The following is a 72,089-nucleotide window of genomic DNA, read 5'->3' as shown; positions in this document are numbered from 1 at the left end:
GGGCAATTTTCTGGTAGCCATGTAAAAACTGTCTGCTACAAGATATATTTAAACTGTTCGCACTTCATTAGACATTGGAGATGCTGTAACACTGTGTATTAGGGTCAAGTTTTTAGTACTTTGTGAAGTCTCTGACTCTTTACTTGGGATGCAGATAAATTCTGCCTGGGATAGGGCTACTTTTTAGAAAGGATGTGTATATAATTCCTGCCTTACAGCTTGACACAACCTCTGTGATTTCTAAATAAAACATACCATTTCATGTTCTTCCAAAATCTAAATGCCTCCTATGTCTTTGATTGCTACAGTTTAATTGTGGTTGTTGTTCACATGCCTTGTTTAATATGATTAATGTCATAACAGATCTGCGGACATTCCTCAGTTCTTTACCTTGACAGTGGAACAACAGTGGTGACAAAGTGCAGGTTAAGGCATAATGGATCTCTCTCTTTTTTTACAGAATTACCTAAGAGTGCTTACAAAGCCTTAGCAGTCACTTATTGGGTAATTTTATTCCTCATTGTTTCCAACAGTCTTTCTATTTTTGCATTCTAGACCTGTAAGAAATGTTGCTTCTGACTAAACATGTATTAGTACATACGCTGTATAAAAATTACCCATCCAATAGGAGATATACAGAGCACTGGCTGCAGGCATAATGTAGATTAGAAGAGATGCCCTATTGCTCAGTCCAGTATCTGATGGGAAGAAGAACTATGGCTAGTACATTTATATGTAGCAGGGATATATTCATTGATATTAGAAATAGTGCAGTCTGGATTCAGACCAGGACACTGAACTGAAGCCACTTTAGTGGCATTGATGAATGATCTCTCCCTGTCAATAGATAGAAAACAGCCATCCATTTTCATTGTCCTGGACTTTTCTGCAACATTTTACACTCTTGACCTGAGGATACTCTTGTTTCACTTGAGAGCGTTAACAGAGGGCCAGAGTAATGTACTAAATAGTTGAGTCCCTCTTAGTGGGATGTGAGAGATAGAAAACTACATTTCTCTTGTTGCACCTTGCATTTATGCAGTCCTTCTAGGATCAGTTGTCTCTCCTCCTATTCAATATCTTCCTTCAAGTGGTAGGTAAACTAGTCTGATGACACGCATTCATGTCATATAGTTCTGATTATCCTTCACATTATCTGGTTCTATCACTTGGTTAAAGTGACCAAGATGAATTTATTTGGATGAGAGCAAAACACAAATGACAGCTAGCTGCTGAAAGGTAAACCCAGTGATGACCCAGGACATACTGACAGAAGAAAGGATTTTTGAAGAGTTAGCATCAGATGTGGTCCCTTTAGTGGTATACAGCACAGTTGGTCAGTGGCTCCTCCAGATAAAGGATGTTCTGGGATTACTCACTGCTGCCAGTACTGTGGGCACCGCTGAATTTTAGGTCATCATTGTGATTTGCCCTCAAGACACGATCAGCAACACTCAAGTTATTCCTGGCCATCTGTGATCCGTTGTTGTTTTAGCTGTCCCCGCCACCGGTAAAATCTCCCATGCTGTAATTTAAGCTCACATTTTCTTTTGTATCTACATTGGACAAGGAGAACTTTTTGTTATTGTTTTCTTTGTAGCTGCATTTTACATATTTGAAAACCATTATCATATCACCCCTCTGGACTAAATAACCCTAGTTCTTTCATTCTTTCCCTGTAAGTCATATTGTCTTGACTCTCTCCAGTTGGTCCAAGCCGTTTATGAAATATGTGTTCAATATGGACACAGTTCTTTGGCAGATGCCTTCTAGGTGCTGAGCAGAGTGGAAGGATTTCTTTGAGTCTTACATAAAATGTTCCATTTTAAATATCCCCATAATCTGGAGGATTTTTTTGCATTAGTATCATAAAACTGACTCATGTTCAGTGTGTGGTCCCCTACACTCCCTATTTCATTTTTGGAAGAACTGTTGCCTACTCAGTTCTTCCCTTTCTTGCATTTGGACAGCTGAGAATGTCTTTCTAACTGTAGTACTTTGCACTAGTCCTTACCGATAATATTATTTTTTAATATCATTTCTTCAATGAGTAAAGATCTTTTGAATTCTAATCTAGTCTTCCAAAATGTTTCCGGCCTCTTCCAAGGAGCAAGAAATCCCTTCCAAAGTTTTCCAAGTTGTTAATAAAAATGTTGACCCAAGACGGACCCCTGTGGAATTGCAGTCAAAGAAACCTTCCAGTTTGGCAGCAACTTATTTCCAGCTACTTTTTGAGTAGAGTTTTTCAAGAGACTGAACACCTGCCTTGCAATAGTTTCAACTAGTTCTTGCTTTCTTATATTTTGCTTAAGAAAATATCATACAAGACAGTGTTAAAAGCTTTGCTAGCTTCTAGTTACACACCATCAGCTCACAAAACCCCATATCCTGCTAGAGAGAGGAAATTAAGCTAGGCTTAAGAGGTTTTCTTTTTTTTTGACAAAACCATTGTCCTCTGCACCTGTTATCTCTGAAGCTATTCCAAATAGTTTGATTCATTGTCTGATGATTTAGTTATAGTATTTCATTTTGGTATTTCTCTGGAATTAAAAATCAAGACGACACACTATGGTTCATGGGCTTCTCCTTATAAAAACAAGTACTATATTTGCCTTTTTCTAGTTCCCTATAACTTCATTCATCCTTTAGGAGTTTTCAGATCACTGAGATTGACTCCAAATTTGTTGGAGTGAATTTCATCAGGTCAAACCCCTTTGGCAATATCTAAGTAGTGGGTAGCAATTTGCCATTTTCTGCTTTATGTTGACTAATAACTTTTTTGTTAGCAGTGTTAACTACATTAATTATTTGATCATGGTTATATCCTTTAGTGAACACTCAAACATAAAACATTGGATCAGCTCTTTCCTTTGTTGTTTTATTACTAATATACTTGTAGAAGTTTGTTTCCTTATTTTACATCCCTTGAAAACTATGCTGTGCTTGGCATTTCTGATTTTCTCTCTTGGGCTTAGGATGTTCTTTGTAACTATCCTCTGTAGTGTGTCATATTTTTTACTTTCTTTTTTATTCTTAGATTTAAGGTTATTGAAGAGATTTGGCAAGAGTAATGCTCTCTTCTATCTGCAGCTGGTCAAGACATTCTCCCCCAAGGCAATCAGTGCTCAGGCTCAGGCTCCAGTTATTCATGCCTTTGCCATTTCTAGGCCAGGCTGCTGCTGTGCAATATCTCTAGCTAGAAAGCCCCAGGAAAGTCATCTTGTAAGTGGCCCTAACTTTTCTCAACAGCTAAGGCCATTCCAGATTTATCATATTCGTCCTCTACTGTTTTGATTGGCCTCTCATCTGAGTTTGTGTTTGTGGTCTCAATAGTCCATGGTCTTAATAACTATCTCATGTTCTCCAAGCTTGCGTGGAGAATATAAAAAGCTTGTGTTTAAGCTCTGGGATGGAAGCTGTGGTCAGAGCTCCTCTACTACAACAGAACTCTTGATAAGAAAGGGAACACTATCTGCATAGAAAACAGAAGATTTTAAGGCTTTGACTGGTGGGAGAGGGAATGAAATGACCTCTCCAAGAGCTGAGCTTACTGCTATCCATAATTGGTGTAGGTGAGAGTTTTTATAGTGTGTTTCTGTTTATGCATGATTCTAGCATAACTTCACTGCACACGTTCTCTGGAAGGGGGAGATGTTTCTTAATGTACTGCAAGAAGCTCAGATACTCCCATGACAAATGTGATAATGGAGTGTGTGAAGAAAAAAATAGAATAAATAAACCAGAACTTAAGTATCCTGACATGTGAATTACTTTGTTATAGACACTAATTGTAGAGTCATGAATAATTTGGGGAAAGTGGAAAACTTGTGCGATTATTAATTTAATCTTGGTACTTTCCCACAAGACTACTGGGAATTTGGGGGTTTTGTTCTGGGAATGGGAATGCTGAGAGGGAGTAGGAGGGTACCATGAGGAATCCAAGAAAGACTTAGAGGGTGAAGAGACAGAGGTTAAGAATAGATGTTTATGGCAAAGGATGGTTCTCAGTGATTGCTTTGGTTTATCTTTTGTTCTTTATGCCAGTATCAAAATGGCAAGAGCACCAACAGCTTCATTAGGTGACTGTCCATATCCTTGGAGCCCTGCAACAAGGCTTGTGCAGATGGCTGCTGCACCTCTGTTAAACCTTACTGACATCTGTGCTTGCATAGAAAACACAAAGCAACACTACCTTTCCTGAACGAGCCTTAACAGTTACAAAGACAAGCTAGGACTCCAGTCAGCTGGGTCAGTGTGGGTGAATGTGCCCAAACCTAGGGAAGTGCACTGAAAATGCTGTGTAAAGACAAGATAGGAAGGTTTGTATAGTTCTTATGTAGCGTCAACCAAGCTGGCACTTCTATCTGAAAACCTCCCCAGAAAAAGAGAGGACAAATTGTATCAAGGACAAGAAAATATCACAGGGAACTTTTCCCTAACACAATGCCTGTCCTTTGATTCAGTTGCTCTGTGACCAGTAATATCTCCCTTGTTTTCATTACTGCCAGACAAAAGAGCAGCAGCTCTAAAGAGTTTCTAAGACATTTTTTGAGAATAAGCTGGACACAGGACCCAAGAAATCATCCTTAGAGGTTTACGTCATCCTCTGGTGTTTTGCCCATCAAAATATAGCCTGCTTCAAAGAAATGACATAGCCTCTTTGATGGCAAAGTGCACACACTGGGAGAGAGCTCTTGGATTTCGGACTGCTTCAGAGCACAAGTCCTTGCCTCAGAGAAATTCAAGTTTACCAGAAGTCCATCGATTATTTTTTGTTTTGTTTCCCCAGTGCCCACCAGATTAGAACACGGCTTGGCAATGTCACTAGAAGAAAGACAGAGAGAAAAGAAAACAGCAAAAACCCAGCTGCCAGTGTTTCTACTACAAATGCGATTGGAAGTGCTTGTGAAACTTGCCATAAAAGCACTTGAGACAGAAATGCTCTTTTCTTTCTACGACTTTTGGAAAGCTTCGATTTTAAGCTGGTACTGTACACCAAATCAACCGGTCTGCACAAATACAACTGGGTAAGATTGGCAGGCAGGGAAAGCTGGCAAGCCCCTGTTAGAGCCAGAGAGCTCTGCAGTGTCTGTGCCCATGGATGAATGCCTCTACTTGCTTGACAAAGATAAGGGTCTTTTATAGTAAAACGAAAACATGGGATCAAAGGGTGAGAAGCAATCTTTCAGTATCTCATCCTGTGTGTGACTTGATCCAGGGATATTCATGACTCCTAGCCTCACAGGCAAGATGGGAACTTGTGTTAATTCTCCTGCTGCTGCTTGTAAGCATAGCATTTAATGAGATGAACTTTCATGAACATTTATGATTTAACAGAAAATGATGCCAGATACCGTGAGATTTCTAACTCCAAATTTTGAGATTGTCTTAAACCCCTTAAGACTCTAAAATAACGTAAGAACGGGTCTGTTCCCTCACCTGATGATGTAAAACCCCACAGTCTCATATGTTCATGATTCTCATTGTAAATATAAAGAAAGAAAAGTTGAGATGGTCACATAATCACATGACTTGGGAGGCATGTCATTAAGAAAAAAATATAGAGTTTAATTAGAGGTCATTTTACCTGGAAGAATAGACAATGTTAGCACTGTACATTTTCATTAACGTTTGCACTCTCTATCTCTCAAATATATAGATATGTAGATATACACATTTCTGTATTTTAACTATTCCAGTTGCTATTCTTCCAGAGTTCATTGTAAAAACTTAAGGTAAACTTAAATACATGTAAATAGCTTTCTTCCAAAGTTCATTGTAAAGGTAAACTTAAATACGTGTGAATAGCTATGCAGGCTAGGCAAGGTTGTTCAGTCTTTTCTTCTGTTATTTCTTAATCAAAATTATCTGAATCAAGTGGTTGGAAAGTTATGTCCTATACATAACATTGTGCCTATAACTTGGCAGTGATTTTTGCCTTATCTCTAGAAAGACAGCATGATGTTCAGTGAGAAAACAAAGAGCTATTTTGCAGTCTTTTTCTGAGTTTCAAGAGAGGAGCACCCAAGTGATGCTTGTTAAAATCCAGTTGTATATGATTAAATCTGTTCTTTGATGCATGCTAGTGGTTTCCAGAGAAAGACTTGTATCCACCTCTACTTGGGTTCTGAGTTGATCATTTCCTTCTCTTTCTGTTCTGGCTTCTGTTCATTGCCCTCCGCCCCCTGTTCCTGCCCTTCTGTAAAACTCATAAAGCTTGATTTAAACACAGTAACATACACAGGCAAATGATGACTTGGAAGTACTTAAAGGAAGGGATGCGATTCATGACTCAAGCATTCATGTTGTCCTCAGCAGAAAACACTGATAATTCTTCTCACGGAAAAAAAGTTGTCAGCTTTTCCACAGAATATTGTTCCACAGAACTGTGGAATATTGTTGCCACAGAATTTTGTTCTTCTTGAGAACAAAATGCAGAAAATTTTGAGGAAATATCAACTCTGTGTGCTGAATGAGCCTTATTTAACAGTGGAAGGTTATAAACAGAACCTGAATTTATAACATAAATTCTTATATGATTAATGAATTAATTAATCTATGCTTACTTATTATCAAACTGAAAGCTGAGAGCTAATACAGCTTTTCTAGGAAATCCAAAGGAATTCTTGCCTGTCTGGGCAGATAACTGAATTCCCTATTTGCTCCAGCACAGCTGAAACCAAGCCACCATGGAAGATGGATGAAAACTGTTACCAGGAAAGGAGAGACAGTAACTGAAAAAATGGAAACATGAGAAATTTTAATTTCATATTTAATGAAACCTCTACTGGCAAATGTTTTGCTAATTATTTATTTGTATAACCAGTGAGGGTCCTAAATCAGGAGAAAAAGGAAGCTACTTTCACAGTGTAAAGGTGAGGAGAGGAAGGGAGTGCCTGCCTCGTGATTTGGGAGCTAGCCTGATGGAGAAAAGCCAGGTTCCAGCACTTGGTACAGGAAGTATGCAACCTGAAAATGCCTGAAAATGCCTAAATATCCCGAGTAAAGGCTCAAAAAAGGATTTTACTGCTGCTTTCTCTGCCAGCACATCTTCCAAAAAAGAGTTAACTTCAGAAAATGCCCCAGTAATCTTTCAACTGAAAGTAGATCTTCTATTCAGCTTGGCATTGAATTTCTAAGTGCTTAAGGGTAGAGCTTAAGTCACATTCCCTCTTCAGGCATTTTTCCCAGCTGGTTGAAGTAGGCCTCCTTCACGCACAGGTGATGGGGAACCCACAACTGAGGTGCTTAGCCCTCCCCACACTTCACACATACGCCGTAGGCACTTAACTTTGGGCTGCAGATCCACAATGATAGTAGGATGTCTAAGAAGTCAGTGGTTCTTGGCCACCAGCTGTTGCAGTCTCCCAGTGATGGCAGAAGCTCAGCTTTCCTTTAAAATAAAAATGATATTCCCAGACTGAGGATGCAAACAGAAGCTTGAAAATCCCTGATGTATAGTATGATTTCAGACAGCCACAAACAGTAGCTCTGAAATGAATTCTCCATGTTTCTCTTACACCTGAAATCTGTTGCTAACTTGTTAACTGGACCCACTATCAGGGTCCAGGTGTGGTCGTAGGAATGTGAACTCACGGACGGCATGTCCTGAAGCTGACAGATTAGCCCTGAACACTGGGGAAAGATGTGTGGGCATGTTTTCTAAATTTTCTGTTAACAACTAGTGATGCTCCAATATTCCTTGCTACAAAGATCAGATGTCTGCAGATGTGCAGACAGCTTAGACCTCCTAAAACTGTATTTGCAAGAATAGACCAGCATGACATTTTCCTTTCCCATATGCAAATAAGCACTGTCACCTATCTTATCTGCAAGGTAGCCATGTAAGATGACATGATCACGTTGCTCAGTGTGCTCTTTGACAGCTACAGACACAATCTGTGCAAGCTTTCTGCTGTGAGGAGTGTCCAAGGTGCCATAGACCTATTGCGGTGCTGCCTCCTGTAAGAGGTAGGTTGTACTCAGAGCGGCCTGTCTTGCCAAAGAACTCAAACTTCCCACATACCAGTTCCAGTCTGCATCTTCTCTCAAGTCCTGTGGAAGGTGTGAAGTGTTTAATCAAAGACCCATTAGCATGGCAAGCATGGCACTGTGGTGTTTGATGGTTAACTTGCAACTCCTTCATCATATTTAGAGCAAGTGTGGAGGTGTCTCTCTCTAGTCTTTGCTTCCTAGAATTTCACTGTTTGGCAGGATATACAGCTTTTCCATTTCAAAGCTACTGTTATGAGTTCTGCCTCTTGATTTGGGGACTTTCATCTTATGGTGGCTTCAAATTGGTAAAGGGGGGTGTGCAACTTCTGGAGAGAACGATAGCATGTGCCGGTAATCATAACCTTGATCTTTTTTTATATTTAAGTAGCTTAGTTCTCACTGAGGTCTTTTGGAGCATGACAAAATTACCCATCATCTCCTTTGTAGTCGGTATCATACTTAGTATCTACACTAGACTCTAGGCTGAGATATATGTATCTAAAGTGCTGGGGGACTCAAATCAACAGCTTCTAAGAGGACACAGTGTTTTCTGCCCTTGTGAAGAAGAAAGGAAATTATTTGTTAAATTCCTGTGAAAGTTTAAAAGCCAGTAGGTGGCTTTCATATCCCCTTCCAAATCTGTTTCTAACGGTTCTTTGCAGATACCAAAGAAAAACAGTGAAAAGTGACTGATGCACTTCACAGTATCAGACTGGTGGTCCCCAAGTGAGTAGCAAAATGCAGCACAGTCAGTGCCCATCTCACAGAGATCACTCAGGAAATTTCTAAAAGACAGGAAAACCATCTACTGTTTAAAAACAAGATCTGCATCTGACCTCTTGCTTTTTAAAAATAGATCTGTCCTAACTTGTGATTTTCTGAAATTGTTCTAAATATCACCTCTTTTGCCCCCACTCTTTCCTAGGCTAGTTGGTTGGCACACAGACTCTTTCTAGGTGGCTAGGTTCATACTCTCAGACTAAATTTTTGTTCTGTCAGACACGGACTGATTGTTGCCACTGCTGTTTTCTGCTTTCCTTATTTTTCCTTTTTTATGGTGATGAGAGAGCAGTTAGTAAGCACAGCTTCTTTCTATTCAAAAACCTTACCTAAGCTAGTCCAGGGCAAGTAGTGAATAGTAGTGAATTTGAAAAGGAGACGAGTACTTCTGATTTCACTTAGGGACTGTAAGAATCGCAAGTGGATAATCACACGAAACGTAAGTCTAACCACAACAGTCCTCGAAATTTCTAAAACTGGGAAATCTTCTTAGGGCTGCTGCGTGACTAAATCTGCTCTGCTGCGCGTGTGGCCTCAACAGTGACTTCATTCCTGGAGGGACCTGGAGGGAGTATCCTGCTTTCTGGGGGGGAAAAAAAAGCGTTGTCCAAAGGAAGACTCAAATGGTGGAGGCCTCCTTGTTAACATCGACGGGTATTTGTCTCCTTGGGCTGACGGCGAATTTGTTGTTGAATTTAATCGTGTACCTGTATGCTGGCAGAGCTCCAAGGTATCAGCAGAGCCACATCAGCCAGGCCACCGAAATTCCCAGCAAAGCGGGAAATCTCTGCCTCCTGCAGGAAGAGGCTGCTCCTTTCCAAAGGGGCAGGGGAGGAGGGATGGGGAAAGAGCCCCGGGGAGCTGCAGAGAATAAATAACCATCGGTGCTGTTGCAGCAACAGCAGAGCAAAACCGAGCCAGCAAGTCGTGGCGGGGCGAGGTGAGGAGGGGGGGTTACGGCCGAGCACCCGGATCACCGGGCGACGTCTGCGGGGCTCCGGGCGGCCGCCCGGCTCCTCGGCGCTGTTTGTTGTTGTTCGTCCAAGCGCAGGAACTTGGCAGCGGCGGAGCAGCCGGTTCCCGCTTGCAGTCCCACAGTCAGGAAAGTCTCCCAGCCCGCCGAGGAGACAGCCTGACTGAAAGAGCCCAGCCAGCTCCGCTGTAGATAAGTTAATGTACACAGAAGGGACGTAAATTACCCCGAGCCGCAGCAGCAGGACATTGGCCAGGGCCTGTCAGGAGGAGGACAAGCGTCGCGGGCTCCGCGCCTCGCTGACATGCACCTCCCGATAGAGCAGCCCGCTGCCCGCCGAGGAAGGACCTGGTGGAGCCAGGGCTTCCTTGAAAACAGCTGCGCGTCCCCGACACCTACAAACTAATGCGCTTTTAATCAGGGGAATTAGCAAAGGGCGTCACACTGTTTTCCCAAACTATTTGCATGGGGACAAGGGCCTTTTTTTTTCTTCTTTTTTTTTCCCTTTTTCCCAGCCTGTCTCCTTTTCTCTCCCCCCACCTCCCGTGTCTCTCCCGCCAGCCCCATTATGTTCCTTTATCTGCGCTGATTTTTTTTTTCCTGTTGCCCGCTCGGGGCTCCGGGGAGTCAGACGCCTCGTTATCTGCGCCCCCCACCCCGAGCCCTGACGACACTCATCCCCCTGTTTACACAGTGACATCACGCTCCTCCGGCCCAGAAATAACCGCGGGAATAAAGCAAACAGGAAAAGGCCCTTGACGCACGCATCGCCGTCGCCTCCGTCGGCGCTAGAGCCATCTGCTTCCAACCCGCGGGCCGTACCTAAGAACACGAACGCGCGGGCGGCCGCGTGCTGCGCCGCGCCGCTTCGGGGCTGTCTGTGGCCCGCGGAGTCTCGCCGGACATTCAAGCGCCCCCTTCGACGCAAGGATGGGGCCGGGACGGGGCGAACGTGCCCGGATGACAGAATGAGTCGGGGCAGAGCAAAGGCCGGGGACTAAGGCTTTTCTCCCCCGAGTTTGTTTCTCGACCTCTAGACTGCACTTCCTCACACAGACGTGTTTTTCTCCCTCCCCGTGTTTCACTTCAGCGTGCGCGCGTCCGTCCGCGGAGGTGCGGCGCTAAGCTTAAAGCCAGGCGAGCCGAGCGGCCAGCGGGAGCGAGGCCGGGAGGCCTGCGAGGTCAGCCCCGGCTCTGGCGGAGAGCATCTCGTAAGCCTGTTAATCCCAGTAGGCCTCCTCGCGCGGCAGGTTCCTCCTGCCCGGGACGCGTGTGGGAGGCTCCTCTGCGCCCGCGGAGATGATCTCGTTGTTACCGTAAGCTCCGCAGCGGGATGGCTCCGGGGGACGGAGCTTCGCCCTCCCTCCTGGGGAAGAGCCAGACTTACTCAGGCTCACCTGTGCGGATTGAAACTCCGCTTGTCCCCGCTTTCGCAGACGGGGCTTACCGGCGTCCTCGCCGTGCTCTGGCTGACTGCCCGAGAGAAGGCTGCTGCCGGGGCTGTACTCGGCAGCGTCACGGGACACAGTTTTGGTTGTCTGTGTGTCCCATGCAGAGATTATTTTCGCTGGCTTTGAAAAGGTGATTTAAGTTCGGCAAAGAAAGGGTAACTTTTTCAGGCCAGAGAGCAGGTGCTGTTCCCAGAAGAGCTTGTGAATTTTCATCTGGAGGGGCTGATTTCTGCACAGCGTGATGCCCTGGGACCAGACCTGTGTGAGTCGGTGGCAGTTTTCTGCGGTTAGTTTCACAGGCATGCCTGGATATGGAGTAGAACAGGGCAAACCTAGAGGGCCCTTGCCCAAAGCCTTTACGATCTATGTTAGGGACTAGCAAGTATATACACAGTCCAGAAAAAAACATGGTTACTTCTGAAGCAAAATTAGATTTACTTTGGCCAGGATTTCCTGTGACTTCTCATAAGTACCACCATTCCCATCCACTTTTTGGACATCGTGTGATGCGTGATAATTGTTTTCCCATCTGTTAGGGCATGTCTCAGGGAGATGACCTGGGAATGCTGGTGTTACCCATTTTCCTTGGAGTAAGAGAAGATACTGTCTTTCCCACTCTGCCCACCCAAGCCATCTAATGCCACACAAGCTCCCATTGACCAAGCATGGAACACTGACTTAGGCAGCAGCACCTTTCTGTGGCCCTCTGCCATTGCCTTTCCCTTTCTGTCTTGCTTTCACTCTCATCTTAGTGCTAAGGTCTTCTGCAATAGATGACGACACGTACCTTGCAGGGTCCGAGGAGAAACCTGACTCGTAAGTATCAGCACACACAGATTGACGTTGGGTGAAACGGGAGCCACAGGCCTTCATGTTCATTCTGCTGCCTCCCAAAGCAGGGACAAGGATGCAGCTTTGAGGTGAAATCCCACCCGAATGAACTATGAAGAGCATTAGAGAACATACTTTTTAAACAGAAAACTAATGGTAGATCAAAAAAATGGATAAATAACTTCTTAGATTACTAGCACTTTACACGTATGAGTAGCTTTGGACTACTTTGGGAAGAAAGAGGCTGTGTAAGCAGCATTATTCTGAAACTAGTATCTCGCTGTCCTGTGTACCTACATGGCTTAAAGAGTGTTGCCTTTAAATAGGGAACTGGTCAGAAGACTGACTGTCTTTCCTATAATGCGGTGCCCTGGAACCCAAAAGATGGTAGCTCCTGCAGAAGGAAAGCACTCCAGAAACAAAATGGATATATACTTCCAAAATTTTTTGATCAACATTTTTGGTGAGAGGAAAACTAGCAAAAAGAGAACGAAATAGGTTGATAATCGAATACATATTTAACAGAGCAATGAACTCTCTTCCCTTCTAATTTACACCCGCTGTGCGAGGGATATAAGTTTCCTTGACCTTGATGGAATTACTCCAGCACAGCATGTTATAACGGATTTCTAGGAACAGACAGCCAGCCCATGGGATTGGTACAGGCCCTACTCCTTGAGGAATTTCATGTTATAGAGCCAAAGCGTGACTGACATAGCTGTTTGGCTGTGACAATACCCAATCCGCTCAGGGGAAGATGACGTCCCCAGGGGGAGTCTAGGAGTACTAAAGTGGCCAGTGGCTGGATCCTGTCCTGCCCCTGGGATTATCCATCCCTGAGAAAGGAATGGGGGCAAGGGCTGTCTTCTGATATGCTTGCTCAACTCCTAGGGCTCAGAGGAATACATCCTGCACTGTTGCAAGACCAAAACCAAATAATAGCAGCAGCCATTCATTGTCTGTGTGTGCAGAGTACAGGAATCTTGACGGTGCCTCATTTTCTCTGTCTAAAGATCTGTTTTCCCCAGCCAGCCAATGTATGTGCACTGAAGCACTGACATGCTCCATAGGCTAATGTACATTTTCATCTCTTTCAGCACAGAATGCCCTTCATGTTTGCCTCCAAAATACATTGACATTTCTGGTACTGAAAATCTTTATATGTTTTTTTGAGCACACCCACTGCTTCCTGACTTAAAACAGTTACGGCATAGGCAGAGATTTATTGACATCAGATAGTGGTTTTCTTAAAGCTGCTTTAAGTCATTGTTCTTTTGGTGAACAGGACACAACTGCGCTTCAGATGGAGAGAAGATAGAGATCAGTTTTCCCAAAGTGAACATGTTTTGAGTGAGAAGCTAAGCTACGGATCAACTTATCTTGAATACTAAGGGGCTAATGGGAAGGACTAGAATAATTGATGTATTTGAGCATACTCTTTGACTTTGGTTCCAAAAGGGTTAAAATCTGGTTCTAATTCATATGCAGCTGTAATGTTGTGAAAATAGCCAGTTTCAGGGCAGGTGCCAGTGACTTCAAAACATGACCAGAACCACCCGCATCACATGCAGAAATAGCTCTGTACAGCGCTCTCTCAGTCCATCTGTAATGCCAGAAGTGAAGAGGAGGAAGGATGGTACACAAGAGATTTCTTTTTGAGCCCAAGTATTACAGCTGCTTTATCCTTCCTGTGCTCCCAGAGTCCCTGACTTACATAGAGAGCCACCCTCAACACCACAGCCAAGCAGGACACCAACAGGCTGGAGAATCCAGCCTTACATTTTTTTGAGATCTGTTGTTTTGTTCGCACCTCTTCAATGTATTCATTCCCAAACTATGATCTTTCTTGGTTTTCAAATAGGACTTCCGTAGTGAGTCACCCCTGAAATACCCGATGGTATGTAAACATATCCAAGCTCTCCTGAAAGAAGGAATGCCAGTTTTCAATTCTGCAAGATATGCTGAGAGGATGCTTGTCTGTCTGTATAACTAAATGACCAGGGATGTTGCTCCAGGATGCACAGGACAGCGTTTCCTTTTTTTTATTAATGTAAATACAGCACACAGGTGCTGAGGGATCTGAGAAGGTACCTCTGATTCAGAAAAAAAGTTCATTTCACTGCATATAGCTGGCCTCTGGCTTCTTTCAGGGATGTTCCCCTTCCCCCTGCCTAGCACTTTGAATAAGCAGCCAGAGGCTTGGAAGCTTATCCAGACTTGTCCAAATCTCTTTGAAGGGATGGATTAAGGCAGGAACCCTGGGACCCAGGCCAAGAAACCTCAACAGAGCAGCAAGTCAGTGAGAAACCAAGAGTCTTTCCAGGGGAGCTGGCTAAGAAAAAATGAAGAAGTCCATCAGAGGGAGGTGACAGGAAGGAATCGTCTGTCTGGGGATGGAGGGCTCCTTGGGGAGCTGAGTGAGGGAGATGAAAGAGAAAGGGGGAGGGTGCACACAGGTCTGGGAGGGCTGGGAGAAGACACATTTTGGTAGACTCAGGCCCTAGCTGTATTAGGCCAAGCCTGCCTTATGGGTCTGGCACTCGGGCTGCAAATATTTTATGAAGAGATGATTACGTGAGGCTTCTGGTACTCTCTGGCTCTGGCTGCATCAGAGACACTGATGGAGTATCTTGTTATCGTAGCGCAGATTCACTTACGGGAGAGAGAAATAAGGTGAGACATAAGGACATAGTAAATGGTCCTGAGGAAGAAGATCTGGTGATTTCTATTCACCTTGTTCCTTGAGAAAGCGCAAGAATATTTTTAAGTAAATTGAAATATGCCAAAATAAGAACTGATTGATGGAAATCCCTATTCATATAGCATAATCTGGCCTGGCGTCATTGACACAAGACATCATTTGGTCTACAAGCTTATAGAACTGAGCAGAGAGGGAGATAAATGGACAAGTAATGGGATTTTATGAATTTATACTATTAAGGACTGTAAGAGACAGTGAGCATTGATTTCAAGACTGTCAGTGTGTTTCCATCTAAATTCAGTAATGGTGTTAGTGTTGTGTGGTGGCTTGTTATCATTTCCATTGCTTTTTTTTCTGAGCAGATTAAAATGTTTCCAGCAGAGCAATCTTCCCGTTGGAAAGAGCAGAGGGAACAACCCCAGAGGTGCCCAGGAGGCATCAGCTCTGCTGAGCGGGTAGATGGGATTGCACAGGGCTTCCCTGTGACCAGCAGAAGAAGGGGCTGGCAGATGCCTCAGCTGTCCTGCTTGGCCAGCAGCCCCATGGCCCCGGGACCCCATTCCTGCTGTGGGGCAAAAGGGAGCATTGACCACCCAGGATTACTCCCAAAGCAGGAGTTCTCCCTTTCCAGGCACCTAGTTTGTTGTTGTCGATGTTTGTTTGGCTTTGGTTTTATCTTAGCTGTTTCATTCGTCTTTATGTTTGATGGTTTATTTTTGCTATCCAAATTAACCAAACAACAAGCTATTAGGCCACTTTACTGAATAGAAGATATGAGCGTCCTATATTTTAGGCTTCCAAAAATGAGTGGAAAGTAAAAGTAACAGCATTGATTTATGGATTTTTTTTTAGGATTTATGTTGGTGACACTGAAGTTGGAGACTGCCTTACCACAAAAAAGCTGAAGTAACTTCAGAACAGAATTAGAGGTCAACAGGCACATGAAAAGGATATACAGGTAAAATAAGCATTCATCTTTGAAGGCAGATAGTATTTTTCTTTTTTCAATCCTTCTTTTACTGAATAGGAAGATTTTTTTTACCACCAAAGCTGCACAGCATGTTCTCCTCCCCCACCTCCCTTCACACTGTAGAATAAATTTCAAATTCTTTGGAATGGTTGTTATGTCTGAGTGAAGCATTTGAGTCATGGAGAAAAAAGGCACCCTCCAAAATCAGTGCTCCAGACTCAGTAGTATTTTTGAAGTTTGGATGGTGTTTCTCCCCCTTCCCCAGTTCTTAGATTTTTTACTTTTCTTTACTTTTTGCATGCAACATGAAGCAGAACCAGGAGCACAGAGATCTTACGGTGAGAGGGACTTTTCTCCCATGTGTGCTTCCAGTCTGACCAGTAAGTGAGAAGGACTAGAAATTGCTGAAAAGCAAATCTGACGAGAGCTTTGGCCCAGCTCAAAGACTTGGCTGATTTGTGATAGGCAGAGGACTGGCGCCCGTCACATGGTGATATCAGCCTAGCTACTTACTGCATTTACCAACTACTATATCAGGAACAGCCCCACAACAGTAATATGGTGGGGAAAGAGGGGAAATGGCAGGTTAATTCCAAATACTAAGAAAAAAAACATTCAAAATGTTTGTCTTAGAGCTATTTTTCTGGTTAATGTTTAATCTTTCGCTTTTCCAAAGCAATGTTCTTGTTATCAGCTCCATTGCTGAAGGTCACATATAGAATAAAAGTCATATCTTGAGCGTGAATAAATAACACAAGCAGAAATTAATTGAGTGCAAGTGACTCATGCACCATTTAAGGTTTTCTTTACCTACCAATGTAAGCAAATGGTGTAACCATGTCCCTTTTTGTCCCACGAGCTGAAAAGAAAGCAAGCAAGCCAGAAATGACCTATTGTGCTGCAAATACACTCAAGCCCCATCAGGAAGGCTCTCATCCTGAAATCCAGCTATTATAGGAAGCAAAGAGCTGTGGGACAAGGGGACATCTCTGTCCTCAAAGGGGAGCTGCTCAGCGCCTGAGGGATGCTCCTTGCTAACAGAGAGTGTTGGGAAGCCCTGCAACTTGCGCTGGGCTGCAGTGAACGACAGCTATGATTTTGACTGATGTTCGGAGCTCTGTGATAAGAACCCAGGGGAAAAAAACAAACTCTTTTGAGGAATTTGTGACCAATAAATCAATCATTTCATTAAAGCAAACAAATGCAATGCATATGGTTTACCTCCTGTGTTTGAGAGTCTCAACAACTTTCAGATGCATGGAGGTTTGTCCACTAAGGGAATTTGTTCCTGCAAAGGGAAAGTTAACTGGAATCTGGAAAGAGTTTCAGATTTGCTTTATGGTAAATCCCTAACTGTGTTTATTTATGGTTTAAAGTAGTCGTACTGTTTCATAAGGGAGAAACAGGGCGAGAAAAGAAGCAAATGCTGCTGCATATGGATTTACAACAAAGACACCTGGCTCGTTCACATGGTTCATAAATACACATTTGTATTCCACAGTCCAAAAATATCAAATATTCAGTAACTTTTCTTTCATTGCAAAGATATTAATTATTCATCTGAAATCCAGACAGTGGGAAGAATATGCCCTACTTTGTAATGTCTGAAGTGTAATTCTCCTGTTTGTATCAATTATTGTAAATTCCAGGGAAAAAATTGGAACTAGTGCTCTATGGCTGAGCAGCAGTTTTCTGTAGCAGGCACACAAGCATTAATTGCTTGTCCTACAGATTTAAGTGGATCTGAGTCATTTCAAAGATTACTGCTGAGATAATTCTTAGGATAATTGTCAGCAATTAGATAGGATTTATTTATCCAGGAAGAGTCCTTTGCTACTCTCTGCATTGTGTTCTGCTCAGCTGGTAAAATCAGGCTTGTTGATTCTTTCTGTTTTAGTGGGAACAAAAGGAAAGCAGCAGTATCCAAGCAATCTGTTTTCTAGACATTTTATGAACTACTGCCCTCATGATTGAGTTCTGACTGTTTCACTCTCTGCTTTTTATTTGTGGTGGTTGCAGGCAATCTTTTGGCTGATACAACTTTGTCTGAATCAGTCGAAAACATTTTATTTTGAGGGTCCCTGCTCATGAACGGTCATCAGGGGAAATGTCAGTGAATGGATGTTAGGGCATTGTGGATGTGGCTCTGACCTCAGGTCCCACTGGGCATGGCACTGGGAACCAGGAAGGCAGCTTGCTTTGCTACTGGGGTGGAGACCACTCTAACCTCTACATTACTATTCTGCAAAGCTCTCAAAGGGTACAAATGACTGAGCTTTAGAGGGCAGGAAAAAGTTAGCAAAGGCTTTTCTAAAGGGCTTGGAAATAAAGTAATGTGTCAGAGCATTCAAATGACCCATATGCTTTTTAATAGTGATTATCATTTTTCTGAAGGAGTCTCATTTTACTTGACCTTTTGCTCTGTGCACTGCTAGTTAAGTCAATAAATTAAAATCCAGCTTTGATGTTTAAGAGTCATGGTATACCCCTGGAAATGAAAGCAGCTGTCATAAACAGCATCTTTTTTCAGGAAATAAACACTGGCAAATAGACAAAGTTGCTCCATTTCTGCTAGCCAGGGTGCTACTCAGAGTTAATTTTTTAGCCTATAATTGCAGCACTGGTACAAAGTCTCAGAAACAAAAACTCGGCATATGTAAATCCTCCAAAGAAACAAGAGTCCTTTCTTCAATGATAACTCACACCATATCGCAGCTGACACTTAAACCCTTGTTGAAAGCTTCTGAGGTAAAGGACTGGAAGGATGGGCAACTCTGAGTCCGCTAACAAGTCTGTGCTAATGTATATCATTGAAGACTGTCCTCACCAGCATAGCAGTATTTCTCTTTCTGAATAGGAAATTCAAGATTTTTTTGCCTACCCCAGTTTTCAGAGTAGCACCGGTTTTATTCTCTCTCTATTCCAAGAAGCATGATTCTATTTTCTAGACCAGAATCTAGAAACATAACTTCTTGTGTCACAACCTCTGATTTCTAAAGAGAAGGGACTTGTTCAGAGCTGATGCTGTGGTCCAAGTCACTGTCTATCATACTTCCCTGCTCTATTTTCACTTTTCTCATGTAACATCACATCATCTCACTTAATACATTTGTTTCTGATTACAGGCTGTGTATAATGGCCCAGTACAATGCCTTACAGTATGCTATGGCTTCAAGCCATGGGAAAACATATTCGTAATTTTTATGACCCCAGTGCAGCAATGATGCATTTTTTAAAAAACAGAAGAACATATAAAGGAATTATTTTGTAGCAGGATTAAGCATCATTAGTCACAGCAGACATACACATTTGAACTCATTAAGCCTTTGCTTTGTTATTCTTGGTATTTCAGAACATGGGCTGTAAGTGTCTCTTTGTTCTTTCCAATTCTGCTGTACAAAACCCCTTAAAAATGAGGCAAGACTAGGCCATAAAGCTCTTGATTTCAGATGCTGGGGCCAGAGTTTTCTCTCCCTGTTGATCTGGAGTGAATCTGCAGGCAATGGGTTGTTTTCCAGGTTTAGATAGCCCAAAAATACACTGAAGGAATAAGAAACATGGCAAAGAACAGCAGAATAGGTATGTTAGAACAAATAAATGAACAGAGCCTACTTTTCCCGTGAGCCAATCCATATTACTAAAAAAAAATAAAACTGAGAAGAGTCAGGGTAGATGAATGGATGAGGTGGGGAATAAAATGTCAGGGCAAACTCCTTGTTATTTCTCATTTCATTTCACTCAGTGGCAATATGTCAAAAAGAAGGTGAAGAGAAGAAAACAGAACACTGAAATTTTGAGGGGGGGGGAGGATGTATGTGAAAAATTCCATAAAATGTGGTTCCATTTTAAACTCTGGTACTCAGAAACAACTTCAACATTTTTATGAGTTCTTCTGCTTGTTTTCTAGTCATTTCTGCAGAATAATATTCTCAAAGGAAACAGGCTGAGCCCAAAATGATGCAAGCCCTCTCAGAGGTGTGCTTCTTGAGGTCTAGTACCAGAAAACCAGCCAACAGTTAGATATGGGGAACAACCTCCACCCTGGTGTGACGCACTGGCATCACTGGGGCTGCACTATGCCAGAAGTTATTCCCTTGAGAAGAGCTTCTCTATTTTAAGGTTGAAAGGATACTGAAGTAAAATGGGAAGCAGAATCGTGTGAATGGTTCCATTCATGAGGATGGAAAGTTTTGGTAGGGTGGATTGAACCCTGAACTGTCACTACTGGTCCTTCTCCTTGGCCTCTGTCTTAGGTTTTGGAAGAAGAGGTCATTCCACACACACAGTTAATTCCCCACTAAACATACCAGTGGCATTACCCGCCTTTGGCCTCCCACACACTGTCATACCCTTATCAGGACACTCACACACATGCTAAAGCTGGGACCCTTTGGTAGCTTTGTAAAAAAGCAAATCCATTCTTATGAGTCAGGATCTGGTAACGCTAAGTGCTGGAGAAAATGTGCACAAGCAGATAACCACGAAGCTAAGGATAGCGCCTGCCTTCTGGGACTGGCCCTACATTAATGTCATCCAGAAGACAAGTTAGGAACATGAAGAGCTCTGTGGGTTGCTTTTACAGGGCTAGAAGTCCCTAGTGCTTTATAGACCAACTAGGGCAAATACTTTGAATCCAATCTGCCCATCAGATCTCCCACATATTCCTTAAAACGCCTCCATATAAGAATTTCAAAGCTCTTTGCATATAATGACTCGACTTTTCCTTCTTCAAAATATGTTCAGCGAAAAAGCCAGGCTTCCTATGTGTTGGAGGGAAATCAGATGTGCTCAACCACATTTCCAGCTCCATTAGCCTTTTCTTCAGGTTCATCTTGTTGTTTTCATAACTCACCACTTCTTCATACATGTACCTCAGCCTTTTGATGTATCTGGATCCAGCCTGGTCTGTGAGTAGGGATTTTCAGATAACAACTGTGAACACAAATTTAAAAGCTGGCTCTGAAAATTTGGCCTAGGAAAAGTGATTCTGCCCTAACAGAGCTGACTTCAAAAGGATGACGAGGAGTTTTTTTTTTCTGCATTCTGTCTGACAGAACAGTTTTTCCTGAGAATAGAAGTCCTCTGCAGAGATTCACACAGTGAATGTGGTTTGGGCAGACAAATAATATTCTGATACAATCGTTGCCTCTTGTGGGCTAAAAAATGAAAATACTGGATAAGATCCCACCTCCTGGCTTTGCGCTTGTCAAGAGTAGGATCTATTAGTCTTTAAAGGAAATAAGAATAATACATAGTAGCCAAGGAGAGCTATGTGAACTGGCATCTAATCAATGTTTCATGGATTTTTTTTTTCCACTTCATTTTTTAAAATTCTCAGAACTGTCATTAGCAAACAAGATTTTACAGTTCCAAGCTCTCCTTGTCTTCTCAGGCAGCGAGGTTCCTGTCCTCTCATTTACTTTCTTCCTTTTACGAAGACAGGCTATCACAGTGACTGCATACAGGAACCAGGAACCCCTCTTGCCTCCCCTAGAAAGCCTAAACAGGTGGAGCCCCTCTGATTTGCTGTTTTTAAAGTCTTCTCTGCATCCTCCAATCATTCTCACTAATACGAGGCAAATTCTACCTTTAATAACTCCAATGGACACTGCTTCTCAGCTGCCTCACAGCTTGTGCAGTTGCTGTACAACACTGTCAGGCATTTGGCATCTACTTCCCTTGTCTTGCAGCAGTGTAAGCGACCGCAAGAGGTGAAGAGCAGGCTCTGACTTCAGTGATCTTGAGAGACAACGTGATCAGTTTTAGATTGATCACACATCGAGTTATGTGATCATAACTCGAGCTTCTGAAACTCATGTCCCCAAGTCTATTTATTTTGAGCCCAAGTTTTGGATATGAGACACTGCTACATAGGATGCCTGAAACAGGGCTTAAGCCTGCCTGGGAGCCCTGGTGGGGCACGCACCATTTGTGCAGCATCATTGTCAGGGCAGCTTCTAGTATATAACCTTACCCACACTGCAGCAGCAGCTACAGCTTGTACTTCACCATGCTCTCAGGATCCCCTGGCATTTCCCTGGCTGGGAGCCAAGGCCACAAAGAAAGCAAACGTGTGCTTGAGTCTCTGAGTGGCACTGACCTAGGGTATGTCCTTCAGCTCAGCAGATGGGAGATGCTGCTGGATCCCAGAGTATGCACACACTCATGGCTGTTGTGGTTCAATCATTCAGATACCAGAGAATCATCTGGAGGTAATAAAGCCAGAATGGTTCCTGCTTACCTGGAAGGATATGCAGCCCCAGTCAAATGTCCTTGTTTCCAGCCAGCCACGTACCCCTTCATTTGTGTATAAACCCTTGGCAAGCACAACTTGCTGCCTGCCCGTGACAGCAGCAACTTGGCTCACTCTTACCCTATTGGTGCTCCTGATGGCAAATATCCTCCCTCAGGAGGATGCCACCCAGGAAGGAGAAGGGACCTGTCATAGGAAGACCAGGGACACCCTACCTGCTGGGACAGTAGGCTTGCTACTAGTGCAGCCTCTTGCACCAGGCCCAGTGTACATCCAACCAGTAAGCTTGCAGCTGAACCCTGAAGACTCACCACAGCTTGGAAAGACTTGGGGTGGTTTTTCATGTATGAACTGACAGTGTTACTGACTATGTGCAGCTCCTAAAAGAAACAGAAATCAGTTGTCACCTGGGTTAGAGCCAGTTTTCTGACTGTTTTCATTTGTGTGAGCCTAATTTCTTTGAAAAGTAGGCCATGTTGTTGCTGACAGTCATTTTTATTTTCTGATAGATAATACTTCACCTTGGCTCCAAGAAAAAGTATGTTCCTTCAAGAGCCTGGAATGCCACCTATTCCTATGGCACAACATATATTCCAAGGAAAACATTACATTATAGCCACAAGAGTCTATTTTGTCTGTCCAGAAGTAGTTGGCGTAGCTACTTCCCCTCTACATAACCTAAGAGCATCTGTTGGATTATTGGAAAGGAAAGCAACTAAGACAGCAGCGGAGCAGCAGACTGCCCCGACAAGTCTTCATATAGATTGGCACTGCAAAGGGGTGTAAAGATTAATTTGTATGCCTATACAAATACACATGTGTGTGTGCGTGTGCGTGTGTGTGTTCTATATATAGGTGCACATTCATGCTTGTATGTGCATGTGTGAGACAGAAGGAGAAGGAACAGAGAAGCTTCAGTGTTTCCTCTATTAACCAGGTCATCTTTCAGACAAGAAAAAATGCTGTGATCAAGCCAAGGCTCCTGCTCAATGAGTTAATGCAAAGCCAGAAAATTATGGCAGTAACTGCTGTCTGAGTATGACCAGAATTTGAACTGCTTTGTATGTATGCATTGCAGTACACTCCATTTCCAAACAAGCTGCAGTTATAGTTGTGGGTAGCACAGTGGAGAAGGAGGATGCTTACATTGTTGAGCCATCAAATTATATTTTTCCATGAAATAGAGAAGATTTACAATTTTAATGATAATTATCTGGGAGAAAAAAAGCCATCCAAAACTGCATTCCTATTCTTTCAGTGCAGAAAACTACTACATGACTTCAGAAAGGTTGTTCATATCATCATGAGGGGTAACAAAAAGAACCAAATAATCTAGCAAAAAGTTATATTTAATCAATGGTTTAAAAAGTTTAGAACATGAATGGGTAAGTACTAAGAGCAGAATCCTTTTATTGGTTGCTCAAAGGCAGCAGTTGCTTCTGGAGACAATGAAGTGAACTGATTCCTGATTCCTTCATTTCCAGTGGCTGAACTCATGTCTGGTCTCAGTGCGAGAAGGTCCTTTTGCTTATAGTAAGCACATCATCCCTAGCGGCTGATTGAAGTCTCACACAGCTGGCTGTCATGTTGCGCACCCCCACAGCCTCTGTCTCATTTAGCAGCAGCTCTGGTGAAGTGCTATGACATCTTTCCTGCTCCACGATCCCTGAGATAGATCACTGGTTGAGGATGTGCTTGATATGTGCTCTGACCTATAATGTCTGCCACCCAAAGGGGTCCTTCTCTATGCTCAGAGGAGGATAGTTAGATGGTCCTAACCTATATGCAGTATGCTCATACAGCCTAGCTGTGTCTTTTGCCTGCAGCATGACTTCTTGTATTGGGTCTTCCATGTCAGGAGACAGGAAAATCAAAGGATCTGTCTGCTTATACTTTGTTCATCTTGAATCTTTGATCTTCAGCTAATCATTAAATGTGTCTTAGCCATCACCATCTCTTGACGCATCATGCCTAACTCCTACAACACTCCTGGAATTTAATCTTGTAAAAATACATATTGAAAATATAATTTTGTGATTTCTTTGAAATCCTTCTCACAGTCCTTCACCACTTTTAGCCTGGCTGTTTATCTTCTCTATCAGCTGGTTAGTCCTGGTGGTATTGTTTGTTAGTAAATCACTGCTCTGTGAGTTAGCTGCTCAGATTAAGCATCATAACCTTTTATATAATTTAAAGGCCTTAAAAATTTGCAAGTAGTGTGGCCAGAAAATAATTGTCTGTCCTATGTTGATTTTATCTGGTGAAATATTAAATATTTAAATATATTGTTCCAAAACAAGGAAGGCTGAGATGGACATCCTCTTAGAGGACTTCTGAGGAGTGGGCCTGCCTGTGTGTCAGACTCCTTCCTCAGATTCTGGGATGGTAAAGAGACAGAGCAGTGCTTGTGGGAGAAACTGTCTGTGATATAGCACTGAAGATACCACCCACGAACAGAGTAGACCCCTGGCACCAAAGCGACAGTGGCATGCTAGTGGAGTTCCCCAGACCTCAGTACTGGGTCCCATCCTGTTCAACTTCTTCATCAGTGACCTGGATGAGGGGACAGAGTGCCTCCTCAGCAAGTTTGCTGATGATACCAAGCTGGGAAGAGTGGCTGATACACCTGAGGGCTGTGCTGCTATTCAGAGAGACCTGGACAGGCTGGAGAGCTGGGCGGAGAGGAACCTCATGAGGTTCAACAAGGGCAAGGGCAGAGTCCTGCACCTAGGGAAAAATAACCCCAGGCACCAGTACAAGCTGGGGGCTGACCTTCTGCAGAGCAGCTCTGCAGAGAAGGACCTGGGAGTGCTGGTGGATGACAAGTTGACCATGAGCCAGCAATGTGCCCTTAGGACCAGGAAGGCCAACGGTCTCCTGGGGTGCATTAGGAATAGTGCTGCCAGCAGATCAAGAGAGGTGATCCTGCCCCTCTGCTCAGCCCTGGTGAGGCCACATCTCGAGTGCTGTGTCCAGTTCTGGGCTCCCCAGTACAAGACAGACCTGGAGCTACTGGAGAGAGTCCAGGATAGGGCTACAAAGATGATCAGAGGGCTGGAGCACCTGCCCTATGAGGAACGGCTGCGAGAGCTGGGCCTGTTTAGCCTGGGGAAGAGAAGACTGAGGGGGGATCTGATCGATGTGTACAAGTACCTGAAGGGAGGGTGTCAAGGGGATAGGGCTGAGCTCTTTTCAGCGGTGCCATGCGACAGGAGAAGAGGCAATGGGCAGAAACTGAAGCACAGGAAGTTCCGCCTGAATGTGAGGAAGAACTTCTTTCCTGTGAGAGTGACGGAGCACTGGACCAGGTTGCCCCGAGAGGTTGTGGAGTCTCCTTCTCTGAAGATACTCAACACCCACTTGGATGCAACCCTGTCTAACATGCTCTAGGTGACCCTGCTAAGCAAGGAAGTTGGACTAGATGATCTCTAGAGGCCCTTTCCAACCTTAATGATTCTGTGATTATGTGATGCTGTGACAGCTGCCAGCACTGGAGTCTCAATGCGTGATTCTCCAGCATTCAGTGTTTCGCCAAAATCAGAAACTGCTGCCCGACATGCTTTATGAAGAACACCGTTTCTTGTTAGATAAAAATCAGTCTTATCTCAAAACAACTTCAAGGGAAAAATATTTCATCAGCCCTTCAAGAAAGATGTTTCTCTCCAAAATGTTTTTAAGAAAGCAAATATAGGTAATCTCAAGTATGAGTACAATAGAAAGCAATAAATGGCCTGTAACAGGTCCAGGACTTTCACTGAGTTTGCTGACATGAAGTGTGTGCTAGCAGAATCTGGAAAGGATGAAGGAAAGGCAGAAGAGAGAGGCACAGTTTTGGAAGTATTTTTTAAAAATACTAGGTCAAACTGAGAGCATGGAGATCTCAAGGCCAAATTCTTCATCGATGTAAAAGTAGTGTAAGCTGCATGTCAGGCATAAGCAAATCAGAGAACTGGCCTGATTCTACTTTTATTGCACTGATATGAACCAGGAGTAGGTATACTGAAGCCAGTAAATAGGTTTTAGAAGAGTGTCAGAGCAGTGCCAGTAGATTACAGTTTGTTTAAGGGATAAGGGTGTTAGAGCAATTTCGGCTCTGCTAGCTGTGTAACGTGACAATATCCCACCTGTCAAAAGGGCAAAAGCAAGAGTGTTTCAAGAGAGCAAGTAACAGCAGGGAATAAAATAACATAATGGGAGAACCAGCTTCATTCTGTGCTCTCCTCTTGTCCATGCTCTGGAGAAATTACACTTTCTTTTCCTTTCCAGTGAGTGCTATGTTAACTAAGGTACATACATCAGCAGTGGAACATGAATTTGTAACATCAGTAGTGGCGTAAGTACTGTTTAGTTTGGCCCAAATTACAAGGCATTAAAAAGCAAAGTAAAAAAGAAGAACTGCCTTTTTTTCTTTTTTAACGCAGTATTAATTGCTTTCTCTCCCAAGTATGTTCTAGAGAGTCCCTCCTGTAAAGCCCAGGATTAAATTTCGTGTTCACAGTTGTCCTAAACCAAGACACTACCCGTCAGCTTTTATATGTTTTATTCTCATTGAACATATCAAAGCATTTCGATCAGGCCAAGTCACTGAACAGAGGAACGCCAAAGTAAATAGAAAAGTTTAAATTACTACAGCAAAGGGACCAAAATTTCAGCCAGGACCCGACTTATGGGGATTTTCAAGCTGTTCTATAGGGCTCCAGCATATAAATTTTCTGGATTTGACTCACCCATCAATTTTGATTATCCTGCTGATTTATTCCTGATTACCAAGGTCATCTCCGCATTTAAAATGCAATTTATCTTGTCAGAAATGTTACTGATGGGGTTTATGGAGACTCAGGCCGGCCTCCAGCTCTCTCTGCTTCGGAGCTGCTGGCAGGGAGCCCGCCGGCCGCTGCCACACCAGGCAAATCCCCGTCTCCGCGCTGAGAGCCGGAGATGCATACCCAAACCCGCCTGTGGGACGGCTGTTCGACTTTGGCTGCAGCACCCGACTCGTACCGCTGCAGCGGCACCCAAGGAGCCCGGGGCTGCCCAGCAGCTGGGCAATGCGGTTCCTGCTGCAACCGAACCGGCAGCGAGCAGAGCTGGGCGACACACTGACTTGCAAGCTGCTGCTCTCCTAAGCACCCGATAGTTCCTGGCTTTGCATGGAGACATTCGTTCTGTGCTGCAAAACAGACGGGGCTTAGCTTACTTGTTACCTCACACTTAAGGCAACCGACTCTTTATCTGGCTGTGTCCATTACCCTCGCTTATAAATGTTTTTAACATAAAGTATTACCTCCTTCAGATTTTTGGAAACCAACCAAAAAATAAACACATCCGTTTCCTTTTGTTGGTTTGGAGATATTTTAGGGCTCTATCTTTATTTTTAACCCTGAGTTTTTTCCCCTTATCCAATGGTGGAAAATAGTTAGCAGTCAGTGAGAAAGTGCACGCAAGAGCAAGAAAGCTCTGCTGTTTGGAACTGCATATGTAACTTTTTGCCAGGTGGTGAATTACAAACCAACAAACAAAAAAATCAAGGCTGAAAACCAGAATATTTTCAAAGAAAGGTCTGAAAAAAGCAAAGAATAAAAAATCGCATTGACATTTCAAAATCATAATGTTTTCTAGAAAACTTCAGTAAAAAAGCTTGGAAACCTTGGGGACAGAAGTGTTTAGAAAAAAAGATATCCTCAGATGAAGAAAAAATATATGTATCTGGAGATATTCTGGAGATATTTACTGCCCGCGTGTTAGCACCCACAGTTTTACCAGCCCACGGAGGCTGCACAGGTGCCTCCTTGGCCAGACAAGCTAAAGCAGCATCCCAGGCTTGCACGTGTGTTCGCAGTAAGGACCAGCCTGGTGCCCGTGCAGAGGTGGCCATAAGCTCTCAACAACCTCCAGGCTTTCACCAACAGTTGAGGTTCTTCCCATCTGAGGGGAGAGAGACCTAAGAAATGAGGAAACTGGCAGGTTTCTGTCTGCAGGGACAGAGAAGGCTGCGGGATGAAATGTCAGCCTGGCCTATAATAGTAGCAGAAAGCAGCCCCGGGTTTGTGGTGCAGGCTCACAGCAGTCCAACCATCCGTCTGTTCAAACAGCAGTAGGTGCTTGCTGAGTGGGTGGTGGTTACTTGCCAAATGCTGAGGAATGACTGTCTGTGTAGAAGTAAGAGCAAAAACCAGAAAAAAGTTTTAAGTTCCCCTGAAATATCTCTACATTAAAAACAGCAGCAGTAATTCCCCTTGCTGCCCAGCTATATTCATTTACAGGTGACCACTGAGTAACTGCTGAGGTGGCTCCCGATGTGTAGGAAATGCAGGGTAAGGAAGGGACGTACATAAGGGTTATTTGTTCTCATAGATGGTGGTGTCCCAACTTACTGTGGGTTTGTAAACTCATCACAGGGCTGGCTCTTTATTCCGCCTGACTAAAAACAATTTTCCCCTCCTTTTAGGGAAAAGGCCTGGATTTTAACTGTATTTGAATAGATAATATTTTAAAACAGCCATTAAGTGTTGCATGTTTCTTCCTTCCCTTTTTCCAGTCTTTTAATGCCCCTTCCTTCTTCCTTGCCTTTGGCGTGGGAGAGGGGAGATTGCTGGCAAACACACCCTAGCAAAGGGTTAAGGGAACTGGTCCTGCAGCTTGCACAATTTCCCACTTGGTGCACAGAGAGGAGGGACCGATTTCTGAGTTCAGCTTCCTCCCTAGGATTTCTAATAGCCTCTTAGGACCTTCACCCCCACAACTGCTAATAGTGTTTCAAGACCTTTTCCTGTTGCACAAGGAAAGGGGAGTAGATCTAGTCCTATCTGCCTTTCCTGAAGGAAAGGAAAGTCCTATTTTCCTCTTCTCCTAATCCCTGAATGCTTTTGGCCCTTTTATTGTATCATAAAATAGCCTGTCTTTGGATCGTAAGTACAAAGGACATTGAGATTGGTGAGGAACTGAAATGACTCACACAACTTCATCTCATTGAGAAATTAAGATGAAGTGTCCATATCAATACAAGGAAATACTTCTTCATGCCTCTAACTATAGTGTCAAAGAGCAGGAGAGAGCAAGTGAGTAAGCAAGTGAGAGGGAGATGAACGAATACAATATACAGGAGCCTAAATTGAAACATCATTTTTCACAGGAAGAAGGCTTTGGCACCGTTCATGCTGTTCGTGATGTAGTGTCTCTAGTCGGCCCCAGTAAAAGTTGGCTGCAGTTTCTCAGAACCTGCCTTTTGAGACTCGATGACTGCTTTTCTTCCCACAGATCTGATTAAGCTAATTGCACATTTTCTTTAATTGTAAGAGTGGAGGTCATTTATCTGCAAATGGTCTAAAAAATGGATGTTGTTTTGATGTGGTTTTTTTTCCTTTTTTTCTTTTTTTTTCTTTTGCTTTTACTAAGGTGTTTGTCTACTTTTTTGCTTTACTGTTTTTAGCTACCCCATTTTGCAAGGGCTGGGCACGGTGAATCTGGCATACTGACAAATTCTTAGAGAGCTTGTGAGACTGGTTTATGGGATCCAGTCACAGGGATTTATACCGTGAGGAAAACCTAGGGTTGAAGAGATCCTCCTCCAGCCATGGTCTGAACTGAAGCCTAAGTGAACTGAGACTGTGAGTATTTGCACTTTTTTGATTCTCGCCTCAGACTGGCCTGTCAACCAAGCACACGGGTGCCACACCAGAGAGGGCCTGCAGGCAAAAAAAAGGGTGAGGGGACCCAGATGAGAGGTGCCCTTCATTCTGCATGTGCTTTGAGGTAAATTCTGAACAATTTCTGAGCAGCTTCCTACCAGGATTTACCATGGAAAAAGCTCCCTGAAACAAGGTAGTCAGCAGCACCTTGATGTTCTCGAAAATGCCTCATGCAGAAGGTAATATTGTATATGCTGTCAAATCTGCTTGAAAGACAAGCTGCTGGACCCGGATGTTTGGCAGGACTGGGGGATCTGGCAATCACAGAGCTATCAGCCAGCACTGGGGTACAGAAAAAGAAAGCATGTTTCAGTAATTCCTGGACTTCTGTACTTCCAAAATATCACTCTCAAGAAGGCTGTCAAGAACAGATCCTCCATCACACTATTCATATTTTTCTGTAAACCAAATAAAAAGAGCACACTGGAACTTCAGGGGAAAAGTCCCTCTCATCACTCAAGTCAGTGAAAAATGCTCAAAAAAGGCAAGGAATTAATGTGTGGGGGTGAGATGGGTGATGAGAAGGGACACTGTTCAGAGCTGTGGTTTAGGGGATTTCCTTGATCAGTGGACAACTCATCCAGATCTCTGCAATGTCTGGTATGTGCTCTATCTACAGTAAACGTGTCAGCCAGGGGCACAGCCTCTGAGGACCCGAACACAGGGGAGCATTGATACTGCACTAGCTGGCACTATGGCTGCTGCTAATCAGCACCACTGAGTATTCAGTGTTCAAACCATAGTATTATCTTGGGTTTGCTGGTTTTCCATCCCAGTGAGACGTGAACATGGCCAGACGCAAGTGCAAGGAAGACTTGCTTTTTTTGGCTTGGGAGGCAGCGATGGCCATTTTGTTAGTTGTTCCTTCCTCCCCGATGGGAGATGGACCATTTGGGGTTATTAATGGCAATTGGCAATTGACTGAGTGAAGTGGGAGCCCACCAGGATTGCTGCTGTGCGTGGCTGAGGTATGGACAAAGCTACGCTCAGGCTATGTCCACCCAGCAGGCACCTGTGTCACCTTCCCTGTGCTAACCTAGGTGTTGATGTGATCCCTCATGGACTTTATACCATCCTCCTCCTGCCAGCAACAACTTGCCCGGATCCCTGTGCCCAGCATCTCATGTCAGCTGTTAGGCTGAGATACATGGGCAGCAGGTCACTGCAATTGCCAGGCAATGAATATGCAACATTTCCAGGCCACCATATCCTTCCATGTTCATGATGGTCTCCCCTCACATCCTCTTTCCTCCTCAATAACTTACTGCAGAAACAAGCCATATGCAGCAGGCTTTTCTAACCAGCTTTTAGAAAGACACTCAGAGTGGGGTAAAAACTAAAAACCTCCCCCCTCAGAGGAAAGGCAGACCTTGAATTCTCCAGCAGTCACATTTTTGAAGCAAGGCAAGTTTTCACAGGCGCGTATGGAGAGGGAGCTGGGCTGGCGTTTCTCGGCCCCACTTTCCCGCGCGCCAGTGCACTATCCGTATTAACTCTTCCTGGCATGTCGCTGCTGGAACTGCAAACACTGCTGCTGGGACTGGTGTAGGGCTTCGCGGGAGCATCTCAGGGCTCCTCTGCAGCACAGGCGGGCAGGGAAGAGGTTAACCACAAAGCTGGGCAGAAGAGGCCATTGGGCAAAAGGCGTTATTGTCTTGTGTCTGGATGTTTTAGTGTGGAGCTGTCATGAAGCCTCCCAGAGCTGAGAGGTCCCACAGTGGTTCCTATGGCTTTAAAGTGCCCAGGATGATTTAGTGGAGGGGAGGGATTCCTGATCAGAGAAGTGCCTTTTACTTTTTTTTTTTTTTTTTTTTTTCCCAAACATGTCGCTGATCAAAGCGGTGCCAGGGAGGCTGGGAAGAGCAGGATCCTAATGGATCAGCTGTGTAAAACATGTCAGCAGACAAGCCCCAGTTCTCAATGTGTCTCTCAGGGAACAGCTCACAGATTAGAAAGAAAACACACACACACTCACACACACACACTCTCACACACTCGCACTCACACACACATGCACAAACCCTCCTGCTGACCTTGTGTCAAGGAGTTAAGTGTTACTTGGAAGTGATTGCAATCAGCTCTTTTTTTCCTTATAAAACCAAAAAAATGTGTTTCCCAAATATCCAGCAATAATTCAAGCGTCGGTGGAAAGATTTATACAAGTTAGACAATGACTTATTTGAGGCAAACTAAAAACATTTGGTAGAAAAGGGCAGTAGATTCTATTGTTATCCAAATGAATCATGCCTCCCACTTACAGATAGGCTTCTCTCTCTACTAGCCTTATAACCATGACATATCTTGATATACATGACCCTGCCACTGTTTTATTTTGGACAACTTTTGGCAACGTGTGGAAAAAATATTTCACATTTCCTTTAGCGGACAGCCCAGTAAACTCACCTGTTCTAGAGAAGGAGAATAAGAAAGGAAAATTATGTTAAGAAGGAGACAGTAATAAGTACTTTTAAAAGAGTAGGGCAGCAAGAGAAACAGCAGCAATTATTCATATATGTATGTGAAAGGTGATTTTAAATAAATGTTGATAAAAATGAATGTAGGATTGCTTTGATAGTGCTTGCTAATTCCTTGTTTAAAATACACTGCAAAGTTGACAGGAATTGTAATTGTTGGTTGGTCCAAATCTGGTTGGATGCAGGAGGGTTGTAAAGAGCGTGATAGGATATGGGAGAGGTAGCTTCAGAAGGAAGAGCAGCACCTGGTGTGAGCTTCAGATCACCTTCAGCAGTGCAACTGTTTTCTATGTGCTCACAGGTCCTCCTGTCTACTGCATACATGACGTGGTGGAATGAAAAGCAAAATCTTCTACTCCCCCTCCACAAAAGCAGAAAAACAGAAAGCACTATGAAAACCTTTTCTCCTGCTTCAGGAGACTATGTCATGGTGCCTCGCATGGTGGGAAGAGGACAGTAGCTTGGTGCTCCAATCTGCTGATTTCTCCATGTCTGCCGGGCAGAGTACTACTGAGTACCAGTCACGACAGTTCATTACTGCTCAGAGTGGGGCAAGAGAGTGGTGTCACTCACTTTCCTCCCCTCCCAGCATCTCCCAGGCTGGCCTGAGTTATCTGCTTTCCAACAGCTCCCCTCGAGCATGCCAAGTTCAAGTCATCACAATGAGACTTAAATTCATTGCAGCCATTACCTTTCCGTACGGCATTCGCACGAGTGACCTTGGGATGAAAGGTTCACATGCCAAGCCACTATCTAGCTGCTCTACTAGCTAATCCTCCCCACTATAAATGGGAAATCGGTTATAAGTTTTAAGTCAGTGTTTGCAGAAACCAAATTCTGCCTGCATGAACCGAGTCTGGTGTGAGAGGCAATTTTTGTGTGTTTGCAGCTTGTATGGAAAGTTGAAATCTTTTCAGGGAGAAAACATTACACAGATGAGAGCCTTTACCCATTATCTTTTCCCCTTCCTCCCTCGTGGGATTTTTACCCGCTGTCTCACACCACCAAGTTTGCCACCTTTAAAGACAGAAACCCTCCTAGGGCATTTTAGCTACTTTAAAATCTCTTGATCACTCCTTAACGGGGAGCTTGTTGTATTACTCGGGCTGTAACTACCATTGCGGCACAGCGCTAAGGATTTCTGTGAGCCAGCAAACACAAAGAGGTAGTTATTTGATAAAGTAGCTGAAAACTCAGGGCTACATAAAGAAAGAATGCGTTCGCTTCACACAAACATCAGCATTTCCACCAGAATAAATCTGTAATGTTAGCTTTCATCTCGGGCTGAGGAAAAAAAAAAAAAAAAAAAAAAAAAGAACCACTAGCTTGTAGAAATATACACTGGTATGTAATTATTTGCTTCATATTTTGTACACATTAAGTATAGAAAGATTTCTTATGAGGTGCATCTTGATTTATGTTTCTGTCTTTCAGTATATCTTGTGCCCGTATACAGTTTATAGGTCTCTTTTTTACAGCTTGCCTGTAATTTAATATATTTTGATGGGTTCTGAAGCCAGTTTATCTGTGGAATGTTCTCCAAATAGTGCTGAAAAAGAGCACAAAAGGGGCCGCCCGCCCGCTGCGTGCTCAGGACTGCCCAGAGCCGCGAGGGCCGGCAGCACCGCGTGACGCGTGCGGTCATGGCAGGCAGGGCCAGGCCACGCGACCCTGCCCGGCTGAAGGCACCAAAACCAGTGTGCATCACTACTACTCCCAATCTGAAGCCCTGCCGGCTTCCGAGGGCAAGGCGAAAGCCTGCCCAGGGCAGCGCACGGGGACACGGGGAGCTTCGCCAGGGTTGCACCTCCTCTTGCCCCCCAGGCGCCTTTTTGCCAATCTATCACGATGAAGATCAAGCAATGTCAAAAGATTTTTCACCTCTGGGCACACAGTGCAGGAGAGGTGCAATGGGTCACATGTGGCTGGATTTTGTTTAATTTCAGTGCAGATCATCCTAGCAAAGAGAAGAAGGACCAGAGAAGAGAAGAGGAAAGATGAAAGGGTAGAGCTTTGAGAAGGAGAAATATATCCTTCAGTATTTCACTTTTCTACAGAGATTTCTCCAGCTGCTGGGGCCTTGGCCCAGGAGATGTGGCTGCATGGTGACAGGGGACATGACCCCTGCAGAATCGAGGCCACACCACAACACGTGGGCATGCTTTTGTGGGCAAAGGACCAGAGAAAGAAGTGTCTCAGGAGGCTGTCACTTTGTGTAGGCCCATCTTTGGGAACAGATGGTGTGGCTGCATGGGGCACCGCTGAGCACTAGCATCTGATCACTCCAGGAGTGGGGAGGGACAGCTCGGTGGTGGCCAGCCAGGAGCACTGTGTGGCATCTCTGAGGCCATGCCTGGGCCTCCTGCCACATGTACGCCCCTTGGAGAGGGGTTTGAGGGGACAGGTTTGAAAAGCCCCAGGAAGTGTGAGCAACAGTGAAGGAGGATGAAAGATGGCCCCCAAAGACGTGTTCATGCCTACCAGGCACAGCAAAAGCTCAAAGCATCAGAGCGGTGATCTGGGTCAGTTAGATTTCACTCATCTCTGCCTTTTCACGGCACTGTTCCCTTATTAGGTATTTGGGCTTGGTGCTAAAGACAAGGTGATATCCTATTAGGATAGCAGGGTTTTTTTCCATTGTTCAGATACTCTACTTTTGGTTTGACAATAGAAACTGTATGCTCCAGATGATCAATATTATACTCTAACAATAATTGGAGACTAATTCACTAGCCACAAATCTCTATATAAAACGTAGCTTTGTCACCACAACAAAAACATTGATTATAAATGATCATCATGAAAAAAAATAAGGAGAAGCCAGACACTCCTACTGTCCCATCTCTCTCTACAGGCCTGTTTACAGTTTAACCAGTTTTCCACTTGATCTTCAACCTCTGAATAACAATGCTAACCTCAGTATTTCCTACTTAGCTAAAAATAAAGCTACACGACTTTCTAGTGTATATGACGCTAATGATTGCTTTATGCATCCAGATAAAGCATTTGCTTGCTCAAGGCATGTTTGCCAAACCCTTTTTCATTTATTGAGTTGCTGGGTGGATTCATTGCTCCAAATAAATGCAACATGATGGCCCTTCTTCCAAGTAAGAGCTAGCAACAGGCACGTTTGAGAAGATCTGTGAGTTCAGTTTGATTGAGATTACTGGAGAAAAGTTTGGATGTGGAGGTAGACTTTGTTTCAACCTCTAGAGATGGAACGATTAGGCTGGGACTGCTGTCAGACCATGGTGATTAAGCTAATGCCTCTCACAGTGGTCCCGCTGTCTTTGCAGAATGGCTGGAAGCCTGTTGGCCTTCCCTTTCTGAGGCAACTCTATTGATTTCAGCAAAGGCAGCAATGATTTACAGCAGCCTGTGTCAGAAGAGAACAAGGATATGCATCTGCAAATAAAGGCTAATGAGATGTTAAGATTAAGAAAAGCCAGGAAATGCCAGAAGTTGAGGCTGCTACCGCATCATTAGTTCTCATGCAACTTAGTGCATATCCGGCAGCAGCTCTCTGAATAGAGAGGGTCTGGGGGGCTCCTGGCCAGCCTAGTGGCACTGTGCAAGCAGCAGATTGCATAAATGATCGATTGCTTCCCCATAACTGAAGGAATTACCCCTGCACTGGGCAAAATTATACCTCTCCTGGGACCAAGTGCTGCTGGGGAAGCGGAGGTTGTGCATCACCCCAGAGGCAATGTCAGGAAGTCAAATGACTGTCAATGGCAGGAGGATGCTGTAAACAGCAGCGCTTGCCTCATCCTCAAAAGAGCATAATCAAAGTCGCACCAGTTACGGTCTCTATCGTTGCAAAGCTGCATCAGTAACCAAATTATCATTGCTTTCAGCATGTGATTCCTTGGGGTGGAGAATAAGCAAAAGGAGGAGGGTGTATTAGCCATTACAGTGATCACAGCAAAGAGAGAAAGTAATAGCTGTATCTCATGGTTGGCAGCAATAGACAGGGCATATTAGTTATTTATGCTGCTTGGTGGTATGGTTTTTGAGCAAGAAGATTGAGAAACTCTGCTTGAGGCTGGGAGAATTGGCCTGAGGGATAAAGGTTGGAGATGAATTGTGGGGATTAACTAGAGCAAGATCTCCTTTATTTGCCTGTCTCATGTCACATAACAGCACTGATGCCTTGAAAGTGCTTGAGTTATCAAGGTTTACAACCCATCTCTTTCTGTAACCTGGGCAAACTTAACAAGCCAGCCTTTGGTTTCGGATCCCATCTAAACATTGTATGGTAACAGCCTTGGTAACAACCTCAGCAAATGGTCCTCTGACTGATGGTGAAATGGTCTGATGGTCTGCAAAGATGCAGCCTCAAAATGTAACCTCATTATCTTCTGGTTCCACACAGTCTCTTCGAGAAGAAATATTGCATCCTACAAGACCTTTCTCTGACTTTCTGTTAACCTGTTAACCAGTCTTGGTTGGAGACCAATTTCATGTCTAAAAAGAGAAATAGCCTCGCAGCCAGAGGGGTGTCTGTTCTCCTCCTCTGTTAAAGACTGCATGGAAATATTTGACTTAACCTGACCCACAAATTGAAAGATCATCCTGAAAACAAAAGCTGGAACTAAAAATATGCAATCCCATTGATGCACTATTTTTCTTCCTGTACACAAGAAATTATTTTCATCCTGAGCTGCTGCATTTTGGGTTGGGAGAGTACGTACATATAGGTAGGGGCAGGAGTGTGTGCACATAATAAAATTACTATTTTTTGTAGATAAACATAAAGGGTAGCTTAGGGAGATGAGTAAGAATATTTCTATTGGCAGACAGTACTGACACATTGCAGCATTGGATATTATACAATGTTTGTTCAAAACAGATCAGCGCCTGGCGTGAACCGACTTAACTCCCCTGACTTTGACAGGACTGCGCCCCGAGCCTGACGAATCATTACCTCAATTCAGGTGTTGAGCACTGGAGACAGCTCACGATGACTATAGAAATACCTGCTCTAAGCTGCTCAAGAAACTCAATATTGAAGAAATAGCGCGGAGTCCTTTTTCTGGGCAGGACAGTGACACGATATTCTGGGATATGCAGGCACTGCTCCTTCCTAAGCTCCTGACCAGTTGCATGCTGGAGAGTAAACTGCCCATGAAAACCGTGCAGGCAGACAAGGCATCTTGAAGGGTTTCTGTTAATAGCTGCACAACTCCCCTACAGTTAAAATTATACTGATGTCTTTTTATTGACGTGGGAGTGAGCACAGCATATGGCTTTAGGATGGTCTGGCTTTCCAGTCCCAGTAAATGTTGGGGCAGCCCAGGAGAAGGCAAAGAATCAGGGGGAGGCTGAAAGCATGTTGAAATGCCTTACAGACAGACATAACTGGATCATAAAATCTAGCAAAGATGCATTAAGAAACACGATCCAGACATAAGCTAATATAGTATTGGAGCAGAAACCTGACAAGGTGCTTATCCTATGATGTTATTAACAGTATTAACTAAGAAAAGTTATCTGAATATGATGGTCAAAGCAGAATCACACCAGTATATATAAGCATTTGTAACTAAATGCTGTAAGCAATAGAGCAGACCCCCTCTGCACTGGGTTTGAGCAAGGGGCTTGTTGCTTTGTGCCAGGTGGCAGCCATCTCTCCATACTTGTGGGACCACTGGACCGGCATGTGCTTTCCAAGTGTTCAGCTAGTTCCCATTCAAGGCAGAGGGCTCAAGTACCACAGCAATGGGTCTAACAGGACCAGAGCAGAGGAGAAAGGATGTCTCCTCTGGGGTGTCTAGAAATGCTGAGGAACAAACCCTTAGACAGCCCTTCCGACACCCCTCTCCCCCAGCCCCTACCCCTGTGTTTTTCAGGGCCAACAGTGCAAAAACGCGCTCTGTTTGGACGTGGCTCAGCAGATTACCACGACGTTTAATAGCTGTCTTTGGTATGACGCTGTTCGCCTTATCTCCTCTCTCCTTTGACTCAGTCTTTGAACATTAATCCGCTTCCCAGAGCGGTCTGCACCCCGCTTTTGCTTGATCTTTGTTTGCCGTGAAGGCGTATGGCTCTAGGGATTTTAGGGGCAGTGTCTTTGCTGCTTGAGACCAGCCCTTTTCAGGACTGAAAACACACGGGGATCTGCCAGCTCCAGTAGTTTATTGCTGAGTTTACCCACTAAATAGGTTAGTGGTTTCCTGCCAAGTGCCAAGTTCTGGTCGTAAGCTTGGTTTGAATCCATTTTGATTTTGTATGTATTTGTAAAGCACTGCAGTATCTGAAAGGAATAGATAGTGCAAGAAAGTCTTTCTGTGCGTAACCCCCCGACACATATGTATTTATTCTTCCTCCCCTTGTAGATGCACACACACTGGAGCAGAGTTCAGTAGCCTAGTCCTACCAGTGCTTAAAGAAACTTGGCCCCTGAATGCTTTTAAATAAAATTTGTTGTGTGCATGAGTGTTTTTTTTTTCTATACCCCACTTCTTAGGAAGGAAAGCAAATGTTTCTGGCACTTCACTGCTGGATTGCTCGCATATTTGCTTGAGGAAAAAAATTATAAAAGATGTTTGGCATAGTTTTCATTCAAAAAGGAATCCAGTGCCAGATTCAAACATTGAAAACAAATGTGTGGTTTAACTGTCATTTACTCCAGGATCATGGGAACTGCTGCCTGATTTTCCCCATGAGCAACCGCTAGCGTGCTCTCCTGCAACACATACAGTGCACGGATGCGCTTGAACACCGCAGCTCTGCTCCTGGGCCGCTGCCTGGCCCGTGATGTCGGCAGAGCCGTATCTCCATCGCCTGGACAGGCTGCGGTAGCGCCGGCTCCGCAGTCGAGCTGTCAAGCACGTCTCTTGCTGGTGAGAAATCCTCCCCTCGCTTTTTTGCCGTACTGCGAGCAGACAACGTGCATTTGTACTAATAACGTGAAACGTCGCTCTTATCCGCACAGGAAATCGTTCCCCCCGCTGATGGCACTGACAGGGAATAATTCTGGGGCTGGAGGAATCAGGCCAGCAGATAGGCTGGGCAATAAAAGACAGTAAAAGACAGAGCACAAAGCGGCGCCTTTTCTATCTTCATCTCCAAGCAGCGGTCAGGACCTGCTCAAAGTCCAGCCCATCGGATGTAACCGCGCGGGAGGAATCGCACCCTCGCCCTTCGCTCTCGTGGCAGCTGGGATCCCGCGGGGATGAACACGGAGGCCTCTCTCTGAGAGGGGAGAGTTCAGCCTGCGGGAAGCACATGTAGCCCTTTGGCAGCAACCGGTTCTCCAAGGGCTGCAACGGCCTGCTGCAACTTGCTGATGTGCAGCTCCTGGCTAGGACCTGAGCTCCTCTCCGACGGCGGTGAAGCAGGAGCTAGCTTTAGAGCAGTGGTGATAAAATAGAAGATTATGTCTAAAGGGGTCAAACTCCTAATCTGAAATGTTCTAGTCAGCTTGCCATGCTGGGTGTTCCTGCCGGACAGGAGATAACCCACTCTTCAAAGACTTTGGAAGAAGAGGTTCAGCAAAGAGGGGGGGAAAAAAAGAAAGGGAGAAAAAACTCACAAAAACAGAGTTAGCAATTCCAGAAAGCAGCTCTTAGTCTGTCTGTTCTGGTCTGAAATAAAGTCATCCCTCTTAATTCCCAGCGCATATTGTTCCTACCAAAGAGCAAAACCTTAGGAGGAAATCACATCAGTGAAGGGAACGCCAGCTCCTTTGTACTATTTTTCAACCCTGCCTTGGGAGCCAATAATCTGTCATCCCTTGAATAAACAAGCACCTTATCATATCACAAACATTTATTTAACCCTTTTCTCCTGAGCTTTTACCAGCCAAGCAAAGTGGCTGGGGGGGGTAGCCCTATCCCTAGACTGCTCTGGCAGAAAGGACAAATTTCCTGTGTATTACACCCAATCTGTAAAGTGTCAGGCCGCCCTTCTTCAGCCTCCATGAAAAGCAGCAGCTTGAATCCCTGTGCTTCACATAGCACAATCAAATTTTCCTGTCCCCCCCCTCTATCCCCCCCCGGTACATTAACGCCTCTCTCCCTGGAGACGTACCCTTGATTCCATCTGAGGGTCTATCCAAATGGAGCCAGATTTAATTTCTGGGAGGTTGGGGGAGGGTAGGGGTGGCAAGGGATATTGTTTACATTTCTTCTTTTAACAAGAGACTGTGATGAACAGAGCTTTTGATTCCAACTTGCTGAGGGTTTTTTCTTTTTTTAAAGATATTCTTTGACTCTGACATCATCAGAAAATGGAATCAGCAAAGTATGTACATTTCCTCAGCTCCCACAATATCCATTTTCTCTCAGTGGATGTTTCTTGTTTTTCTTTTCCAGTGTTGCTCCCACACAATGGGGCCAATTTTTGTTCAGGACAAAGAAAATATAAACAGAGCATGGATTTGGAATATGAGCAAGGCCTCCAAGCTTAAAGAAACCTTCAGCCCTGGGGAAGGGCTACACTGTGTTAGCTGTCTGTCAATAATGTTTGGCTAATCAGATGCCAGACAGTATCTCAGGTTGATTTGCTCGTGTCCCCAGAAGGCTGCAAATGCTGATGGCTAAGATTGGCAGTATGAATTAAATTTTAGATTTAGGGGACTTTGAAATTCTGAGCATTTGAAGTGCACATACTGCAGGTAAGATCAGGTAAGAGCCTGCAACAGAGCGAGTGGGCTGGCAAAGCTTTTTTTTTTTTCTCTCTCTCTCTGGCTTGTTAGATATAATAAATACTGAGCTCACCAGTCAAAGTCCATTTGTCAGAGGAGAAGAGCCCTATGCAGAAGAGCAGAAGAGAGGGTCAGTTACTGGAGAGTCACTGCCCTTCCCACAGGGCTTGGCATGTAGGCCTCCTAGAAGTGCTTGAATAAAAGATAATATGCAAATTTTAAAAAAATTACTTCCCTCCTGACTAATCTTCTAGCTTAAAATAAAGATAAGAACCTAGTATTCAGTCCTGAAGTAAAACCTGCTCTTTCCAATAGTTTAGGAAGCCCACCCTTCAAAAGGCTATTGCTATTTTAGGCAAATCAGCTGCATTTACTGTTTGTGGGTAAACCACAACGGGTCAAAATGTCGCCTCATCTCACTCCACTTGCTCGCACTGACCTGGACATCAGCCAGTCTGGGATGGTCGGTCCCTGGACGAGCAAAACAGCTCATCCACAGGCTGGCAGTGCCTCTCTCCATTGTATCCACCACAGGTCCAGGATCAGCTCCTCTCAGAGCGCCAGGATGAGCTGCGTTTTCTTGGGAGTCTTCATGACAGCAAGTCACCTCTGTTTGCATACATGACTGCATTAAGCTGTGAAAATCTAATTTACGTTAGAAGAGTTGTTTTGTTATGGGTGATACAAAGGCCTCATTTCTCCAGGCTCACAGACTGCAGCTCAGGAGCTGTTGGGAAATGCCCCACAAAACATTTATCTAGATAAAATAATGTTCAGCTGTCAGCAGATGAACTTCATTCACATCTTTTGAATCCATGGCTTGACAGACCTTGTACCAAGCAACAGAGACAAAAGATGGCTTGTTGAAAGGCTGAAGCCTACAGACAAATTCTCTTCCTGCAGAAAATACTAGGACTTCAGTTCTGTTGGTTTACTCTGGGTCTCTCTTTTGGTCTAATGCTTTGGTCTGCTGAGATCAACAGGTGTGGTGAGATGAACTGATCAAGAGAAAAAGGAAAAAATATAAGTAATCGATGCCTTGACTTCCAAATGCTGTTTATATTAACAGGATTAAATTGAGTCTCTTAATTCTTCGGCCTTGGCTAATGATTAGCATGAGAATGAACTATTTGCAAGATTTCAATTTGCATGCAAATCTTTGATTCACACGTTTTCACTTGTTAGGAAACAGAACACCTTTGCTGTGAACCAAGACCAGAAGGAGCTCTCAGTAGAGAATAGGGCAAACAAAAGCGCTTGAGGGAAGCAGGGCAGTTGCCCACTGAATCTAGAGGCTCCAGGATTGTGCTCTGTGTTTTTAGCATCATGGCAGCTTTTAGGTCCACCATCACTTTCAAGTCAGCTGGTCTGACTGAACATGTGACTGCTAAATGCAAACATGGAGAAAAATTCTGAAAAAATATCCCATGATGTCATATGATGTCACAAGATGACACCAAAAAGCAGTCCTAAAGAAAAGAAAAACTAGGAGGAAGTGAAAAGGTTTGGGCCTGGAAAAGAAATGGCAGAAAGGAGTTCCAGAGAGGCTGGATAATAGGGTGGAGTGCACGAAAGCTGGATTTTGCTTGCTAAATGCTGGCAATTTGAAGGAGAAACACGCTTTCTCCGTAGGAAGCAGCTCATCTCTAAAAACTTCAGGGTGGCTCATGGTCACTAAACCTTGCAACATAAACAGTCCCAGAGCCAAATACTTCCTTAGCAAAACTTAAATTAATTTAACCTCGTACTCTTAGAAATAAAGTCCATACTTAAGAGAGGCTGAAGAGATGCTTTGGTTCTTGCAGTCATTCCCTCGTCTGCAGTAGGGAGAAGCCAGGGAAAAGGTTTTGATAGTTTGCAAAATGTTAAAAGGAAGGCACAGGGAGAGCCTGGCTGATAGGCTGCAGTTTTTCTTAAATTCTTACAGCCATGTCTGCAGATCCCCAGGATACAAAGCACAGAGTTGGCTCATTGTAACCACAGGGAGAAAGGATAAATGGCTTATTTTGGAGTGATACGCATGTAGACCTCATGCCACTGGAGAATGTAGCCAGGCTATTTTTAATGTACTGCTTCATTTTGCACCTGCTACCATTACAGAGTTGTTTTTGTTTCCATTAGAACCACTTGTCTTGAGGAGTGCTTATAACTGTGCTATGAAATGTAATTCTGGTCTAGATCTTAGTTCTTAGTCCAGGAGCAAATGATTTTTATCATTTAAAAACAGAAAAAGGGTAGCATGGCAGCATTAAGGGCCTATGGATTGGCAGGGAGAGCATTTTGAATAATTTTACAGGATTTTCATAATAGTAATTCCTGAATGGCATTTTAACATAGCCTCCTTTATTCATTCTGAAATGGAGCAACCCAGGGTTCAAGGACCTGTCCCTAAGGAGCTTGCAAAACCAAAATTGCACCAAGAGTCATTCTCAAGTACTTAATCAGCCACAATATTGCAATAAAATGATGAAATAAGAGATAAGAAACTTCAGCCCTTTTTCCCACTCCCACCATGCAGAGGGCCAAGTGGAGCTTAGCATCCCTTTGAGAGGTGGGAGTCTGGTGCCTGGCACAAAGCTACATTGCCTTAGATCACACATTCCCAAACACCACCTCAGTGCAGTGCCAGGAAGAAACTCTCACCTCAGCAAACTGCCAGAGGCCGTGAGGGAGGACAACACAGACATGGTATTGCTTACTGCTTGCTCTCAGCCACTGTTTTTGGTGAATACAAAAACTGTTTTGGTTAAATCGTGCTCATATCAGACAGGCAGCTCGATCACACTGTGAGAACCATCACAGGTGCACCAAAGTCCCTAAACGTGGGTATCCACCAGTTTTTCTTGGTATTTCCCCAGATAATACCAAGGCTGGAGGTCTGCAAATGCCATAAATGGCCCACAGCCATGCTGTATGCACCCCTGTGTTTAGTTAAAGGCCTGTCTGAGCAGGGTTGTACTCTCTTGCTCTCTCCATGGAGCAGAGACCAAGACCAGCAAGCCACTGAGAGAAATAACAGCATTATTTGCAGGTGTTTTCTTTCTGCCACACGAAGCTGGTGCCCTTGCAGTCAGCTCTGAGGCATGGTATGCTTTGCTATGTCAGGAATGATCAGTGCTGGGGCAATGGCCACAGCCCACAACGCACCTGCAATGCTGCAGAGCACACACCAAGCCTGATAGACATCTAGGCTTTTCAAGCTGGGCTTCCTGGAGGCCTTCTGAGTCTGACCCCCCCCCCCCCCCCCCCAGCAACACTGTCTTGCTCAGGACCATTTGTGTGTTTTCCTCTCCATGTTTGCACTCTTGTCTGGGTTGTTTTGCAGTCAGTATAATAATGGGAAAGCTGAGTATATATCACCTCTGTTATTAATAGTCCTTATGAAGACTCCACGTCCCACACATTCTTGTTTAAAACCACGAAGCAGGACAGGCATGAAGCTGGGTAGCTGTTCAGGGCAGCTACTCAGTGCTGCATCATTACCAACTGGCTTCTGAGGGGAATCATTCCAGAACTGTAATGAAAATAATCTCTGGGTGTGTTTTTTGCCCTGGGTGGCCCAGGGTAAGTCAGAAATGGTGGTGCAAATCCTCAGTGTCAAATATACTCAAGAAGACTGGCCCTGTACCTTCACAAATCAAGCCAAATTCCTACTCCCAAAGCACTCTGAATTCAAGTCATGGTTTTAGGTCCTTTATCTATATACATTTAGACAACAAAAAGGCTAGATTTTCCCCCTAAATATTAATTCAGACTTCTAGACCAAATTTACTTCTGCAGTCATTGCACACTTTGTGTGAATTCCTAAGCAATGACTTTGCTGGCAGTTGTCTTGCCTGCAACAGAAGTGCTAGTCATTGACAGCCTAATTGCAATAATTTCTGTCAAGAAATCACAACTAATTTTGCGTGTGATTGCAAGTTTTTGTAGATTTGGAGTTTGTAAACATCTAATTCAAAATGTGTTAACCTAATGAGATGCCAAGAACGCAAGCCAAGAGGGGCTGTAGCTCTTTTCTTGCTGTATCCTAGTAAGGGAATCCTCACACTGTAGCAGTCCCACTGGGAGAATCAGACTCAGGCCATTGAGTCCTTCTTATCACGGCTGCCTGCCAAATTCTCCTTAGGAATAAGTGTCACTTTGTGGTACCTCTATTTTCCTTCCCAATAAAATAATAATTTGGCAGTGCCTGAGATGATGATAGTAAATCAATGTAAGACAGCAGAGGTTACCAATAAATTCAACCTATTTATCAGGCAACGTCAGTCAGCTATGTTAGCTGCAAGCGGGCATAGGCTACTGTGCTCTTGAAGTAGTTTGTTTCTGAGAATGAGAAAGTAGGTAATGTTGTCAGGGAAAGAGGGGAACAAGAATTCTCTTCATATGGACAGGGAACTGCTGGATGCTGACTTGCATCTGCTGCATTATGTCACACACCATGGCTGAACTACAGCCACAGAGGACAAAAATCAGGTGTCCTCTACTTTTTCTAGTAGAACAACACATTTGCATCACCCACACATGACTTGTTGTCCAGCACCCAAAGTCATTCTCTCTATTTCAACCAAAAATCAGTATGGAGGCTTGATAGTCCTGCCTATGCTCTTGAACAGAAGTATCCAATGGGTTAACTCTAGCAACTGATTTCTTTCCTGTGATACTGAAGAAACACGAAGTCAACGGAGTTCTTGATTCTCAACATCCTTTCGGTCCTGCAATGATGTCTACTTGACTGCTGCTGGGCTCAGATTCCCATCATGGGATTTTGGAACTTTGATGGAGATGCTGGCCTGCAATTCAAACTACATGTGCAAATCACTCCCACTGTATAGATTTTATAGTGTAGGACAGCAAGATTTTCTTTGAACTCAGGATGACAATTTTAGCAGAAGTCTCCCTCTTCATCTTATGTCTTTCTTTTACTTTTCGTTACATTCTCCCACTATATTACAGTGCTTTTCAGAGAGGGAATAAACAGGTTATCTTAGGAACAGAGCACAGACTTGAAAACTGCCCTCTGTTTTCATAAAAAGGCAAAGTTTTTCAGAAGGATAATCATATTCGGAAATGATGTGGCTAAATGTTATCAGGTTGTCATGGTGATTGCAGTCTTTTAAAAAATGTCTGTATTGTGGTGCACTAATGAGCAATATATTAAATAAACCAAACAGTACTTGTCTTCTCAAGTATTATTCATATGCACTACTGAATTAAATCTCTCTCTTTTTTTTTTTTTTTTTTTTTTTTTTTTTGCTATGGGAATACTGTGCTTTGTCTTATAAACACTGGAACTGAACTCAGGCAATAAACAAGAGCAGAGATAACTTCATCACCTTTGCTATATTTCATGCTACTGTGTCAAGCTGAATCTCACAGCAACCAGTCCATAGTAGTCCACACTGAGCATTGCATCAAATTGCCAGCAAAATTAAATGTGTAAGCCAGAACTTCAGAACTCTAGTTTCTGGCACTCAATATTTTGTCAATCTCAAATCAAGTGCAGTTCCCACTGCAAATCTCACTAGTGTTAGGGTTTACATTTGAGTAATGTGCAAAAGACATGGGTGCATGGGTGCACAAGTCGGACTCCTTCTGAGTTCAGTCCTTTACTATCTTTACTACCTCGAGTCTTTAAAATTCATCTTCCGAGTCCCCTAGGCCCCGTGTGGCACCTGAGGGAGCTTTTCCTCTCCTAAACAGGGTGTACAAAGCATAGAGATGGAAGTATCTTTTAGCATTGACTTACACGTTGAGGCACAACCTGCTTTTCAGAAATCCTTTGGACTGTTAGAGCTCTTCCCTGGCATCTCCCCTGAAACTTCTCCCAGAATGCATTTTCCTACTCTGCCCCAACCCAAGAGGACACATGTGTTTTGGAGGGCCACTGAGGTCACCCCAAGGGCAAGAAGACACATGAAGATATCCTAGGAGGGACAGCAGTCTTTTTTAGAAAATCTTTGAGAGTCTTGAGATCTTTTAAATCTGAGACTGTGCCATCCCAGGTTCAGACTTGAACAGGACCTTTAATGCCCTCAGAACACCCTCCAGACCCTGCACTAACAGCAGGAGTAGCTCTGAATGATGTAGAGGATAAGATAGAGCTTAGCTCTGTCCAGACAGCAATCATAAATCACATTTTTGCAGAAAATTTTCAGGCGATATACTGTATTATTTTTCTAGAATGAAAACCATGTGTATGTTCCTGATGATCTTGACAAAAGCTAAGAAGAAAATCTCAGATCTTTCAGTCTCTTCTGGAGCCTCTTCCTCAAGGAAAATCCTTCAAAATCCACAGGATCTTCATGAGCTCAGTTATCCCTCCTTGCAAGGCAAGTTGGCAGGTAAGGGGTGAGAGAGCTGAAAATGCACCATTCAGTTGTTTCATTTTATGTGGGGAACAGATGACATTATCATGTACACTTAACTCTTTATTACACTTAGCCACTTATCATGTACACTTAGCCACTATATCACAGGGCTCCTTCTCTGCTATTCACACTATAAACTCCCATTGGCACCCCATTAGTTCTCCCTGTTAAAGGGAGACCACATTGACTGGAACACAGTAACTAGAAATTGCATTAGTTAAGTCTTCCCAGGCATTTTGCAACTTTTGTTTATAGAGTTGTTTAATATCATGACTCATTCGCTTTATTTTTGTTCAGTGAATAATATTTTGTGCTTATATGTTTTCTTTTTGTAATATGCGCAACTTCGTAACATTCCCTCTGAGCACAGATTCTCCTTTTTTCAACTTTGCTCTACTTAAATAGATTTTTAAACTTGTAAACACTGTTATTGAATAATAATGATTCATTAATGACACCTAACTATTCTCAATGTATATTTTGTATGTCAAAGGAGTAGTCCTGGCTCTCCCCTTGCCCCTAAGTTTCTCCTCCCTCCCCCCAATGGAAGGAAGGCTATATTTAGTTGGAGATTTAGGTCAATCTGCAATTCCCACTGCAAATTCCTTTCCATCAGCAACTACAGCCAGAAGGTCTGAATAAGGAAAAGGTTTGCACTTCAAGTAGTACACCAAGAGGCTTCCTGTTTCCCTCAAGTTTCAGGTTTGCTACTGTTTGTGCAAACTGTACTGTGGCTGGTACTAGACTCTGCAGACTAAGTGGCTGCTAACTCATCAGTGTTCTGGCACTGGCATCAGACTCTGGTGCAAAAAATTGTCTGATGATGGCCCTTCCAGAAATATAGGCAGTGAAAGCAAGAAAAGCATGTCTGATCCTGAAATATTTCCAGAGGAAAGTGTCAGAGAGGATAACTCTGACAGGACTGGCAATCTCTCAGAGAAGGAGAATGAAGTAGAGGAGAGCAGTTTGTAAATCACTGCTGAGGAAAGTACAGTGCGAGGAGAGCTCTGTGTGTAGGGAACAGAAACACACAGCCCTGCTTCAAATGCAGGCAGGGAAAACAGGAAGAAAAGTCTTATATACCCTGTGTTCTCTCTAGGCTTTTCAGTAGTCCTTGCTTCATCATGCTTGCTCTGCTGGCCTCAGTAGCTCCCTGTCCTGAAAGCTCCCTTTGCCTTGATTTTAACCTAAAATACAACAAAACAGTGGTGCACACTCTGCATTTCTTCCATGAGCCATACTGCAGAGCCCACGTGGTGCCTATTCCCAAAGGAGCAGCCCAGCTTGGGAGGAGAGCCATGCTTGAGGTTTTTGGAGACCAGGGTTTGATCAACTACTAACCACAAAAGCTCTGGCTGAGCCTGTAAAATGCAAGCATTTTACTCACCTGCCTCTTGGGCATCTTGAGGGGATAAATATTGTAAAGCCTATGAGATGCTTCAATGTTATTATACTAGAAAGCATGTAGTACCAGAGATTAGATGTGTTTGCTATATTATTCCTCTCTAGAATGTAAAATGTAGTTTTACTAACTATTTCACAACAATTCATGTTCATGTTTTTACCCACTGTTGAACTGTCAGAGATACTTTGGATCCCTTCAGTTTCAGCTGGATTTTAACACTTTAGTATTTGTTAAAATGAAGCCAACCACTTGCCTATCTAGTTTGGATGATGTCAGTGTATGTGTAAAATGTAAATGATAAAGACCCTCCAAAAGTAGGTTTGTTGTTTTTTATGGTCAACCAAGGAAAACAAAATGACTGTATAACAAAGTTATCCCTAGAGGAAGAATGCAGTGAAGAGATGCAGTGAAAAGATCAGCTACATTTGTTAGCTTGCAAAACCTTGCTTTGCAGTATTCATTCACATCAGTAATTGTAATAAAGACTATGAGTCTGAACAAAAGCCAGATAATGCTGATGGAGTCCTTCATGGAATTAACTAGGCTCAGGAGCAAGTTGTATGTTTATAAAGTCTTTGCCCTTACTAAACGTTTGCAGGCTTGACTCCAAATGTCTTAGGTGTTATCACAAGGAGCCAAATTTTCTATGCATGTCCACAAAGAATATGCACATTGCTGTGGCCAGAAGTGCTCACCTTCCATAGACCCAAGTGTACAAGCAGCCTGATGGCCCGTCTCTGAAGATGACTCTGAGTGTTAGACCTCTCTTTCAGTTCTCCAGTGCACACTGATGAAATAGGGCTGCCTCCAGCTTCTATATCTCTTCATATTTTCTGTTTTCTGTCTCAGGCTTTCTGTTGTTTCTTATGATTCCCCTATCTTGGATCTCCTGAAGCTATATAATCTATAGTTTATACCTCAATGATGTGGACTGGTGTTGCCACAGAAATACATACACAGAACATATTTCTGCCACCATAGTCATTATACTAAACAAACAGGTTTCGTAGAGATCTTCTACTAATAATTATACAATCCCAAATATCACACAATATTTCGTCAAATGTCTAGTAATTGCAATCAGGGTAGCTAATTGCCTTTACTCTTGTTCTTGCCCCAAACTTCCTGCGTTAGCAAAATGTATTTATAGAAGCTATGTAGTAAGTGCACTGTACTGATTGAAGTGTTGGATGTAGTTCAGTTATTGTTTATGCTTTACTGTTTCTTCTTTCTTTGTAATTTAGGGACTCTGGAAAATGTTGGAGGTGGGTCAGTATGACGCAGTTATGGTGACTTCCTAATATGCAATGCTCTTCTCATCGTGTGTATATCTGTTATTAGGGTTAAAAGACCTAGCAGCAGTGATAGGCCCTTTCCAAAATGCTGAAGTCAAATGCTTTCAAACTATGGAAGAACTTGGTCCAGATCCAAACTTCACAGCTTGGACTTATCTCCATAATGAACCAAACCAACACCCAAGATACGAACAGCCTTGAACTCAGATCCCAGATAAGGAGGTTGTGTGCAAACTCTTCTCTTAGACTCATGATCTTTTCAGAGAGGGACTTTCATAATTTTCAACGGTACTGCCTACCTCGTCTTTGGGATTGCCTTTAAGCGAGAGGCGACCATGTCTTCTGCTGCACCTAAGGAACAGACTCAGTGAGTTAATATGCTTCAGCGCGAAGTCACTTTGAGCTGCCACAGAAAATGAGTTGAGCTGAGTCGGAGGCTTTGCCCAGACTTGATTTCCAGGCACGCAACAGGGTTCTGCTGGGCAAAAAGTAACTTCCAGGCCGGGGCAGTAGCTAATGGCTGAGGCCAGTAACTTCTTTAACTGCTTCGATGAGACTTGTGAGAACATGTCTGCCTACACCCTTCTGTTGCGCTCAAAACTATGCCATGAACTTACACCAGAGCAGAATTTGGTCCCATTTCTAACTGTCAGGGAACCAATTGACAAAGACCAGTCTATTTGTATTGCTAGTAAGTATATTTGCACGATTCCTTTGTGGATATTTTTTAAATGAGTCAGCTTCTGCAGAAGAAAAAACACTGGTTTCACCAAGAAAATACAAAGGGGTTTTTTTTTTCAATAATATAAAATGTCTCTCCATTTAATTATTTCCTAAGAGCTCAGACTTAAAAATAAAAGGCCTAAAAAGGAGTTGCCGTATGCTGGTGTGTCTCTGGGATTGCTCTTTATTTACACTAAAGCAAATAGGATCAGGATTTGACCTGATGGTATGACTACTAGCATTCCTGTAAATTCCAATTGCAATTCCTCTTTCACATGTAACTTGGCTTTTCCCAAAGAAGCCTGTCTGGTGTTTTATTTTTATGTTTGGGCAGACTGGCTTGTTGTCTCTGGCTTCTCAAGAAATGCCGAGGTGGAACAGACAGAACATCAGCTCTAGGGGAAAAAGAAATGGCCAGTGCTTCAGTGTAAGCCTCCTGCCTTTCGTCAGCTAATGTCCTACTTCTGGTGTTTGGTACCGAGGCATTTTTTCCCACCCACTTAGGCCTTGATGGAAACTAAAGGAAAACAAAATAGAATGTTATATACCTGGTCTGTGGATCATCGTGTCCTTCCCCTACTCAGTAGATGTTTCTTTAATTGGCTTAGTTAGCCCCACACACACCTTTCAGCACTTCAGGAACGACCCTTTGAAGAGAGCCATGTATAGAGATTTAGCTGACATTTAGTGACACTAGGCTCTACAGTCTCCAAAATATGACTGATGTCACTTGTTATGCTCCCTTGGGTCTCTGGGGACAAAGCCACTCTTACCCTGGAGCATGCATTGACAATCTCAAGATAACACTTCTTTGACAGAAGCAGGGGCCCTGTTCCAGGGACTAATGTAATCTGTAGAAAGTTTCCAATCTGGGCATTGTTTGTTATTTATATTTCATATCTGGGGATTACATTTGCCTTGCTGTGATTTTAGTAAGAAAGTTGCTAATAAGAGCAAAAATAACTTTTTCTGCTAGAAGGATGTGCTGAGAGGTCTATATTCTGATGGAGGAAACTTTATTTAAGGTGAACAAATTCAAATGAACTTAAGGAAATAGTCACAGCCTCTACTCTTACTTTGCAAACAAACCAACTGCCATTTAGAAGACTGGGAAAGAGATATGAATTAAATTGAACTTTACTTTAACTAAATTAATTTATAAAGCCCACTCTCATCTTGTAAATACCCTTCATAGCACCAGTTGAGAGAGTTGAGAGTTGGTTTATTCCTTACCCCCACAGAGAGGGCTGGGTTTACTAATGCTTTATTTTGTTTTTATTCACCATTTGATTTTATTTTCTTTGCCCAGACAAAAATCATTGGAGACAGGGGAGGGTGAGCTTCTACTACCCTGCTGATATGAAAGGACACTTCGACACCAGTCTGGTCGAGTCCCTCGTGCCAAGAGGAAGACCTGTCAAGTGGCTCCTGTCTCAGACTTGCCTGCTGCCAGGCCCGGCTCTCGCAGCCCCTCTCCCGTCATGACCCCATGATCCAGACACCACACTGGCCTCACCATAATCCCCCTTATCGGCTGGACAGCGTGATGATAGGGGAGCTCCCGTGAGCAGGAGGCCACGTGTACCCTGCCTTGCTGCCTTCAGGACGCCCACCAGTGAGTGGGCATCCCGCTGGTTTGGTGATCCACCTAGGAGGGCTTCCTGAGGACCACCAGTCCTCAGCTGGACCCCACAGCATCCCTGCTGCCTTTCTCTGGCCAAATAGGAGAGCAGGGCAAACCCCATCGACAGGAAGAGCTGCTAGGAAAAAGAAACTTGCCAGCTTGCTTTGCAGCTAGCTCAGAGGCTGCAAAATGCACTGGGATGGGAGTTCCCTGGCAACATCCCCGGCATCGCTACTAACCAGGGTTAGGGGGGCACCTCAAGCGCTCAAGGAGAGGGGGTGAGCAGGGGCAAGCACTGTGGACACCCGGGGCACAGAGCCCATGGGAAGAGGTGTCTTAGGAGCTGCAGGCACACGAGGGCGCTCGGAGAAGGAGTCATTTCACGCTCCGGACAGTGCGGCTCATGGGCCGCCTGGACACGGAGCAGAGTGGAGGCCAGGAGGCTTTGCAAGGCATTGCTCTTGCCCGCTCTTTTTCTCCAGACTTGCAGCACATTTTTCCTAAAGATGACTTTATTATTATTTTTAAAGAGGAGTGAAATAATAGTTTGTCTCTTAAAGACCAAAGGCTAAACCAACTGATAAAATTCAGCTGCTATCTGGGATAAATGCAGCTGAAACTGCCAAAACAAGCCTGACCTCACTTCCTGCATGCTTGCACCAAAGGTTTTCACCAGAAATTCAGCACTCAGCAAAGCAGGGTTGGCACTGAGGGAAAAACAGGGTATATACAATGAGGAAACAGTATTTCAAAAACTACTCCATCCTTAGCACACTCTTTAAAATACTAATTTAATCACTGAGGTTAATAATTTATTAGTGACAGCAAGAATTTCAAGAGATGAGACTAGAAAAGCTTGTCAGTTTGTTTCTCCACCTTCCATGAAACCGCTTTGCTGCTTCTAAAAGCAGAGAACGCTCTCTCCCATGGGCAGCATCACAGGGTAAGGGCTCCCCCATGGAAGTGACACTGCTTACTGGCTCAGAAGGAACAATTAGCATCCTATAACCACCCAGTCCTCACCAAAACACCAGAAAGCACCTGGTGGTTACTGAGAGTCCACTGTGCAGAAACCTGAAATCCTCTTCTGCAGCAGGCTAACATTTTTGAATTAAAAAGCTAATGGAGCAACCTGGGACTGATACAGGGGTCACATAAAAAACCAAGCCACTGAGCAAAGTGGTTGCCTGACTCTACCAGAACACAGAATTAGGTTACTTGAAGGACCGAGGGCAAAGGCAATATTGGAAATCATTATTGTAGATGTTGTCCAAGATATTCAGGTAGGCTATTGCAAGGTAGAGTATTTGGGACATTACTGTGAAGGGCATATCCCTCTTGATGAGTACATAGTCATTCCCTGGGCATGGTAATAAAGGCTTTCTGGCAAAGACAGTGCATGGACATAGACTTCTCTCCTCCTCATTCAGCCCTCAGAAGGTCAGGTTTCCAGAATATTTTGGGTCTACTGCACATGGACAAGCTGATGGTACTGTTCATGTGATGGAGTTCTGGACACACAATGATAGAGGACATCAGCCCTTCTCTGTCACTGGGAGAAATTAGGAAATGTGATGCGGAAAAGTTGTTCACTACTGATTTTAGGAGTGTCTTCAGGTGTGAAAAGCCTAAAGGTCTGGTACGTGCATTGGTCGCTGTGTAAAAACAAAGTGCCTGATTCACAGGCACTATAGTTCTGTTTACCCTTCTGCCTTGTTAATTCTTCAGCTGTGAATCAAAGGCCAGTGCCCCTGTACAATAAAACAGGACACATGTGTGCATGCAACAAAGACTTTTCAGAACAGACCTGAGTATGAATTTCACAGAATCACAGAATCAGAACCGCAAGCAATGGGATGGCTAGACTTAATGGATGCACTGTTTGAAAATGTAGAAATCACCAAAAATTGGCATATTGGTGTCTATATACCTCTGCAGCTACATACCTCTCAAGTAAGGACTCCAGTAGTAACTCTGTCACAGAAGCAGCTTGTATTCACATATGTCAGCTCTGTGTGCTTATTAAGAATTGCTTTTTGTGACTGTTCTTGCTGTCCATTCCCTGCCAGTTCACAAAAACTAAGTTTGTATTTCCTTTCCTCTCAAAGTGCCCAGACTCAGTGTCTGGAACTGATATTGCACATGCATATAAATGACTGTGGGTATGCAGAAGTCCCTCTCTTCTCTTTTTATGTTATGACTTCTGGGTTCAAAAGACAATGGTAAAAAATCCAGGGAAAGAAAATTTAGAAGTGGCTTAGAAGGATTTCCCATTGCAAAAATAGACTTTTTACACATGGAATTTAGGGTTGCTTCTCCCAGAGATGAATGCATAAACTGTGAAAATTCTTTCACTTGCCTATTGCCACATCAAAGAAGTAGTGGGAATGAATTCTCAGTATAGTTCAAGTTAAATTAGAATACATTCCAGTAAGGCGTTTTTGTGTGTATTTTTTATTTTTAAATCACAGTGTTCCCACTGTTACTGAAAAGACACTTCACTTGTAAATAAACAGATTCCCAGCCTTGCTCTATTGCTTTCTATGGACACAACTGCCAGGGGTTACATTTCTATCAGAAACACCCATCTTACTGGGTCTGTGGCTCTTTTCTAAGTAATCTGTTACTCATACATGTTGATTTTAGAAGAGTTCTTCACTTTTTCTGGTAAACACAGCACATCATTCTTGTATGATTCTGAAATTAATGTTTGTAAGTTGTTTGGGAGATAAGCTGTCGTTGTTAGGTGCTGTTGTAGTGAAATTCATAATGTCAAAACACCATCAGTCTTTCATTTTGGGAACAGGGACATCATACAGATATAACACTGCTGAGATCACCAGCTACCTCAATAGTTCCTGAAGAGGTGCATGAAAAACACCTTTCTAACATATGATTTTAATGATCTAAGATGTGCCATGAGGATTTATAATGAGGGCTAATGAAATATCGTTAGCAATTCTCCTCAATGCCACATCTAGAACAAGACTTAGAGAACAATCCTAGGTGACAGCAGGCTATATTGATTAATTAATTTATTCAAAATCTTAAGGTTTAGTGAGGTCATGGTCAGTCAGTTACTCACAAAAAGAGGGAGAAATAGCATGCTGAAGGGCCAGCAGTTAGGAGCAGAGTGCCATATGATTGCTGCTCATGAACCTTCTGTGTAAAAAGCCTAGTGTAAAGGGGAGGCATGGGCAGGCTGAGACGTGAAGAGAGGTAGGACTCACTTTATAAGCAGAAGATCAGCTGCAATTCCAAGTCAGCACATACAGTCTTGAGGATGACTCTGAAGTTGACCCTATTACTGTTTGCCTAATCTGAGATTTTCAAGATCCAGTCCAGGTGCAGTGTATGCGCATGCAACAAAAATATAAACCCTTGAGAAGAGAAGGTAGGAAAGAAGAGCACTGCAAATCTTTTCCATCCACATAACCTTTAGGATAGGCAAGTCTGGCAGCGAGCTGCTAAGACTGTCAGAGGGATATAGCACACCAGGCACAAGGAGAGGCTGAGGGAATGGAGTTTGTTTAGCCTGGAGAAGAGAAGGTAGAGTCTAAATACTGTCTTCAGTTACCCCCAGGAGGACTTACAAAAGACAGAAAGACAGTCTTTGCAGAATTGCACAATGAACAGACAAGAGGTAATGGTCACAAGATGCAGGAAGGGCAAAGCCAAATTAAAAAAAGGAAAAAAAAATTTCACTCAATGAGCAATTAAGCCATGGAGCCAGAGACGCTATGCAGTCTCCATCCATAAAGATTTTCAAAACTTGACTGGACAAGGTCCTGAGCCTCCAAACTAATTTTGAATTTGGCTCTGCTTTGAGCAGTTGGACTAGATGACCTGCAGATCCCTTCCAATCCTAATCTATGGTTCTATGAACAGAAAGGAAAGAGGCTGCAAGCCTTTCCTCTACTGGAAATGGTGCTAAGACAAGAGCTCCATCTGTGCACTCTTTCTCCTTCAACAATTGTCAGCCCCACTCTTGAAATTCCCATAAATGGGCTGGCAGGTGAAATTCAAGTAAGGAAGGGGGAAATAACTCCTACCCTTTGGGAGGGAACCTGCTCCCTGATTTTCTGTAACATTCATGCCCAAAGCACCTTGCAGTGAAAGGGAATGCTGGATGATGACTTCACATGGCAGAGCTAGCTTCGCAAAGACAAGCAGTACAAAAGTACAAAGAGAAATGAAGACAGAGAGAATAGTAGCAAAGCTAAATAAATTGCACAGAGATATCACTTAAAGAAGAAGAAATAGCACTGGAACAAGCTTTGGACAAGGTGCTGCTACTTTCAACAGAGGACTGGAAACAGACCCATTCCAGTGCACCAAGGGACTCCAGGTACTCCAGGTATAGGCTACCTGTTGCCTAAACCATCTAATGTGTATTTGACCTCTGTGTTTGTAAAACTGAACTTTCTTAAGAATTCTGTGAGGATACTGCAACTGGAGGGAACACCTTAGCTATGCACATACAGATTTATTTCCAGGGTGAGGAGTGAAGTCCTCTGGAGCAAGGTGGGCAGGTATGTTGTACCCTGTTCACATGTCATTTTCAAACTATTCAAGTGTTTTAATCCTTCTCCAGAACAACCTCACTCCTCTGAGGGCTACAAGACCTTTAATTTCCAGCTCTTTTGAAACCCATGTATTTGAGTGCCAGATTTATCCTTTTGCTTGAAAAAAAAATCTCTTTTCCTGATTCTTTCCTCGGGCATGTAGATATAAATGTCTCTCCGCTCAGATTTTCTTCTGCTAAGCTTCAAAAATTAAGCTCTTTAAATCTTCCCTTAGAAGAAATGTTCTCTAGTCCCTCATTACTCCCGTCACCTTTCTTTACCTGCTTTATTGCGAGTTCATCTTTTTGGTCCATGGGAGACAAAACTTTAGAGAGTATTTTTCAGAAGAGTCTTACCACTGTTTTGTTCAGTAGTGTTATACTTTTCTATCTTGACTGGAATACATACCCTTGTTATAAGCTTAGGGTGCAGCTGACACTTTCACAGCTCCACCACAATGGCCATGCACAGTCTGCCCACAAAACCGACCAGCACAGGCACCCGATCAGCTCATTTGCCCTTTCTCTTGATGCATAAACTTCATGCAGATCTGAAACTTTTCAGGAATTCTGTTTCACTCTAGATGCAGCTTAGCATATTTCAAAAGTTAGTGGAAGATAAGTGAATTCAGATTATTTTCCATCTTGGGGGAAATGGAAAAATAGAATTATTATAATGCATGGAAAGAATTCTGATATAAACCCCAAAGCCCTTTGAAAAGCCATCGTTACCGTTATCTCTGCTGATAGCCCTTCTTCCACCCAAGCAAGTAGGCAAACAAGCCACCAAGCCCTCAAAAAAGCAATTTTTTGCCTGCAGTATCCAAGCATTGGCACATCACCACAGAAAAACTGGTAATGTGGATCCCATGTCAGGCTGCTCTCATTCACTCTGTGGTCCTTAGGGCCAAATGCCAGAGATACTATGTACAGACTGACCGAAAATGGCTCAGGGTTTCAGCACCCACCAATACCAAAAGGTGAGGAAAGATCTGATACTGAATAAGCTTCTGCTAAGCAAAGCCTGCTTGGAAATGTTGAATACTGAGAAATGTTAGTGGAAAAAGACTTACTAAACTTGTTAGCAGCTGAAACCACACTGAGGCTTGTACTGGGTATAATCTGTAAGACTAGAAGCATCATGATATTGAGCTACTGAACGTGTAAAGCAGGACCTTTCATAGACTACAGAACCAAAGATGATTAGCTGAGCAGAGAGAATTTGGTGGAGGAGAGAAATTCGTCAATTTTGATTGCTGCAAACATAAATGCCAGGTGTTGATTCTTGGGGCCTATGTATATTTTGTTTTCTCACATCCATCAACTTTTAACCCATCACTTTCAGTCTTCAGTTATTACTTGAAGTAATAACATCCTTTACTCTGAATTAGTGATGTGTTATAAGTCATCATTAAACAGCCCCTTAGATGCTGCATTTAAAAGACAACCCTTCTACGCACTTTGGGGAAATGCAGCAGTTCAACAAATCTCTACTGCCAAAGATGCAGAAATCCTGTGTCCATTTCTGTCCTTTCCAAGGAGGAAAGGAAATTTAAAGCATTTGAAGTGGGAAGAGAGGTGAACAGAAGTCCAAGCAGGCTTCAGCAAACTGTTGCAACTCCTTTCTTATTATAGTAAGCTCACTGCTGACGAGCACAGTGGAAGGCATCAAGAATGCTGGAAGTATCTTTTCCATCATCTCATCTGTCTGTTTTGTCCTCTTCATACAGGAACTATATATGAAGCTGCAGCCGTAGGCTAGATAGCCAGCATATGGCAAAAGGCAAAAGGTGGTGAGTTCTTTTGGACACTATTCCCTACAGTAAGCAAATTCATTCAGGTGCTGACTCGCCAATGCTGAATGGAAGACTGACCTGGACTTGTCTCACAGTCACTTTCTAAATATACAGTGTTGACAAGATTTCAATTTCAGTGTCTTATCTATGAGTAATTCATTTTCTGTGTCTTGGAAAAAGCATATTATTAATAGTGTGGGAGTGAATCATAGGACAACAGATTAGATGCCAAGATTGGTCTATCAGCAGACTGATTTCTCTTCTGAGGAACCACCTCAACACGGTTAGGTAAGCAGGGGTATCACTGAGCAACGCTGACAGCTAGCTAAGGGACAGTCAAAGGCTTGAGCTGTAGAGACAGACTTCAGCACAAGAAGCCAAAGCTTGTGATGGCCTGCTTGTTTTTCATTCACGTTGCTGTCTGCAACCTGGTTCATATCCATGTCAGGCATTGGCAGAGGGTTTAGTAGCAGTCAAGGTCAGGCCACAGGCAGCGGACTAGACTGTAATGTCTGCAGGAACGATGCAGGTCCATCCAGCTCTAACACATCAGGCAGACTTGGGATCCCTCTTCCAGAGATTTCAGAAGTTGGTGGCCTCTTAAGCATAATCTTGAAGACCCAGAGTGCTGAGGGTAGTTGAATCTGCTGTTGAGAATGAGTTTAGAAAAATCCTAAACTAACATGATGGATATGTTCTAAGAGTTTCTTTCAGCAGGGGTCAAAATTATAGCAAATTATATACATAAAGCTCTCTGTCCCTCAGATAGTGAGGAGTTTCAAAACAATTCTAGGATATCTACTTCTCTAATGTATTTTTAATCATTAAAGTCTTGGCAAATGGAAGACTTTGCCTGACAAAACTGGTAGGTCTGCAACATCAGCAGGACCAACAATATTGAATGAACTGGTCTATCAAAATACTTTTATGGAGTTATGAATAACATGATATATATTACTTGGCAGACTGAGAAATAGAGCAGAAAACCATGTTGGAGTGTCAGCTTTTGAGGAAGAGAAACCAATGAGCAGGATACATTAGAGAACTCACATGTGAGATAAGATAATCTCAGTCTCCGGAACAAGAAGCAGAGCCAAATGGGAACCCAAGCAAGAGCTGAGGATGCAGTGGGGAAATAATTCTATTAAGAGCTATGCTTAAGAAAATTTATATCCAGAAAACTTTGGAAGACTCAGAGCAAAGCAAGGGAGAATCATTACATTTCAGATGCAAAATGGGAGCCTGAATCACAATGTAGTCTTAAGCTCAAGGGAGCAGCAGCTGAACCAAGGAGGAATTCAGATTTCCTGTCAACCATTTTGGTAAGTTCCTGGAGTCCTGTGAATTTTTCAGAATCTCTGGGGCTTTGTTCTTTCTTCTTAAGGACCTAAAAGCATAATTTCAGTTTATCCCAAGACTCCAAAGCCAAAAGAATAAATGAAAAGCTCTTTATATTCTTAAGAATCATGATTATGTAGTGGGACAGAGCCAGGACAGTATACCTTATAGTATATTATTTTTAATTTAGATTTGGCAATCCTGACACTGAGATGGGAGTTACAGGTGAATGGGAATTATCAGAGCTTTTCATATGCATGCTAAAAGAGATTGGGTGCATGTGAGTCATCAAGAAGCTTAAGTTTCAAGTCACAAAAATAAGAGCTTGAGCCATCTGGGAATTTTAGATTTGGGGTCAGAGGTGCAGCCCCACAGTGCGTTGTTGAGAGTTTCTAGCTCAGCTAAACTGGCTGGAGCCCGGAGGGAATATCAGAGCCAGCGGAGAGAGTGTGAGTCATCTGGGACTCCAGACAGAGAGAGCAGCCGCCAAGTGAGTGGGTGCTCTTGGGGGAGGTTTGTATTTTGCAGGTCTCCCACAGCTGCAGTCAGCGGTGCTTGGTACAAACAAGAGCCCTTTCCTCTGCCTGGACGTTAGCATTTCCCGGACACACAATGGCATCTGCATAGAAAAGCTGTCCACCTTGTCAGCTATTAGGGCCTCGTCCTGCAAACATTTGTATGTAAGATGCTATTTTCTGAGGCCACTGCAATTAATAAAACTACTCCCCTGTCCATAGGAAATGATGCATCCTAGAATACCATACTCATTCCTGGTGGACTCCACTGGTTTCATGGCTGTTTAAATCTGGGATAAACATGCTCCCTCTTCTCTCTGTTCAAAGATGCTTGTGATCCTCCAGAACAACTGCATCCATTAAAGATGCCATAAGAAGCTTTGGCTTTGAATAGCTTTTCCTTGTTTTCTATTTTAATATTTGATTATCTTTGCCTGGCCATCAGTGTGATAACAATATACCAGCTTATTCTGTAAACATCTTCTCATCTTCCCAAAGAGTGCTCATTATTTATGATTAGCAAGAAAACCTTTGCCTCCAATAGCAGAAATGGGGTGTCTTTGTTTAATCACCATGTATAGTTAGCTGCATAGTGATTGGGATAAAATAATTCACTTTATATTCCCAGAAGAGTCTTCCTAAGTGCCTTGGGAGGAGAGGGGGAGGCTGGCAGATGAGTGCAATCTCAAGAAGCACACTGTAGTGGAATCCAGCACTAGGAGCCAGATGGCAAGTTTGCACTGAATAGCACATTTTTTTTTAATAGCTGTGAAAGTTCTCTGTCTGCACATGGTTTTGCTGAATGACAGCAGAGAGCACTCTTAATTTATCTGGTGTTACACTTAGGTTATTTCTTCAGAAGGTTTCCTTGTTTTTCACAGCTCAGGGCCCGGTTTCAATACCAAAGCCAATGTTTAAATATCTGTGAAAGTTCAGAAAGGCAAAGAGGGCAAAGGTGTGGGAGGAGAAATACTAAAAAAAGGAAAAGAGAAAAATGAATTTACGAGAGTGCTAACAGCAAGCAGCACCCTGCTTTGCCCTGTACAGCCATTGGAAAAATGGCTCCATTTGTAACTGCAGCTCTAGGCTAGAACCAACGTTTTGTAGCTCTCATGCAACTTCCATTGAGTGTGCTGCAATTTCCACAGATCTCTCCAAGGAGGGGATGAGAATGTGAGGCAGTTAATCAATTCTTATATTACTTCAAAGTACATTTGCAGTCATAAATACTCTGTAAAAAATGTTGCCATATAGTATATACATATGAGCTTTATGTTACCTTCATTCTGAGAGCTGCGTTATGGTATTAACTCCCACTTTAGATCTAAAATGTATTTTCCATCCATGGAATGACAAATAGGGAGTCCCAAATTTTGAGTTTTCTGACTCCAGCCACAGAAAACTAAAAAAGAAAAAAAAATAAATAAAGAAAGAAAGCATGAACATGGTCTGGGAGAGTTCAATTCATGTACAAAGGTCCCTTTGAACATGTAGAATCATCGGAGACAAGAAATGGAAGATGAGACAAACCTTGTCCTTGTCTTCAGGTACTCATCAACCAGTGAAGTTTTGCTGGACAGAGATGATGGCAGAATTTACAGAGAGCATGGAGAAAACACAATCTAAGTAGCGTGGTTTCCTAATGTGCTGTAAAGGAGTGAAAAAAGACTAGATGAAGACCTTCTTTGAATTGACAGCTACGTTAAATCTCTCCAAGTCTGTAGAGTGACAACCCCCATTAGAAATTTGGCCCTTGGCGATAGTTACTCTGAATGCTCTGAACACTTCCAGTGCATATCTGAGTTCCTCTGCTTGAAGTTAGACAACCCACACAACTACTGTATAGTTTCAGACACAACAAGCTCATGTCATTTGTTTCAGCGGATCAAAGCCCCAAGTTCTGTCTTGCACATGTAACCGGAACTTATCTTGTATAGACCTAATTATTCATTATTCTACATTTTGCTCATATCCATCAGTACAAAGCAGTTTCCACCAAAGTTGGTGAAGGATCTACCATCCCCTAGTGGGAGTATTTAGCATATTTATCCTGCTGGTTCAAATGGCTACACATTATACACGGGAAATTCAACCATGAGCCTTCTGGTGGTTGACATGCTTGGAGATCTGGTAACAGAGGTGTGACTCTTAATCATGTTGGTTACTGTTGGCCAAGTACATTTGTTAGCATGGACAAGCAAGTCTGGGAGAATTCTGAAACTTGTCAAAAAGAGTTTTTAATCTACAGGAGCTAAAATCAAATCAATTGCTGCCCATTGTTCAACTCTGTGGCTTTTTTATTCTGTCATTGAATAATGTCCTGCTCTTACACAAAATACAAATGTAATTCTGCCATACTTTCTAAATATATAAGGCCCTTCCTTTTTATAAGCATAAGGGTCATTTTAAAAAGCTGCAAGCAAAGCTTTGCTTCATTGGTGTGGTTTGCACCATACTTAGCACAATGGCCGCAAATCAAACTTGTGATAAACACCCAAAAATAAGAACTGGGGTTGAAAGAGCATCATCAGCCATAGCCATTGCTGCTAAGATGGTACTAGAAAGTCTGTCTCATCTTAGATAGGGCTGCCTGAATCTATTTAAATAGTGGAATTTATCCTTTGTGAAAAGCTGTCTTCAAAACAGGACTTGTTATGTCTTATCTGAGTCACAGACATTGCTTTGGCTCTCTGCATGGGGGTCAGTCCTACAAAGTCATCACTAGAACAGGCTGAAATGTTTTTGTATTATTTTTGCCTGGGGAGAATAAGAAGCAAAGTATGTGTTTCTTCCAAAATTTCAGAGTATTTTGTAATGACATACACCATTTTTTATTTTATCTTTTTACTTTTTTTTCAGTTTCTGTATCTTAAATGCTTTTTTCTTCCCATCTTTTTAACATTTCACATGGGAATGGAGAGGAAAGAGTTAAATAAAGGGCAGCTTTTACTTTCCATGATGTTTCCAGCAATCATTTTCCTTATCTGATTCAACTTTTTCTTTTCTAGGATGACTTTTAGTTCTTCTAAGATGGGAGTTGTTTTCCTTAAAACAACTAACCAAAAAGATAATTGGATCAACTCAGTCCCGCTACATACAGTAATAGCCAGAACACTGATGATGTAGAATCATCTTTTTCTTATTCTAACTATTTGAATATTGTGCATATTCAAGTCATACTTCATTGACAATCAATAAACAAGTTTTTTTTTTCTGCAGTCAGCACTGCAGAGCCAATGTAGCTCTGAGAGAGGGAGTTGATAGCTGTACTGACTCAGCCACTCTTCAGGCAACACTCAATTCATCTGTGAGTACAGAATTTTTCTGACTATCACACTGAGAGATTAAGTAAGGGACTCCACTAATCTGCTTCCACAGATTTTTATCACATTTTCAGGTTACTTGTCAGCCATTCCTATCTGATGTACAATTAATTAATTGCAAGCTGAGATCAATACCTTTTCTTGTCTGAAACAAGCCTTTCTCAAAGATGTCCAGCCTTGATCTCATGACATTAAGCTTGGGAGGATTCATCCTCTCCCAGAGTAAAGCGTTCCAATGACTAATACCCATACCCTTGATAATTTGTTTCGCTAATTTAGAATGATTTTAAAGTACTTTTTTTCCTGATTCCCCAGCATAGCATAAAACCAAGCCAATCAAATGAAAAGAGCCCAGTTCTGTTGGAAGATGCATTCTGAGGATCCTGATTTGAAAGCATCTCAGACTGGCTCCTCTTTTTACATATAAAGTCATTTGAAGTAGAACTTATTTGCAAATTGGCAGCTGTTTAGCTAGCTGATTACACCTACAGCTCAGGTCTAACTGGTTCTATTTCTGCTCAGAGACACAAAAATTGCATCAAGATAAATATCCTAGGAAATGTTTAAATAATCTTAATGTGTATGGTCAGAACTGTCCTACTTGCAGACAGAGATAATCTAGCTGTCATGGACTAATGAACTGTAACCTGGAATTCTGGTTGATCCTGTCACCCTTGGCCAAAATAATCCAAGGAGGGACGTGACGCATGTTGAAATCTTGTTTTGAGAACTGGACATTCGGATATCTTCCAGGACTGCTCTCAAGGTTGTACTGTACTCACATTAAGATTGTTTGGGAGAATTTAGAAAAACTTAACGATGGAGAACTATTGCCTGGGATCTGCTGTGAACCAGAAAGCTGTAGCAAATGCACAGGCAGTTAATACTACATGCCAAGAATCCACGTAGACATGGACTTCACTGCTACAGTGTGAGATACCCTATTGTTTTACAGCTGAGTCTCTTCTATAAGGCTACTTGTTTGCTTAAAGTTAAGCATGTTCTTATGTTTCATTTCCTTTTCCATTGTCCTTTTAATCCAGCATGGCAGATTTTAGTGTTTGTTTGATTGAGAGGGCTGTCTGTTTTTTTAAATAAGAGTTTTCCGTTTATTTTATTATTTCTTCCCCCAGGAAACAACATTTGGAACAATCCAGGAAATAATATTTTAATATGCATTAAATTGCAGTCTTTGACAGCTCAGAGAGAAACTGATGCAGAAGCGAGAAAAACTGGCCACAAGGCATCATGCTCTATTGCACTTTGTAACAGCACCTGTACTGTTCAGTTGTTCTTCCCCTGAAAGATTAATTCTCATGTTTCTAGAGATAAAAATCCCAGGAATTATTTGTTCAAATCAAATAAACAATCATTACAAGCACTGTATGTCTTTGAAAATGAGTGAAAACTGAATTTAAATTTAAATTCGTACTTGTCAGTTTTGGCATATCACACAAAAAAGCAGTGGCATGTTATGTTTCAATCAGATGTCACATTTTGCCAGCTTGTGTTATATGCTAGGGAGTTTGCAGCTTAAGAGCTATGCTGTGTACCAGCAAGATGAGCTTTCAGTTCAGTAGGAAACAGCACCAGAGCCAGTTCTGGGGCTATTTCCTGCCTCTTGCAGTTATATATTTGTTCTGCTGCCCATACAACATGTCATGTCAGGGAAGTTCAATGGGAGGAGGTAACACCTCCGAGTGCGAGTGGCATACGACATGTACTCGCTTTCCCTGAAAAAGTGAAAATACTTGCACTAGTTAAAAGGATAAAACAGCTTTAGTGGTGGGTGAAATAATTGTATAGGAAAGAAAAAGGAGCTTTGATGAATTTGGGAGAGGAAGGATCACTGCTGAGTGCTGCTCCATGCACTGGCAGCTCAAGTCATTTGCAGCCAGCGGCCCAGATAACACCTCAGACAGAAAACTTGACAGGAGCTGCTTTAGTAACTAAGCTACTGATTCTGGCAGTGAAGCTAAATCAGAAGTCACACCTCTCCAAGCAGGACTGTCTCACAGATCTGAGTGGCACTGACTGCCATGCCGACTGCAGGCTGCTGCAAATGCACACATTGCCCGCAGGCCAAGGCAATCAACGTTTTGTGGGTGGTAAAGGAGCCCAGCTGCTTTGTGCATATTCACTAGGTCCAGTGTGTCCAAGGTAGCTGTTCTTCTAGATGCTCAAGGGCACCAGCTGTTGCCTGCCCTGAAAAATACCTGGAAAAACACAAGTTATGATCATATAAGAGAGAAATCTGGGATGTCTAGTAACTGTTGCACTGCTTAATGACTTTTAGTAGCTATTTCAAAGTAGAAGACCAAGGCCTGGGCCCAAAGGATTGACTTAAGGCATCACTGTCACCAAACCCAAACAACGGCTGCTGTGCCAGCTGATGCTAATGAAAATAAATGTAACCTGTTTGGCACCTCCAGAGCACACGGGAGTTTTGCCAAGACCAACAATGACAACACCATCTTAAACTTCCATTCTGAGCCTGATGAGTCTGGCACCAGAGCAGGGGGTCATTAAGAGGCAAGATGAGGCATAAATGATAGGAAGAGAACCATATTTAGTTTTTGGAAAGTAACCAAAAGAGAAAATGAAACTGAAGTTAAATGCCTGAGCGTGCATCTAGACCCATTTTGAAGGCAGCGGCAAGTGAGTCGATCTGTCTTTGAGGAAAATAACCACACTGAAGAGGTATGTTCCCTGCAAAGAGCTTCTGAGCGTGGCATACATGGTTGTCATTTAAATGGGCCTATTGGCAAAACAAAGGTTTTACACTTAAAACTGAGCACCCAAACTGATGGTGCATCTGCACGCGAGCATAAAAAAGGTCTATTACCTAGGATTACAAAGCACACAGTGGAAAATGCCTCACCTCAGATGCTGTGCTGTAATGTTCGTAAGCAGATATGGAAAGGTATAATTTTGGTCCTCCCATTTTTTTTAATTTACACATGAAATATGTCACACCACATTCCTAAGGTTTGCATTTGATACCTGCTGACTAAATTCAGTGTAAAGACACTATTTCGTCAGTATAAAGGACCATTATCACAGGGTGCTGACTGCAGCTGATGATGTTACACGGCCCAGTAATGCTTTGCTATGTGATCACAGTAGTCTCTTCCGGCCTTAAATTCTATGCATAGTTTGAATTGTTTTGTCCCCTTCTCTGTTAGGAAGAAATTGTTTCTCAGATTCTTCAAAGCACACATTTCCTAACTACTTTTGCCTGCTTCTAGAAAGCAGCCACTGAGCCTTACCTTCTGTCATTCAGTTTGCAGTGGCATCTATACTCATGTGGCATCTGCAGGTCCGCGGCGCTGCAGCGGCGGCACCCGGGCAGCGCTGCGATCCGCCCTGAGCTCCCTCTGCCGGCGCCGCGGCCGCGGGATGCCCAGCAGAGCCACCCCCGAGGGCCACGCTGTGCCAACGCAGACACAGAGCGGGGGGACACACGCTTGGGAACGTTCAAGGAGCACAATTTTAGAGCATCCATAAAGCTGGAATTTTTATGTCCATAAACGAGTGTTCGCACTGATCTCGCAATTTTAGGCAAGCTGGTAAACAGCATACGATGTGGCTACTGCACAAATGCTGGCAGTGTTGGGACTGTGCATGGAAACAGTTGCACCTCTTAGAACAATTTGTCAAAGTCTTGTTCCTGCAAGAAGCCGAGGCCATTCTGTGCTTCCAGCTCTTGCTTCGCTGCACCTTAGAACAGGTCAAGACTGGCAGATACGGCTACACACGAGCAGAAACAGAAGTATAATGCACCTTCCTACCTGTATGACTGGGTCTGTACTACGAAACTGCACTATTTGACTATCATGGTAGCGTTATACTGGCACAAGGTGCAGAGCCAGCCCAACTCCAGCAGCAGAATCAGTGGGCAGTGCCGCAGCACGGTGCAAGAGGGCAAGGAGGGTAGCGGCACAGGCGCCGCTGGCAATGATGGAGGGACTCAGCAGTTCATCCTACCCAAGTGCACTGAGGTCAGTGTGACTGTTCACGAGAGTAAAATTTGGCTTGGTCAGTACCTAGCACTCACAATAATGTGAAGACCAGCTCAAAAACAGCAGTTACATTAAACAGTTTAGTGCCAGGAGGAAACATCCTGAAACTAACCCATTTGTATACTTGTAACCAGGAAACACTAAAACAAAATGTAAGTGCCGCTAAGCTCAAGACAGCTAGTGATTTTACAATAACCAAAGGTTTTCAAAGAATACAAAGGGGAAATGCCATTTATAGCTCCTCTGCAGTTATCACTGGTGTGCAGGAATGTATCACTGGTGTGCAAGTCCATAATGAGAGGTTGTAATTTATCATATGCTCCTAGAAAAATTATCCTATTTCATATTAGTATATATTAAAATGATAAAAAAAATCACATGTAAAGTTGCATTTTAATTTCTGAATGTTCCAGAATGTTTTACATGTTCCATGAGCTATGAACTGGTAGCTAGCCTTGGGAAAAGCCTTTTCAGTTCTTTACAATTTGTTTTGTGGCCAGCAAAACGAGTCTGCCCACAAGACTTTCCATTGCCCAGAGAGTTCACACCGGTGACCCTTTCAGGGGAATCAGCTAACAGTTCTTAATTTAGGGACAGAATCTATAGACACTCTGCATGATGAGCCCATGTTTAAGTCATAATTTATAGCAGACATGTTTGTATTATATTGGAATTTATACTAATGTACAAAACGAGGAAAAAAATCCACTCACTTCTGTGAACTCTTTTTGCTTCCAAATCTCTGGAGCTGAAAATGCAAGTAATCAGTGACCGTTCACTTTAAAAATACTGCCTGAGGAGGAGGAGGAGAACTAGATCCAAGCAAAGAATTCATTGCAAATAATTTATCTAGAGGGCCTGGCTTAGTCTGTTTGTGAGCTGTCAGCAAACAAGTTACAATATTTTTAAGAACCTTTATTCAAAACTATTTTCTGAACGATTTCAAGAAACTTTGGCATGTACAGATATTCACAAACAGTTGCTTATATGTGATTCATACTGCAGATCCAACAATAGACCTCATTAGTTCCAGCTAGATATTTACATTTCATTCCACTGAGCCCAAGTTACAAAAACTTAAATATTATTGCCTTATTTTTATGTGATTGCCAACATACCTGAATTAAAAATTGTCTTTCCATCAACACTGTTTTAAAATTTATTGTTTTGGTACATATTTCTGCCATTTAACTATACACTAACTATTAACATCGAATAAATGCACAAGCCACATGAAAAGGTGAACGTAGGTAAAAGAAAAAAAAACTTTTATTTACTCAAGATAATTATTAGGCACTCAGGCAGCTCCAATGATAAAAATGAGGGCACATTGTTTCTGTAAGATGTCATTCATTGATGACAGACACTGAAAACCTGGCAAACCTGAAAACCATTGCTGTAAGATCAGTCAGCCTGCTGTATCACCCAGTGAGCTGAATAATCTAGTGTGGACAGTGGGACACGTAACACCAAGGATAGTAAAGTGATTCTGCACGTCTTAGAAGGGAGGGAAAGCAGCTGGTCATATAAACCAGTTGCTTTTAAACCAGGCAGTCTAGTAATTTCAGTATTTTGTATACAATTAATTTATTAGTGATGTTGGAATTGTTGCATTTATACTTTGAGAAAATCTTAGACCACAGGAATCACATTTTCTGACCAGATGAGAAGATTCTCCAAACCTGGAAATGGACATCTCCTCCTTTGCAGTTAGAGGATTACATTTGAGATGGGTATTTTATTTATTAAAAGGAATTGCAAGGAACAACATGAATTCAGCAAAGACCTTTGGATTCATTGCTTGGGTTTTTCTGCCTAATTGATGACATTTTGTTAAGAGGAATGAATGGTTCCAGTTTTTCAGCTCTAGCTGAGAAATGTGGACTCCTAATTCCTTCACCTATTTGGTCATGGTGTGGGCTCCAGCCTATCAGTCCCTCAACTGCAATCATGTGGCATAAAAATGTATTCAAAGAATGAGGGCTAGATTCTCAGACACTGGAAAAATGATAACTTCACTTGCCCTCTGACTTTTGACACCTATTAAGCAAAATGCTGTCCTTAGTTACCCAGCTGTCTTTCTAAAACTGAGGCTTTGAAGGCTATGGAAAGCTCTAGATCTATAGGTACAGTAGAAAACAACTCCTTTGTGGCAGAAGCCTTGCTATCTCACTGCCATGGATTTTCCACTTTACAGAATCATATATGTATGGAGAGCCGTTAAAAACTCCTCTGGACTTGCTTTTCATACGAATGCCTTCAGTTTGCCTGAGAAAAGACAGTATCGAAGATGAACAAAGCTCCCTGATTGAGCCCTTGGTGATTAATCATAATAACAGCGAGTGGGAGGAAGGAGCCGAACGCTCTGACACAACCCTACCAGGCTACTAAATCCATAAACCAGGAGAAGAGCTAGGGAGTGAGGGGTATTCTGCCCACACCCTTGTCCCAGAGATTTATGGAGAGGAAGTTTGGAAAGAGATAGAAAAAAGAAAATGCTGAAGCAAAAAAGGGAGAGATTACCCAATGCAGCCTGGCTAATGGGTCGTGCTGCGCCATGCACCGTGCGTCTCAGGAGAGTCAGCTCTCTGGAGCTCTTGGAAGAGGATCAGGCTTGCAAAGGTGAAGGGGCTAAAGTTTAGTGTTTGCAAGTTTTGAATCAGCAATCAAACCGGCACCGCGTAGCACAGCAGCCCTGTGGCAGGGCTTCCTGGTCACACACGGGAGTACCCCTGGAAACGGAGAGTCCGGACCAGCGCCTGCACATTTTGCCTCTGTGAGCGGCCTTAGTTACAAGGGCAGTGGGTGCCGGGGTCACCTGGTGTGCAGACATCAGTAGCAGGAGGCAACAGCAGATGTTCTGCCAGCGACAAAAGGCACTCCGGGATCTGGGTAGTGGGACAAAACACGAGCTTGAGCAAGCAAGCGCAGGAGCACAGCGTAACTGCCAGCCGAGCTCGAAAGGCCTGCCTCCCTCTGCCTCCCTTGTTTCCTACAGAAAAAGTATTACCCCAAACCTGTGCTCCTGAGGCCAGAGCCGGGGCCTCACAGGGTTCATTGCTAGGGTGCTGAGAGAGCCCCAAGGAGCTCCCTCCTCCCTGCAAAAATGCCCAAGCAAGGGGAAGGAGGCAATACCCACAAAGGCCAGCAAACGGGGGAGGGCTTCGGAAGAAGAAGGGTGAATTTATCTGTTGGTTGCTAAAATGCTGCAGCCCTTGGGGGTTGCAGAAGGGGGGAGCGGCTGGGGAAGCCTCCGTGCTGAGGCTCGCTGCTCCCAGAGGTGAGAGGCGGATCGCAGGAGACAGCGTGATGTGAACATCAGCAGCCAGACGCGCTGGAGAGTGGGAAATTTAAAAAAAAAAAAAAAAAAAAAAAAAGTATTATTCTGTGGAGGCTTTTGTTTTGTTTTTTTTTGCAGTGCTTTGCGGGAGATCAAAGGCAGTGCGACTAAACACCTCCGTCTCCCCTCCTAGCATATTCGGCCTAATACACGTGGTATTTTATTGTGGAAGGCAGCGATTTGTAAGGAGAAATGAAAATCTACGGCGTGTCAGCTCCTCGGAGCTAATGATGTTTACACAGACATACCACACCGATGGAATAGTCCCAACATTCCCTTCACTCCGAGGGGGGAAAAAAAGAGGAAAAAAGAAAAAAAAAGAGAGAGAGAGAGAGAGAAAGGGAGAGACAGGGAAAAAAGGAGGAGTGACCCAGCGCTCCCCTCCCCCGCCGCTTGCCTGCGCAGCAACCTGTACTTGACCCTCGGAGCCTGGCTCTGCTCAGCCTCCCGCCCGCCGCAGCGGAGCCGCCGCGCTGATACGGGCCGCCCCGCGCGCCGCCCCGTCCAAAAAACACACGGCCGCCGCCGGGGGCACCGGCGCGCCGGGCCGGGGCCGGGGCCGGGGCCGGGGCCGGGGGGGGGACGCGCCGGGGGCCGCAGCGGGGCGGCTGCCCACCTTCGTGCGGAGGGGCGGGGGGCGGGATGCGCGGGGCCCGCTGCGCCCCCGCCGCCGTTCGGCCCGCGCGACGCGAGCGGGTCCGCTTCAGGGTGGAAATATTTTAAATGCTTGGAGGGAAGGGAAGAGGGAGAGGAGGCTGCGCGGCCAAAATTGTCGAGCCCGGGGTAAGGGAGAGAGGAGGGAGGGAGGCCGCTCGACGGGCTCCCCCGGCTCCCCCGGGGTGTCTGCGGCCCCCCAGTGCCCGGCGGGCGGGAGTCGCAGGGCCGGAAAGCTAGCAAATGCTTTTCCAAGCAAGTCGGGGGCTTTTCCGAGGAGCCGGGAGGCCCGGATCCCCGGTGAGGATCCCCGCCGCAGCTGCGGCGCTGCCCGGCCGCCGCCGCAGTCCGAGGCA

At 43.6% G+C, this 72,089-nt stretch overlaps 1 long non-coding RNA gene across 1 annotated transcript; it reads right to left on the bottom strand.

Annotated features, from left to right (window-relative positions):
* Nucleotides 1-46,963: 46,963 nt before the first annotated feature.
* Nucleotides 46,964-51,139, bottom strand: LOC134136331 (uncharacterized). The gene is made up of 3 exons (XR_009957480.1): nucleotides 51,106-51,139; nucleotides 50,134-50,185; nucleotides 46,964-47,123 (listed from the first exon to the last, which is right to left on the bottom strand). It is a non-coding gene; the product is annotated as an uncharacterized LOC134136331 (long non-coding RNA).
* Nucleotides 51,140-72,089: the final 20,950 nt, after the last annotated feature.

Source organism: Rhea pennata, chromosome 2 (assembly GCF_028389875.1).
Source record: "Rhea pennata isolate bPtePen1 chromosome 2, bPtePen1.pri, whole genome shotgun sequence".
In the NCBI taxonomy this organism is placed as follows: Eukaryota; Metazoa; Chordata; class Aves; order Rheiformes; family Rheidae; genus Rhea; species Rhea pennata.
This window is presented reverse-complemented; position numbering and strand designations above follow the sequence as displayed.